The 72,089-nt window shown below is 45.3% G+C and overlaps 1 protein-coding gene across 1 annotated transcript; it reads left to right on the top strand.

Annotated features, from left to right (window-relative positions):
- Positions 1–28,638: 28,638 nt before the first annotated feature.
- Positions 28,639–57,893, top strand: LOC119182072 (monocarboxylate transporter 13). Its single transcript, XM_075888096.1, has 4 exons — positions 28,639–28,810; positions 52,276–52,419; positions 55,842–56,687; positions 57,724–57,893. The coding sequence occupies exons 1-4, from the start codon at positions 28,639–28,641 to the stop codon at positions 57,891–57,893; spliced, it is 1,332 nt and encodes a 443-aa protein (XP_075744211.1).
- Positions 57,894–72,089: the final 14,196 nt, after the last annotated feature.

Genomic DNA, 72,089 nt, shown 5'->3' on the forward strand with positions numbered 1-72,089 from the left:
TCGTGAAAAGGCAAACTTTATAAACGTGACGTCGCTGATGTCAATGCGTGTGTGCGTGTGTGCGTGTATGTGTGTGCGTGTGCATGTGTGCGTGCGTGTGTGTGTGTGTGTAAGTGTGTGTGTGTGTGTGTGTGTGTGTGTGTGTGTGCGTGTGTGTGTGTGTGTGTGTGTGTGTGTGTGTGTACGTCGCACGTTAACGCTCTAGTTCTTCCATGAAACAGTGCACTCCATTTCCACCTTTCAAGAGGTATGTGGGCCTAGTAAGCGCCGGCAATGTTTATGAGGCAGTAGTGAGTTGGCGAGGAAACTTGTAGGTAGCGTCACGACTTTCATTTTTTACTGCTTTCCGGCTTGCCAAACATTGTCTAAAGAAATATGTTGTGCTTGAAAGATTCATTTATTTTATGAGAAAGAAATTGTTTTGTTCTTTAGTATTAACAAGAAATACAACACTAAGTTTTCAAGAAAAACGGCATACAGTGGTACAAGCACGTTTTTCGAGAGCACTCATACCTAAAGAGTGTTCTTTTCGTATACTTGTATCTTATATAATACCTTTTTATAGCTCTTTATATAAGGCAAGTGACGTACTTCAACCTCAATATAATAAAAAATTTTACACCACTATCACTCTTGCTGTTGCTGTAGTTTAAGTTTATTTATTGTGCTTTGTCGTTTTTGCTGTTCTGGTTCCGGAGCAGACGTAAACGCCTGGCTTAGAGCCTTGTTTTACCCACGACAGTATCATTATTTTGGGATGTAAAACCCCAGATATTATACGCTGGGTGAGTCGTTCAATTTCCCATCGTGTACAAAACATTACTTGTACGACATCTGGCTACAATGACGCAAAGCTCGACAGCAGCACAACGCGAAGCAGTGCTCATTCCTACTTACCATCCATCTACGCACATATTAGTTCAGAGCAGTTGTCGTGTTGCGAGCTCCGTTCATTCAACCGCAGTGTCTTTCCCGGTTCCATTTCGATCATCGTTCTCACATTTAATTGAACAGGTGCTTTCAAACGGCGGTTTGTTGCCGATAAATCCGCCATTCTCAATATATTTTGTCAGGGCGGAACCGGTTATTCCAAAACAAAATGCCATAAATAACCGGCTGATCGGCCACCCGGTCTCCACTACACTTTTATCGAAATTTATAAAGTAACGATCAGAGATGTAGCGTGATAAAACTCCGCATTCAAAGACGGGGTGCTTTCCACCCATGCCTTCAAGAAGACGTGCCACTGATACTATGATATGTCAGTATTTAAAATTCAGAACTGGGGCGCGATGCAGAATGGCCCGAGCTTCTCGGCAGACGAGTTTGCTCTGACCTCACTCTGCAGTGGCCATGGCTTGAAGACAGTGAGGAGCGCGTGAGAGCAGCGTTGATAAAAACGGCTACAAGAATGTGCCTGGCGCTCAAAACGCATGTGGGACATTTCCGGCGGTAATCAGCCCCGCCGCGGTGGTCTAGTGGCTAAGGTACTTGGCAGCTGACCCGCAGGTCGCGGGATCTAATCCCGGCGGCGGCGGCTGCATTTCCGATGGAGGCGGAAATGTTGTAGGCCCGTGTGCTCAGATTTGGGTGCACGTTAAAGAACCCCAGGAGGTCGAAATTTCCGGAGCCCTCCACTACGGCGTCTCTCATAATCATAGCGTGGTTTTGGGACGTTACATCCCAAAAATCAAATCAATCAATCCGGCGGTTATCAAAAAAACAACGCTCGCGAACACGTAAGCGTCACTATTCAGTCAACATTTTCACAGTGCAGCGACGTCAGCGTGAGTGCCACGCTTTAGTGCAAACATGCTTAGTGCAAGCATTACAAGCTTCAAAATAAACTTCAACACCACTGCCTATACAAAAATATCATCACGAAAAATTCTCACACTTTTATGCATGGTTGCATATCTGAACTTAGTGGAACGATAAACAAACGAAAGCAGATGCCTCTGGTTTGAAAACACCGCCCGTTTGAGTGGGTAGTCCTTCACGCGATGACTGACTTTTTCGTAACCAATGAAGCATAGCATGCTGAGGCGTGGATATAACCTTTTATCCTGTCGGCTTGTTCATAAGGGGGTGTCGCTAGAACTCGGAAAAATTCCCGAATTTCCCGAAACTCAGCCGAAGCCGCATAGAGTCCCTGCATATATTTGCGTTCCTAATATTTTATGGTGTCGCTGAGTGCGGCGGGCAGCGATCACTTCATACAGCGTGTACGAATAACTTGCCGCCTCCACAAATGCTATCTTTATTACACGCTGCTGTGTGAGGGCACATTGTTTTCTCGAAAGGCAGTGCTGTTTTTGAACAGCTTTACCGCTATGACAAAACGCCGCAACTACCTTCTAGTGCTGGGGCTAGCATACGCTCACGGCATTAACAACCGACTTCACAAGTGAGCTCATTCTGCAAAAACAGCTGTAATCAAAGCATGCTGGCTGATCAGCTTTACTTAACGCAGAAATAAAAGGTCTGAAAAGAGGGCGTCTTTTTGTCCTACAACAATAATCATCGTCTACATTGTGTTCCTTTCCTTGCGCTATCACCGCGTGCCCAGCGCTTTGAAGTCAGGAACGACAAATGCGTTATCAGCGTAACATATCATTGCAGATAGGTAAGCGACCAGCACCGAGTTTTCAAGAGAAGAAGCGCAAGCAACCTGGATGATGATTACTGTTGTGGGACAAAAAAAAATCTTTATACCCGATCTTCTTTTTAGAGTGAGTGAAATAATTTAATTAGGTCTAAAATAGAGGCGAGTTAACTCAGCGTCACTTGCCTAGGCCCACTCGCGCGGGCCCTCTGGGCGGCCAGGATTTGAGAGGTGAAGTGCTGGGCTTCAATCAGCTTGTTCATTTCCTCTCGTTGGAAAGGGGAACCGGCAAAGGCACAGCTCCACAGGGCATGCTCGAAGTCCGCATAAACACCACACAAAGGGCAATCCGGCCTTCCGTTTGGCGTATATTGGGCCGCAGGGCTCGGGTAGGTTCTAGTTCGGAGCAGTCTGAGAGTAACAGCTTGGGCCCAGCACAGCGAGGAGTGTGGGAGCGTCAGCACTTTTGTTGGGAGATAATGGTGCTTGTATATCTTGTTGCGTACGTGCAGAGGGACTCGGATTGCCCAGGAGATGACGCGTCACCCCGGCACACAGTTATTCAAACCTCAGGCAGTCAAATGCGCCTCTTCATTTGTATTGATCGAAGCACCTTCAATGGTTCCAAGGTTTGCAGGAAGCTAAACCAGTGAGTGATTTTTGACAAACCAGCCCTTTTTTGGAGTGAGTATTTATAAGTATTTTTGAACCTATTCGAAATTGACAATGAAATATTCCGCCTGCATGCATTGAAACAAGCGCTCAAATCTGCTGGAACATTAACGATATTGCCATGCACGTTTATTTTTTCATTTCTATTCTGTTGTATTCTGTTTACGCCCACAAAGACTGTCAGTAATGCTCAGCACAAACCGCGTCTCAGTGTTCGAGAAGCTTCACCATTGCAGATCGTTTTGTTAAGATCGCGCGCCAGATGCCACTTCTTCCACAGCTTGTGCGGTGACCAGTGATAATGCTTGAAATTTTGATGGCGCATGAGTAACTTCTGACGCGCTTCACCACTTGTCAGTTTTATCGATGACCGAAGCTCTGTGCGCCGACATAATTGTTCAGTGTTCATTGCGTGCTGCAATTTGAGTTTTCATTTCGCGAACATAGGCTCTGCAAAATAAAGGAGTTTCACATTGAAGAAGCCGACTGCTCCTTCCGTCCACGTCATGATACCAAGACAATAATTGGCAAAGTGGCATGGGCGTCATTTATACAGCGACAGGTTCGTTGTGGTTTCAGCTTCATTTAGAGTCCAATTCAAACGGTTCTTATATGAATGAGTGGTCAAGTCATGAAGAGACATTATGCAGGCATGTGTAGAACATGTTAATACGCGCAAAATTGTGTAAGTACCACCATATTCTCAAAAGAAATAAAAAACATTTACATAGAAAGTTCTGTTTAAAATTATTTTCAGTGACGCGCAAAAACCGCCAGGCCTGCTCTGAACGTGCAGCACTGTCACGGCGAAAGCTCAAAGAGCTGCCTTTAGGAGCCTTTTTTTTTGTTACACTCTTTGGGTAGCTGCTCCAGGTGTACATGCAGGGTACCCGCTACGTCAATAATAATTGCGCAGTAGGCAGATATCCATGGCGCCATCCTTTGTGATTCTTCCGAGACGCGCGGTATCCTCTAACACTCTTTTGGATATTGTGATCTGAAATATACATACTGAAATGTCCTGGACCACACAGGACGGTCTTGAAATATTCATCATACAATTACTTTGTCGTTCTTACACAGGCGAGAAAACATTACATTAGAGCGAAAACTCAAAGCTTCAATAAGTATATTTCTAATTATGTTCGCCATGCAGTGTTAGTTATCACGAAGCACAACATCTTGCCGTGGAATGTCAAGCTGCTCAAGACAACATATTGCCCCGAGTAATGCTTTTTGGTTTAGTAATCTAATTTTTAACTTTCCGGCGTCTGGCAGCACCCATCCTTAAGAACGCTGAAAGCAAAGGCCATTTTCTCATCTCTTTCTTTTGTAGCGTGCAAGCAATATGATTTGGTAGGGAGATACCTCTTCTTTTTCTTTACTAGAGCTGTATTATCGACAGCCATGCCGCTCAGTCGACTGCTTCTTTAGCGCTTAATTTCTGTCCATTTTCAGTTCTTTGTAGAACACAAGTTCACTCCAGTAAACCTCATTCAAAGAAAGGCCCTTGCGTCGTTTCTGGTTACGTGACACCCGGTGACAACTATTCGTATCTTAGATAAACTTGCAAGCAATTATACAGAAACAGTACATTTTTTTAACCTGGTAGGTAAAAAAGTTCCCAAATGCTCACAGACTCCCAATAAAAAGGCGGGGCTGGCGACAATGTTTGTCCGTTAAAACCTCCCGCTTCGAAACTTTACCGCATGGGTACACACAGTCAGGCGTGTATTCCGCACAATGTTCATTTTCCTTCCATTCTGACTTTAGGGTGACACGTAAATGCGCATGCGAGACTGAAATTTAGAAACGCAGAAAATTTTTAAACGGAATCGCTGTCCACCTCTTGCAACATTACTCTACTACGACTAAATGAATTTTGCTCAGTAAGCTTCATAAATAACAAGGGCAATGCTACGACCGTAGCTACGACCGTAATTCGAAGCTTACCATACGCTTTACCAGAACAAATGCGCCATTGGCTCGTAAAAAAACGAAGCAGATGCAGGTCTGGAAACGACTCATTAAACTAGGCAATAAACAAAGCATGCTTATACTGCTTACGAACAAGCATGTCACGGAGTATCACGTAGAGCTACGGTGTCTGCATGCATGAAATAAAATTTAACAAAAACATTGAGTGAGTCATCTTTACAAATGCTCGCGCTTACCAGAACGCGCATGATATGAAAAGGGCATACATGCATCGTTCGAGAGAGTTTATCCGCACTTTTTCATCTAAGTTGAAGCAATCATACTATCTATACAAAGTAAAAAAATTAATTTACTCTTCCTGAAATCTGGTAGAGCTTTCTTTGTGTCATGAGTTTGATGGAGAGAATATCGTGACTGAAAGGGTCACGTATATTCCTTCTATAAGCGGAGCCTTCACCTGTGTTCTGCATTACTGCAACGTTCAGGTGGCACATGTTCCAGACCAAAACCTGCAACTAACACTTCTCAGTGTGAAAGGCAGACTACCCAAAGTGAATTTCCCTGGCGTTTCTTTAATAAATAGTCAACTTTGCGCCAAATTCACGATCACACATAGGAATAAATCACATAGACAGCTTGGGCGCTCACTTACAGCTGTTTATTCCTTGAGGAAACAGGCTGTTATAAACCCTGGCATGGTGAACGCTGTCCCTCGCGCTAATTGTGACGACGTGTATATTGGTGAAATTGGCGACGCTGAACAGCGTCTGAATCAGCAAAATGATCACGTAAGGAAAGTAAATGTGAAATGCAGTACTTTCACTGAGCTTCTTTCAAGGGGACGCGTAGTCTACTGGGGAAACCCATATTCCTGCATAAAAAAAGGTTTTTATTGCATCTTTCTTTTGAGTTGCTCGTGATACAGATCACCACGCACTTTCAAAAGGAGCGATGGGAATCTACCATCAGTGTATGCGCACTGCCATTGTTGCATGTTCAAGCGCACATATGACTACATATGGTCTGTTCTTACACGTCAGACAGCCGTGATTGAGATTACAAATATCGAGACTACTACAATAGAACTAGAAGAATTGGTCACGCCGCATTGCGCAGTGGTTGCACCAATGCTGTTCAATATTGCCATGATTGGACTGTCAAAGAAATTATCGAGCATCGAAGGATTGAAGCAAACCATCTACGCAGATGACATTAACATCTGGTGTACAGCGGGGAGTGAGGGGCAGATTTAGAGCACCCTGCAAGAGGCGCAGATTTATAGCGCCCTGCAAGAAGCGCAGATTTAGAGCGCCCTGCAAGAGGCGCAGATTTAGAGCGCCCTGCAAGAGGCGATTAACACCGTAGAAGGGTACCTTCGTTCTTGTGCGCTCAGGTGCTCTTCGAGGAAGTCGAAACTTTTACTGTATCGGACTACACGACAGAGACCGAAGGCCAGAGGATGAAAGCCGTCAAACCAAATAGACATCCACCTCCGTAAAACTCAAAGGGATGCCATCCGGAGGGTCGACTCCACCAAAGTCCTGGGAATGTTGATAAAATCTACCGGCACTAGCAACAATAAATAGCCAAGTTTATTTGAAAACAAAGAGTGCTTGTGCGCCTCATACGCAGAGTGGCCAACAAGGTAAATAGATTCAAGGAAGACAAACTCATCAGGTTGATGCATGCGCTTGTTCTTGGTCATTTCACGTACGTGGCAGCAATGCTCAGCTGGTCTAGAGTAGAGTCCGAGAAATTGAATCCTACTCAGGAAAGTCATTAGGAAGGTCCTGGGCCTACCCATACACACCAGCACCGAACGTCTACTGGTGCTTGGCATTCACAACATGCTTCGGCTAACAGATGCCGAAGAGAGAGCACATTTTGCAAGGTTGTCTTCAAAAAGGCCGAGTAGAATGATTCTGCAGGAGCTGGGCCAGCGCCCATTGACGATTAGACTCAAGTACAATGATATCCTCAATAACATTTGGGAAACTATTGCGCTATCTCTTATACCACGAAACATGCATCCAGAACAGAACATCGGAAGAAGACAAGCGAATGCCAGGACCGTACTTCAAGTCTCAAACAAGGAACGAGGGGTCACATTTGTTGACGCGGCTTCCTACACCATAGAAAAGCTTTTGTTGCCATGGTGGTCGATGGGGCCGGCCGTGCCGTCAACTCAGCGATGGTCAGGGTGAAAGACCCAATCATTGCGGAACATGTGGCCATCACTTTAGCACTGAAGATGGAGAACATTGAAGTTATATACAGTGATTTCATGGCAGCACTACGGGCCTTCGCAAATGGAACGGTCTCGAAACAAACACTCAAAATACTGCATGGCAAGGACATTACGCATCATCTACTGAGTTGGTTCACAGCTCACCTTGGACAAATCAGATTCCTCTCCCAAACTCAATGAAGTAGCACACGAGGCGGCGCGAGACCTCTCTAACCGTGCCTCCCCGGGCATGCGTTCTACCGGCGAAGGGGATAGCTGAGAAATCTTCAATAGATATAACGAGCTCACTAAACATTTCTATCTGTCAAGATTTTTTCTCCACCTCACAAAAACCTTAATTGGCCCTAAGCACTTACATTAAGGCTTTGCGAACCCGGATGTGCCCTAGTTTGAAAATGTTACACATCATGTACCCTGACCTATACCCAAGTAATCTTTGCCCGAAATTAGCCTCATTAGAACATATGCTCTAGCAGTGTACCGAATTCACTCATTTACACAACATCACCTCTGCCAGATGGGAGGCGGCAAACCGCAGCTCGTCTTTAGCAGATCAGCTTTGGGCTGTCCACCAAGCCCGCGAGGTGGATGAAGAGCTGGGTATTTCATTACTTACGTTGGAGCGGCCCGCGACACAGTGATCTCTGCTTCCGGGGACCCAATAAATGTGTATCAAATTCAATCTAAGGCGAACTGCTTTCGTTTCATTTCACTTGTAAATAAGACTCCAGTGTGAGAGCAGAAACGTCCATTTCTGTGTGTTTTACCTCTCGCTGTAATTGGCGCATTGCTTTGGGATTTTAACCTTCACCATTAAAACACCTAGTTCGGCCAAATATCGGACTAGTCGTGCAATGTGCGAGATAGAACACCGGCTATATGCTCAAAGAATAAAGACGATGCAGTGTTTCTCGTACGATTCTGCATCAACCTTACCCAACTATCTGGTCCCGGTGGTTTAGAACAAATAGCACAGATTCGAACATACCTTGTGATCTCTAGTAGTGAAAATAAAACGTTTGGTACATAGATGTCTTCTTATTCATTAAATGAAAATTTTGATATTTTTTTCCTAGTTCACATGAAATAAAGCTCTATGCCGCATTAGAAAGCTTTCACTACAATGATACAAATTACAAGCTTGTCATATTATACCAAGGAAGTTGCAACGGCCTACTTGCCCTTTTAGAACTAGTCTTATCCCAAGTTTGTGTCGTTTGTTTACCAACACAATGTCATTGTTTTCAGCCCTCGTAATCAATGACACCTTTGAGGCAAGGGTAACTTGTGGCCAAAAAGCGCCTGATACATGACGAGAATCGAACATTTAATTAAAAAGCTACAGAAAGTCATAAAACGTTTCGCTGTGAAAACACGCAGAAATACATATCAGTATAATTGTTGTTGTCCACAGTCCCAAAACCCTGATATAACTATGAGAGACGCTGTAGCGGGGGCTACGGAAAGTTCGACCTTCTGGGGTTCTTTTACATGACCCAAATCTAAACACATGGGCGTCAAGCACTTTTCACCTCCATCGAAAATTTATTTGCCATGGTCAGGATTTGATCCCGCGACCTGTGGTTCAGCAACCGTGTGCCTTAGCTACTAGACCATTGTGGTGGAGGCGCACAAAAAAAGTGCTGTAAAAGTTAAGAGAAGACAAGTTTTCAGTTCCCTTATTTTTGCCCAGACAATTTGCAAATGGGGTGCGCACCGGCTACAAGAGTTATACGTTGTAAAAATGCAAATTAAATGAAAAAATGCAAAAAGCAAATATATTTCCTTCAGATTCAACAGTTTCCATGTGTCCAAAGTGCCCCACTAGCTCAACTGGCTATTCTGTCCTTGTGTCCTTGCAGGCGAGGATGAAATGCCTCATTAGTTCTGGCTGGGCAGCTTTCGCTATGTGAAGGTTAGCCATCAGAGTTCAAGGAAATGCAATAAAATACACTACAAGATCCTCATACGGCTTGCAACATACCTGCAATATACCTGCAATATACCAGAAGCGTATAAAAATATGCCAAATTGATATTTTTGCCTATAGTTAATCACTTCAGTTATGCCCGGGTCTGTTTTTTTTTATCTTTACGAATACGTTAGTTTTAGCTTCTTTGGACTAGATTGTCGTAACACCATCAAAGTCCGGAATATTCTCCTTTTGTATATGTACTACGTTGGGCCACTCGAAATGTATGTCCTTTTTAGTGTCCAGCAGTTGTGCGGACATTACGGGTGGATGTGCAAAATCCTGTAGAAAAAGTTGGCGATTACCATGTGGCATGTGTCCTTGTTACTGTCTCACTAGCGTTGCGCTTTGAAAATATGAACCTACTCGCGCAAGTCTCGCTTAGTACAAATGGATGAAGCTCAAGACGTCAATATGGTGTGTCCCCCTAAGCTGCAATACGCAGAAAGAGAGAACACAGATAATGCTTGAAGATGTTCGTCAACGAAAAAGAGCGTGTCAACTCTGGGAACACGGGAAAGTGATAATTCGATTGCTCTTTCCTGTCCAGGTTGTCAAGCAGCCTAATAAAGTCACGCGCATTCTCCACACCGTGCCTTACATGTAGAGCTTCGTCTTTGAGGACTAACTAAAAACAATCAATAAAAACTCGCCTGTAAAATGTCTCGCAATTCAGATTCGCTAATCGATAAGCACCGAATTGAAGGACTATTCTGAACATTCAAAATGCAGTTTCAGAGCTGAGAACCGAGAAATACGCTCCTCCATTAGAGGCAGTAACCTCGTGAATTGTGCTTGCTTTTCTTACGACAAGTTTTCACGACGTCATATGGAGAAATATAGGTGCTTTGTGATGAAGAATTGCTTGCGTGTATACATGTTTGTGTGGTCAAACCTTTCAGACATTAAAAACCCGCTTACTTGGTTCACCTATTTTATTGTTCTGATACTCTTTTTTCCTGGACTTTGAAATAATAATAATAATAATATTAATATTAATAATAATATTATTATTATTATTATTATTATTATTATTATTATTATTATTATTATTATTATTATTATTATTATTATTATTATTATTATTATTATTATTATTATTATTATTATTATTATTATATTAATATACTGATAACAATAATATTATTAATAATATTAATATTATTATAATATTAATAATATTATAAGCAGAAAAAGTAGTAGTAGTACTAGTAGTAGTAGTAGTAGTAGTAGTATAATATTGCTACATGCATGCATACAGAGATTCTAGGGGGCGACGCGCATGTGTGCATGACGAGGAAGACGAAGGGTTGTATCCACTCGATCGCTGGTGAACTGGTTACGCGATTACCGCTGGTTTCAATTAAATCTAATCCAAAGCCTCGTCCATACGGCGTCTCTACTTTTCTGTAACATATTTGGTGGAGGTGGAACGTTCCCCGTCCTCACCACGAACCTTCGCAGTGGCCGCACCGTTCAGTCTCTGGCCATGGCTATACCACTAACAACAACCCTTCAGCGTCTCCATCTGTAGCTCCAGCCACCACATACCTGATGATGCCCCACCCCCGTGATCCCGGTACATTCTCCGCACAACCTGGGCTTGACGTTGACTACTGGCTCCGTATGTACAAGCGTGTTAGCCAGACACACCGATGGGACCCTACCATGATGCTCGCCAACGTAATAGTTTACTTGGACGGCTCCCCACGTGCTCGGTTCGACACCGAGGAGACCGAGCTCACCAGCTGGAATATCTTTAAGGAGCGACTGCGCCACTTCTTCAGGGACCCGTCCAGCCGCCAAATGGAAGCGCGAAAAGAACTTGCCACTCGTGTGCAGTTCTCAACTGAGTCGCATGTCTCGTACATACAGGACGTGCTCGCGTTGTGGCGGAAAGTGGACGAGCAAATGACAGAGAGTGACAAGGTGGTCCACATACTCAAAGGCATCGCAGACGATGCCTTCAACTTGCTCGTGTACACGAACGGCACCACCATAGATATGATTACTAAGCAATGCTGCCGCTTCGAAATGGCCAAAAGCCGCCGTGTTATGCCTCAGTTTACGCGGCTATCAAACACGGCTGTTACATCAAGCTGCACTGATCTCAGTTCCGCATCACCCATGCAGGACAGTGTGACACGTGTATAGTTCGACAGCAGCATGAGGCGCAAAGTCTGGCACCATTTTCTCCACATACGCTCGACCATGGCGCCGCATAAACGCCTCCGGCGGTCTCCGTTATTCAAGCCGTCTTGAGGCAGAAAATTGCAAAGCTCGGTATTCCTGTGGCCTGCTTTGCCTCCCGACCCACCTCCAGACCAATGACAATAGATGCACCAAGCCATGACTTACATTTTATTCCGTGATTCCGCAATCCAACAGAATAGAGAAATGCAGACGACAGACCGATCTGCTTCCGCTGCCAATGAGTTGGCCATATCTCCCGCTACTGGCGCAGCACTTGGACGCCCTCAAACTGGAGCCTATTTTTCTCTACTCTGCCATATGAGGACTCCCGTCGGAATTCGCCCAGAGGTGTGTACCCTTCTTCCGACGTCCCTAACAGCCGCTCCACCGCTTGTTCGCCGTCACCTCAACGCCGCCGTTCCCCATCACCCCAACCACGCCGCTATCCGTCGCCGGTCAACTATGGATCCTCTCGGACGGAAATATAGATTATTCAGCTCCGGGAGATAGTGCTGCATCAATTGTGACTAATCCAAAACCTCCGTTGATGCTTCCCACTAATACAAACTTGATTGGGGTGCATGTGAACGGTATTTCTTTGACGGCGTTAGTTGATACTGGAACTCAAGTGTCCATAATGAGTGCTTATTTGTGTCGCCTGCTAAAAAAAGTCCTCACGCCTGCAGCAACTAAAGTCCTACGTGTCGCTGATGGTGGAACTGTGCCCATCACTGGAATGTGTACCGCTCGCGTTAGTATTGCCGGCAACCATTTTCCCGTTTTATTTACGGCGCTTGAAGATTGCCCTCACGACCTAATCTTCGGCATGGACGCATTCTTACCTGATCGATTGTGCTGTGAGTACTCTCCCCAGAACTTCCTCTTCTCCGAGATTCTCACACTGAACTCCCGAAGAGCCTGTGCACCACTGACTTCTTCCGGATACTACCTAAAGCTCTCACATTTGTTGAATTGGCAACACCCTCTCCCGTGCTCGACGGTGATTATTTCATGACGCTGATTCCTGATGTTCTCCTGGCGCGCGACATTACTGTCTCACACTCCATCGTAACAATGGCCTCTAACCGAACATGTTTACCTGTTATGAACTTTGGTTTCATGAAACAAGTGGAATATCAAGGAATATCGGTCGTCACGCTAATACCCTTAATTGACGACCACGTCTCCTGTTTTGCGGCAGACGTATGTCCCGATCACCCACGTCACTCGCAGGATGCCACGCGCCTCGATGCAACCTTACGCTCAATGATCGCCCCGGACCATGAACTTGAGAAGTCAGCCGCGCTCTCCCGTCTTCTGGTTTCGTACCGCGACATTTCCAACATAGCAGTCCACTCGGCCAGACTTCACTCGTCAAGCACCGCGTTAACACAGGTGATTCTCATCCCATTGATCGGCGACTACATCGGGTGTCTGCCAACGAGCGTAAAGTAATTCAACAGGAAGTCACCAAGATGCTAGCCAAAGGAATTATTGAACCCTTTTCGAGCCCTTGGGCTTCCCCCGTTGTGCTCGTTAAAAAGAAAGATGGCACGTGGCGCTTCTGTGTTGATTACCGCCATCTGAATCTAATCACAAAAAGGACGTTTACCCTTTATCCCGCATCGATGATGCTCTCGATTGTCTCTACGGCGCCTGACACTTTTCTTCAATAAACCTACGTTCCGGCTACTGGCAGATTGCTGTCGATGAAAAAGACCAAGAGAAGACTGCGTTTGTAACTCCAGATGGCCTATATCAGTTCAAGGTTATGCCGTTTGGGCTATGCAATGCCCCAGCCACGTTCAAGTGCATGATGGACTCTCTGCTACAAGGGTTCAAATGGTAAACATGTTTTTGTTATCTTGACGATGCCGTGGTATATTCCCCAACATTTGGTACCTACCTTCAGAGTTTGTCAGCAATTATGGACATATTCTGCACTGCAGGCCTTATAATAAAGTCGTCAAAGTGCCACTTCTGATGCCGGCAAATTACTGTGCTGGGCCACGTTGTCGACGCATCTGGTGTGCAGCCAGACACGGAAAAAACTCGTGCAGTCACAAGTTTTCCTGTACCCCGGTCAGTCAAAGGCATCGGGAGTTTTGTAGGACTTTGTTCCTACTTTAGGTTTGAGAAAGGCTTCGCAACCATTGCTCGACACTTCACTGAGCTTCGGAAGAAAGACGTTACGTTCACGTGGGGTACAGACCAAGCTGCTGCTTTTTCTCTTTTAATCACGATTTTGACGACTGCACCTATACTGACTAACTTTGACCAATTCGCTCCGACAGAAGTCCGAACCGATGCTAGTGGTCACAGGATCTAAGCCGTCCTAGCCCCACTCCAACGGGGACACGACCGAGATGTCACCTACGGTAGCCGCCTCCTCACAGCTGCTGAGCGCAACTATTTTATTACAGAGCGTGAGCGCTTTGCTCTTGTTTGGGCAGTCTCAAAGTTCCGCCCATATTTATATGGCACCAACTTCTCTGTAATAACTGACCATCATGCGCTATGTTGGCTTACGTCACTGGAGGATCCTGCCGGCCGGCTCGGGCACTGGGCTCTGCGACTGCTAGGTATACCTACACGGTGACGTACAAGTCCGGACGCTTATATCAGGACGCGGACTGCCTGTCCCGCTACCCGGTAGCTGAGTCGAGCACTATGCCTGACACCGACACCGAGCCTTGCGTCTTTTACTTTTCGCAAATGACATCCATCGGTGACGAGCAGCGCCATGATGCATCCTTGCGTGCTATCATTGAGCGCCTCGAATCACCATCTTCCAATCAGCCCCATCGCTCATTCGTGCTCCACGATGTTGTATTATACCGCCAAAGTTTGGAGCCCGATGGACCGGCCCTGCTGCTTGTCATTCCGAAACACCTCCGCTCGGAAGTTTTAAATGAACTGCATGACCTTCTGACTGCCAGTCATATAGGTGTATCACGCACTTATGACCGAATACGCCGACGCTTCTTCTGGCCAGGGCTTTCACGCTCAGTCAGAAGACACGTTGCGGCTTGTGAGAAATGTCAGCGCCGCAAAACGCTATCGACACTTCCCGCCGGACACCTTCAACCACTTGACATTCCGTCAGAACCATTCTTCCGCGTTGGCTTGGACCTACTTGGCCCTTTACCCTTGTCTTCCTCGGGTAACATGTGGATAGCTGTGGCCACCGACTACGCCACGCGTTATGCCATCACACTAGCTCTTCCAACAAGCTGCGCCACAGACGTCACCGACTTCCTCCTCAAGAACGTGAATTTGCAACACGGAGCCCCACGGCAGCTGCTTACAGATTGCGGCCGCACCTTTTAGATGCGGAGCATCTAATACTCGAGGCTTGTAGTGCGGCGCCGTCCGCAAGCTTCCTCCTCCTTCTTCCACCATCTGTGCACCCTTCCTCCTCTACACATCGCGTGCGCTTCTCCTCTTCACGAACATTCGCTAGCTGTATAATGTAGCGCGCAAGCGCCGTCACGCTTCGAGAACATCGGCAGCTGACGCGCGCGCATGCGCCGTCGCGCTTCGAGAACATCGGCAGCTGACGCGCGCGCATGCGCCGTTGCGCTTCTCCCCCTTCTCTAACATTCGACAGCTGACGCGCGCATGCACCGTCACCCACCATCTGTGCCGCGCGCGCTTCTCCCCTTCGAGAACATTCTACAATTCTCCTGATTCTCCAGTGGACGCGCATGCGCCGTCGCGCTTCGAGAACATTCAACAGCTGACAGTGCATGCGCCGTCGCGCTGTATATATACTCAAGGTCGGCGCTCGCTCGCTCAGTTGCCGCTCGTCGGTTGGTGTGTACGGCGTGTCGACGTCCAAGGTCACGGTGAAATGAATTCCAACGAATCCACAAACACAATGATCGACGTTTAACACCCCCTCCTACAACCACGTTAACCAATTTAGCCATCGACCCAAGTAAGTCGCAATTTAACACCCCATTTCACAACCACATTAACCAATTTAGCCATCGACCCAAGTAAGTCGCACTTTAACACCCCGTTAACCAATTATATGCTCCGCATCCTCCTCAGAGTTCCCCCGAGGGAAGCTGCGGGCAATCTTTTTTGTCGAAGGTCATAGACGACGTCTTGCAGTCCTGTCTAGCGAAACACAAGCTGGCTACGTCATGCCGGCCGCAAACCAACGGACTCACGGAGCGTCTAAATAAAACTCTTATAGACATGCTCGCTAAGTATGTTTCTACCAACCACACCGACTGGAATCTTGCGTTGCCGTACGGCACATTTGCCTATAATTCTTCGCGCCATGACACTGCCGGGTACTTTCTATTTTTTCTGCTGTTTGGCCGAGAACCAACATTGCCGCTAGACACCATCATACCGTTCCCTGGAGTACCGATTAGTGAATATACCATGGATGCTATCACTCAGGCCAGTCAGTCACGCAAAATCACCCTTACTCGCCTTCTGACCTCTCAGGAGAAGCAACGGCGTTTGTATGACAAACGACACCACGACGTACACTTTCCGCCCGGTTCTTTGGTCCTGCTCTGGTTTCCAACCCATGAAGTTGGCTTGTCAGAAAAACTGCTTACTCGCTACAGAGGCCCATACCGAGTCCTTCGTGTGGTTACTCCTGTAACATATGAAATTGGTCCTGTCACCCCGTCGCCTCCATGTGCCCAACAGGCTACCGATATTGTACACGTTGCGCGCTTGAAGCCCTACCACTCTCCTAGTGACGTTGACATTTAGATGCGCCGAGACGGCGCTTCTGCCACCGGGGATTATGCTACATGCATGCATACTGAGATTCTGGGGGCGACACGCGTGTATACCTGACGAGGAAGACGGAGGCTTGTATCCGCTCGATCGCTGGTGAACTGGTAGCGCGATTACCGCTGATTTCAAATACATCTAATTCACAGCCTTGTCGATGCGGCGTCTCTTTTTTTTCGTAACAATATTGTTAATAATAATTTATTTTCCCGGCCCAAAAGGAACCCTAAAGTCCTTGTGCGGATGCATGATAATATAAAGCAATAGGTGTAGATATTACCATAGTCTACAGGAAAAAATATCAAGTAATGAGAGCGCAAACACACAGACAAAAAATAATTATCGCAAAAAGGGAAGCATGAAAGACGGAACGAGCTTCATGGAACTGCAGTGAAAAATATTACGTGGAAGTCCTCCGGAAAAGCTGAAAAAGGAAGCATCTGCAGAATAAAAAAACTACTGTAAAAAGTGCTAAGCTGAGATAAAAACAATGACACTGGACTGTGAAAAACATTAAGATCATGAAATATGACATTATATAGACTTAGTATTCAGTGAGTAGTAGAATGTTGGAAGAAGTTGGCAGGTACATGAAATGATTGATTCTCTGATTAACTAACGCATCATCCGAAAATGTATGCAACTGAAGAGCAAAGGCCATGAACTAGTTTGTAGCAAAATAAGAGGTCAGGGTGATTTCTTCGGCAGTGAAGTGATGGCGATGATGATATTCTCGAAGTGCTACAACGAAGTCTAGAGTGATGTCTAGCAAAACCTTGGTTCTATATGCCTATAAGTTTTCTTTGGACTCACTCAGTGGCGTCTCTGCCAGATTTAGCAATGCTATTCCAAATCATGGAAGCGTGCTTAGCTTGAGGAAGACGTATTGCGGTGTACAATTTGTGGAAGGCTGTAGAACTGAATTATGAAGAGATGCTGCAAACACAGCCGAGAGAACGAAGGACGTGTTGCCAAACATTTAATGTGAGCAGAAACATAGAGCACACTGTCAAAGAAAACACCAAAGATACCTGAACTCGTAAACCTTACATAATGGCATGGTATTGACAGAGTATGGAAATGGCATGTTACATTTTTTGCTAGATATATTCATCAACGCAGTCTTTGAGGTATTCCGGGAAAATTTATTGTTGTCACTCCATTCAGAGAAAAAGCACAAGTCTAACTTCAGCAAGCGACAGCCAATTACTGAATAAATTTCCTTAAATACCTTGATGTCATCGGCATACAAGAGAAAGTCAAAATAACGAATTTCAAAAGAAACTTCGTACAATATATCAAAAACAAGAGTGAACCTAATACCGATTCTTCAGGGGCCCCACCAGTAACTTTTTACAAGAGAGATGTTTGGGCATTTAAGTTTAGATAACATGACCTATTAAGCAGATAGCTCTGCAATCCAGTCCCAACAGACGAGTTTGCATCTAAGTTGCCAAGATTAATCAAAAAGAGTGAGTGGCTGACTACATCGAAAGCCTTGCTCAGGTGACAGTAGACTACGTCAACTTGTCCTTTTCGAGAAATGGGTGGGGAGATTTGCGTCATAAATATTTACGATTTGTGGTAACTAAGCATTCAGGGAGAAACCCATGTTGACTAAGAATCAATTAGTTTTTCACGCTAGCAAACAATATGCGGTGAAGAGCCAGCTCAAAGATCTTCAATGTGACACACAGTATAGAAATCAGGCAATTATGAGAAAGATCACTTTTGCAGCCCCATTAAGTGAAAGAAAAACACGCTGATTTCCACATGCTGATAAATGTGGAAGCATTCAGACTGCAAATAAATATTGCAGTCAGTAGTGAGCTATTATTAATATTACAAATATTATTATTATAATAATATTAATATTATTATTCTAAAATACGCTTTCGTGATAATGCAATACTGAGAACTAACAACCTTGTTAACAGAGTAAAAACATTTGGTGTGAAAGAGATGAAAGGATGAAAAACCACGATCATCAGCAACATTGTACCATGATTATAATAGGCCTCAGTGAGACAAGTTTATTGCAAAATTAAACACCGAATTTGCAGCTTTTGAGAAAGCTTCGATAAATGTCGCATTTCTGCCCCCAAAAATAAAAAAGCAATAACATTCTCCCAGCTTCAAAAAAAATGAACTCCAAAGATACGAAGGTACAAGGCACTAAAATTTGTTATGGGGCTCTACTAAAGGTAGCTTTAAGGTCACATTCTTATCAGTAGTAAAAACGCCAGCGTAGTGCACCACCAACAATAATGATCGGGTAGCATTGTCCCATCTTTTGTTCCTGGGCACAATTGTTGAGTGTTTGGTGCTCTGTGGGAGAAGCGTTCTAATGGTGCCCAGCGGACAAGTACATACCCAGCACTGTAGTGTGGTCTAATCCAATTTCACCAAGCAACTGCATGTCTTCATCGGCACAAGAATGCTGCTGTGCACTTCATGTTATAACACAACTTCTAAAAAAAGCAAACTTGCTGAATAACACTGACTATGAGAACACACAAACGTTATCTTTGACATATACCGCTGAAACAACGATGCCGCGGTTGACAGAGACATCAGGGACAGCGATGACACAAAGACTGCTTATGAACATTTCACGAAAATTATGTATGCACACCCGGTGACAGTGTTCAATAAACGTGGGGCAATTTTCAAAAGTTTCGAAAAGGATACGAATGGTGTTTCTTAATCGACCTTAGTAATGCACATTAGAAAGATCGAATTATTTTCGGATTCCATTTAACAATAAGAAACGACAGGAAAACCCCAGCGGCATTTTCGAACCAGCAAGAGGCCTATTTTCAAGCTTTAACCGTTGAACCGTTGAATCATGGTACAAAAGCTTTTGCAGCACTATTAACGACATATTGACGAGCAGATGTAGGCGTTCAAACCTAAAACTCCATAGGCATCTCAGAAAAAAATTTCGTCATTTCGCGATCACCGTCGTGAGGTTGGAGGTTGCGTTGGCCGAGCTCACTGCGATGCATCGGAAGGCTCCATCGCATGTTCTCGCTATCTTAGTAGTGTTTACCTGATTAATACAAACGGTAGCGCTTGCGTAACCGGCTCTTGCCGATACAATATACCACATTGATATTTTCTAGCTAAGGTACGTGCTGTGATAACTGTTTTTGTTGAATCTTCCGCTGTGCGCAAAATTTTGCTGAATATTGATAAATGTTATTGTCTACGTTCACCTTGAATGCTTGTGAAAAAATAACTCACAAAGTAGTGTAGTCAATGCGGAATTTTTTCTACAATCACAAAATATAGTACACTTTGTTCGCTGCTGTGAACGAGCTTGCCTACGTTTACATGATTGTAGTATTTTCCTTGAATAAGTGTAACCATATTGTTTGTTGAAATTCATTAATTTTTCTTTTCATTAAAATCTTGTCTAAATCCAAGACAGTACTGAAAATGGTGGCGTGAATTTCTTCAACTATTCCAGTAGTATTCCAATCGTATTCGAATCACATAGGGCGACATCACTGTTCCATTCATACTCGATTTGGTTCTAAACATTCTCTGCTCACGCACCCTTAGTGATCAAGGCAGAGTCACTTTTGACGTCAGTGAAACAACTGTCATGAGTCACAGTTTGCTATTCATGGATAGCAAATGTGCGATGGTATCCTCAGGCCAAACCACGGCCGTAGCTAGGAGTGGAAGTAAGGAGGATTCAGCTCTGTTTCGTATTTGCATATATACACGCATGAACTTTGCATAAAATGTGGTGCAAGCCCCTTCACTGTCTAGAAAAAAGATTTCTCACAACGGGTCCATCACAGATCGAGTACACGTGGTCCGCCCACGTCACGGCATCAGGTCGAACCTTACTGTGCCGACACGGGAGACCAATTGTTGATCTCAACAATGCTTGTGCCACCTTTCTAACTTACGTCTCAGCATGCGCAATAACCTGCTCAAAGTGTTTACTGTTATTTAGCCTGTATAGTTGAATTGCGCTTCGTCAGATATTGTGCTACACATTTTCGCTTAAACTTGCACAGTCTTAGGAAGCTTATAGCCTGCTTTGTTTTCTTCATTTCTTTCTTTTTAGCTATTTCATCATGTCAAAAAATAAGCCATGCGATAACGCCTGCGACGTTTCCTTCCGGGTTTGTTTAAACAAGCCAGCAGCGGAGTTCACTGTACGGGTGTTCAGGATATAACGTGTATCCGGTGGATTCATGAAGACCAATCCAGTTTTGCTGCGCCGGGTGAATCTAGTGCCGGTAACGATGCTGCTCTCAATGCGAAATTCCATGCATTATGCTAAGCGGCATCTCAGCGAGAACGGGCAGCTTTCGACGCATGCGCGAAAATAGCGCGATATTATGTCAAACGAAGTATGCAAAGCCGCAATTCACCTCTGGGGCTAGCGTTTCAGTTGTGCTGTATCATTGCACCATAAAACTAGCATAGACGGTTAGGCAGGATTCTAAAGGGTTCCGCATGATTCGGCATGAAACACCCATAACTCGATCCTATCCGAAACCCTTAGAGAAGACCGTGCTGACGCCTAAAAAAAAAATATGTCGTCGCAATGTTTGAAACAGGTGTCTCACAGCTGCCCAGGGTCACGCCTATTATTAAGTGGGCACTCGGTGGTTTACTTCAAAAGCCAGGTGATTGAGCTAAACGATAGCGTCGCAGAGCAAATGTATAAAAAAATAAAATAAAGTGAATAGACGGCAAAACACACAGGGCTTTAGTTCTATCACGGCAGCCGCCGCAATTTGCGCGATGCAATTCATGCGGCATGCTGCAATGCCGTTGCGAGTGAGTCAAAGGTAACCAGACGCACCTGCGGCGAAATACGTGGGCGGTGCGCACTTGAATTTTGCAAAAGCCTGGGTTATCCCTCTGTTTCTGCGCTGGTGGCTCATCTCTCCGTAGTGATATTCAGTGATGGAAGCCAATGGAAAGTTGTGAGTGCGCCACTCTATATGATTTATTTCGTTTCGTTGTCTCATAACTATCCATCACCAGCTATCTTACGCCCACAGCTAGGCGACTGGCATTCCATGTGATCGCTAATTCACCACGTCCTGTAAGAGCGGATATTATTTCATGTCCCTTTGTTTCGTAGCTCCACCTAACGTTTTGCCGCAGTCAGCTGCGCTTCGAGTCTCTCGGTATCTTTTCTTTCGCTATAACTTGTCACCGATCATCTGTCCTCATGACGCGGTTTACACAGGGGCATTTGTTTTTAAGTTGATGTCAACTAGCATATTGAAGACATCTCGCCTGCTCTGTTGTCTTTATATTCCTTAAATATGCGCTTGTAATATCATTTACGCAGCGTAAAGGATATAGGCCACACACAACACGTAGGTTTTGCGACGTGCAAGTTAATTAAAGTATAGCAAAAAAGTAACCCATCAAACATCGAAAGCCGAAATGTGTTTTAAAGCTTAGGCGAGACGTCCGAAACACAATTGTATGCGCGATTTCCAGTGTCACGTGGTAAAACTTTGAGCTCATGCTCTTTGCGGCTTTTTATGTGCCCTTCATTATAGGTTTGTGCAAGAGAAATTTGAAAAGCGGCAAAATTTTATTTGTCAGCTTTCATTCTCACTTCATGATAAATTGGGCAGTTAAAATTCTCGTCCCTAAGAAATTCATGCATGCACCTTCACTGTGGTCTAAAACAGGGGTTTAAAACACGCGGATTGTTCGTGTGTGGCCCACGGGCCCACATAAAATAAATTTTTGTGACTCTGGTGATTATAGCATTGTCATTCTTTTCCCGGCTGCTGCAATTAGAGTGCTTTGTTTGAGTAAGCTACAGAGATAGATGAAAGATTTTTTTTTGTGTGTGTAGCATCCCATGCGCTCATTTCAAATTCAAATATCACCGCGAAATAAGAATTAAATACTTCTGAATCAGCGTACAGGCTTAGTCATAGGGGAATGGAAACTCAGTACGTCATGCCAAACCTTACGCCTTTTTTTTGTCAAAAATGGCCACATATGGGATATGTGAAAGGTGTCTTTTTCATATGGCATTGTTACATGAAATATTGTTACAACTGACTCCTGCCCTCACCTCCCCCCGCAATCCAGATTATGCGATCTTGACCATCACGGTCCACTTGGTACTGAATTTCGTGACCGCAGCCGGCTAGCTGAGCTGAGTTTGTGACGACTTCATTCTCTCAAGTAGGGACAAACTCATGAAGCCCTTCAAATATAAGAACAGAAGTTATTGCTCCTGATAAAAAACTAACGCAAGCATAAGGAGGCATAGTATCCCTTTTGCATGTGATGCAGCCAAAAAGCCCGGAAGCATCGCCACCAAACTTTTCGTCTCAAGACTCTAGCGATTATTGTCTGAAGTCTGTGGATATTGTGGTTGCGCAGCACTAAGGCCATCTTGTTAAATGCTGAACCGAAGTTGGTATTTGAAACAAAAAAGAAGCACTTTTCTGACGACCTAGAGCCGTCACCTGATGACAGTGAATTCTGCTCACCTACGCTTACGAGTACCGTCAGGTAGAAGACCTAGTATTTCGAAAAGTAACAGAAAGTTATGAAACCAGCGCTCTCTTTATTCTACTTTTACAGAAATTTCGTGTGCAGCTGATTTGAGAGCTTCAACACATTGTTTTTTAAATGTTATACCTCACTTGAAGTTCATCATGTTCACCAACTCACGTTGCCGAAAGAGACTAACGCTGAATTGCAATTATTATAATTTTTTTCGCGACAACCTCAAAACGTGTCGACTCCCAGTCACTGAGTGAACAGAGGTCAAGAACTGGCTTTTGTAAAAACTTTCGTAAATTTCGTAAATAATATGTTCACTTTTTTTTACCTCGCGGGCAAATAAATTCAGGCAACAGTCTAGACAGGCATATTCCGTACTTTAGCGCGTCGTGAACTCCCACCCGCGGACGCTTTTGGTAGCATTGTCGGCCACTGCTATACCAGTCTCTATCGCAGCTGTCGTGCCGAATTAGAAGAATAAAAATGCTTTTGAGCTGGAATCTCTGCGTACGAGTGCAAGCATTCTGTAATATACCTCCGCTGATGCTTGAAACTATAGAAAAACACCCGATACGATACGCCATGCAGCAGGATAAGTCAAAGTTGTAACGTTGCAAGCAAAAGGGTAGATTGCACAACACACCCTAAACGAATGACATCTAAACACCTCATACAAATGTCATGCAGGGCAAAAAGTAACGCTAACAGATGTATCGTTGCGTGCCAGGTGGTCGAAATTTCTGGAGCCCTCCACTACGGCGTCTCTCATAATCATATGGTGGTTTTGGGACGTTAAATCCCACAAATCAATCAATCAATCATGTATCGTTGCGTGCAAAAGAGTAGACTCCATAGCGCAACCTAAAAGAATGTTACCTGAACACCCCATACGAATGTCATGATTGATATGTGGGGTTTAACGTCCCAAAACCACTCTATGATTATGAGAGACGCCGTAGTGGAGGGCTCCGGAAATTTAGACCACCTGGGGTTCTTTAACGTGCACCCAAATCTGAGCACACGGGCCTACAACATTTCCGCCTCCATCGGAAATGCAGCCGCCGCAGCCGGGATTCGAACCCGCGCCCTGCGGGTCAGCAGCTGAGTGCCTTGGCCACTAGACCACCGCGGCGGGGCCATACGAATGTCATGCGGGGCAAAAAGTAACGATAACCACTGCGTCGCAACAAGGTAAATTGCACCAGAAACAACATACGAATTTCTTAGAAAACAGCCTGCACGGATGTCATGCATGCCAAATCGTCACGTTAACAGATGCAGCGATACGTGGAAAAAGGGCAGATTACACCAAATGCCACACCAGGTAAACTGCATAACGAGTGGCAAGTTTAATGCTTGAAGTTTGGGCTTGTCCTTTGCGATAAGCCACAAGCTGACAATTTAATGCTTCTCGCGCATTACAAAGGGCTCCGCCATAATCACATACAGTGAGTGATCTGAAAAAAAAGTGAGAAGCTTGCTCTAAGCAGCACAAGGCTTGAAAGAGCGAAGATGGGCGATTATGAAAACTAATCTTGTTGCACCTGTACATAGCTTCCTGCTACGGTTTACATAGGCGATGGCTAGGTTGTTTCAGCGATGACACTTAACGAAGAAAGGTGACGTTTAAACTAGAGACAATGAAAGATATGAAACCGATGTCCATACTCCACAGACAAAACCTCGCGCTGAAACCAGCCGTTCACTACGGGAATGTCATCGTTGACATAGCCCTTTTATCTCTTCGTAGTCTGGCAGTCGCCGTTCCCTAAATCAATCCCTATAGTACTCTCTCAATCCACGAACTCAAAGTCGTTGAATCACTGCCGTTGCTTTGCAGCCCCTTCTTGGACTAAATGTTGCCTTGTTTGCATTTCTTTCTTGAACTCTGGGTAGTGTTTTCCGTGAGTGGTACACAAATGTTCACGATATGTTTCGGATAAGCTGTTCCCTCAAATTACGGCTAGCCTAAAGAGCGTTGCTGTTAAGTACGCGCCACTATGTAGGTGCACACAATTTCTTATAGATGCATAATACTTATATTGCTTAATATTGAATGGCGATAACTTATGTCGTAGCGGCCATTTCGCAACTGTACCTGCACTGGGCGCCTTGAGAATTCACAACGGCACAATGACCGCTCCTCCGACATGCGCTGTGACTACACATGTGTTCCGCGCAGGTCTGGCGTTTCTCTCGCTGCGATGGAAATCATACCTCGTAGATAGTTATTTTATGTCATGGCATTTTACCTATATCGTGATTCACAGGACTTCGCAAGCGACTAGTGCAAGACTGCTTGGTTTGGCCCCCGCAGTCTGTAAAAGCGAAGGTATCGTCGCAGGGTTAACGCGATATATTGGCACACATGACGAAAACAAGGAACGCTCACCCTTCCCAAGAAATTTGATCTGTTAGGTCGAGATGCAAGCAACCATCTTTGAAGTTGAATTCCATACACTTTTTTGCCTTCTAGTAACATCAGTGGTTATAAGCTCAACGTTCAACAAAACAGCATCACTAGGCGTCAATGAACCAATTGAAAACAAATTCACAGATGAATGATTGACCTTAGATAAAGGTGACCTGTACACAAGCCAACCATCAACAAAAGTGTCTCCAAAGGTATGACCTTAATTATCTAACGCATTTTTATTGCGTCAATTTCAATTCTGTCAGCGCTTTCCTTTGGGTCAGTTCTGCCTCTACGCTTGCCGCTGTGCATGCGCACCACTGGCTTACCGCACTTCTGTCACCATTCCTAGTAAACGCAAGAACTTTGTTGCACTCTTGCTTTGCTCGAGCTTATAGAGAGAGCTAGCCATATTGCGACCAAGTTCGCATTCGAAATGCGCATACAGCGCTTACTTGCAGACGCCGACTATTTGTTTGTAAAACCCGCAGGAATCGAGACTAAGCGTTCATTGTTGGGCTTCGTATATGTGTGTACAATAATAATAATAATAATAATAATAATAATAATATAGTTAATTGGGGTTTAACGTTCCAAAAACATGATATGATCATGAAAGACGCCCTGGTGAAGGCTGCGGAAATTTGGACCGCTTGGGGTTCTCAAACGTGTACTACCTAATTCTAAGCACAACAGCCTAGAGGGGGTTCTCAAATATGTACCTACTTCTAAGCACAACAGCCTCGAGAATAATTGCCTGCACCAAAACTTGACTGCCGCGGCTGGGATTGCATCCCGCGACCTGCGGGTCAGTGGTCAAGCGTCGTAACCATAAGAAAATCATGGCACGTTTGCTATGTGTATTTGTCTGTGTGTATTTTCTGGTGCGCTGATCTGTCTTCCTTGGTAACTTTCAGTTAAATAATGGTTTATCTGTAAAAGAAGTACATGGACTTCATTTTTCGATAAACGCTTCGTTTGATCTCTTTATAATAATACATAAAGCTCACAGTTCTTTCGCCGTTGTGGGACTTCCTCCAACAGGTTATTTCACATTGATGAATTCATATAAAGTATTCCCTCCCCTAGTGTCCTAAAGTATGTGTCTTGAGAGTTTATTGCCTTCATGACTCTTCCGTGCTTTCTTCGTCTTCATGCAGCAATTGACAATTGTTTTCTACCCGCCATTTACCTACATGAAGTAAACAGCCATTACTAAATTATTTTCTTATTTATAATATTACGTATCCCATTAAACAACCGACATGGATATCTTATGAATAAACACTGCAAGAAATTGAAAGCACCATTCACAACACAGAATATAAAAGGCTTTTGTTGTAAACTTCCGAATTCATACCTAAGCCAAGAGGCGCACGCGAAGTGTTGACAAGCGACGACGCAACACGATGAAACGTATTGCGGACACAGAGTGTAGTCCCTTATGCAGCTTTGGTATAGCACAGTCCACACCTGCGTTTTTCACGCCATTCGACGGCATCCTGCCAACATGCATCCTGTAATTTATAACGCCAGCATTCACCCATATCCAGCGCGGGCTCGTGTGCACTGGATAGCCGGGTGGCTAGATGCCAAACAAATACGATAAAGCAAGATCAAAAGGATGCCCACGCTGTGTCCTTCATTGGACCTTAGGACACATTTTATGGTGTTCAATTTTTGTACGCAGTAATTAAAAAGCGAAAAAAGTTCACAATAAGTTCATGTTAAGTTTCTTCAGCGGGACAAGTTGCTTTTAATTTTTCGCTGACACTTCTGCAGAAAAAAAACGCTTTAAATGTGGAGCTAAGTAAAGAACTTACGCAAATATTAAAATTGATTGCCAATCAGAAGTGAAGGTCACCTAAAGATTGGTCAGTGGAGTCAACGGCTTGGTGGACAGTAGCATTTTTCTATGTAGTGTTATTATTTCGGTTATTTTCTGCATCGCACTTTTTCCTATGGCTACAGTTCGAAACACGAAAAAAAACAATTTCTAAGTCACGCGGTTGGCTTTCAAGCAATTCCTCAACCGGATCGGTTTTGAATGGACTATCACGGCATCGGTACGGTATTATATTACATAAAAAAAATCAGGTTTGTGTTTCTTTTCCCTCCGTGGAAGCTCCCGTCAACACCGTGGATGCCGATGCAGGAGATATTGCATTAACTACGAGCTCGCCTATCTTCTACAGCTGTGTTTGTTCAGAGGCGCTTTGCAGCGAAAGCACAGCAGAAATGTTGGCGCGTGAATAGGATAAATTTCGCAGCTGCTAGGGCTTACGTTCGGATTAACTTAACGAATGAGGGGCTAAAACAGAGAGACAGAGCAAGTGTTGCTTCTTTCACACACAAAAAAAAAATCATTAATATAGCTTTCGTCGCAGATTCAAGACAGAAGTCGTATGTTTGGTTTATCGTCCCAGAACCACAAATTGATCGAATAAAGTAGCAGTACAAATTGAACAACGAGGACTAAAAAAACGGTACAAACACGCAACTTAACGCTGACTTAGCACTATTCAAGCTGTTGCATAAACAATGATGTCGTTATGAGAGACGCTGCATTTCAGCGTCCCTCATAATTGTATTTACTAACTGTTTAGCCCTTTTTATACTTCCCCGTTGCAGGGCAGCAAAGCGCACTTGCGTCTAGTAAACCTCCCTGCCTTTCCAAGTATCTCTTTTTTTCTCTCTCTTTCCCTGTAGTACAGAGTCCAGAAATTTTGATCACCTCGGGTTGTTTAACGTAAACACAGCAGCAATTACATTGATCCCAAGCATTTTCTCCTCCATCGAAAAATGGGACCCCGCGGCTGGAATTCGATCCCGCGACCTCCGGGTCAGAAGTCAATTAAAATGAGAACTAGAGCGGATGATTGATGGGCGAAGCATGCATTCGCCATTGACGGACGAAGTGTTAGCAAAGTGTGTGTACTGTAACTTTAGCCACAGCATCGTAAGTTAAGCGTCCAGTTGCCACCCTAAGTATCAACAATGCTGTCTACACCAAGCTGTGACTTATTTTATCTCAGACCAAGCTAGCGCAGCTATAGCGTTCGCGCAGTGTTCTCTTTCGCGCTTGTCTCATGAAGCGCTTTATATTGCACAGTTCGGCGCATGTTGTCTATTGGCCTACATATCCAAACCCAAAGTCCGGACTAGTGCGCTCTAACTTTTTTCGGTGGTTATGTAGTCTGTAATCTTCCATATATTCTTGCAGTCGGCCATTCAGGGTGTTCTCGCTTTCATACCCTGGCCCGGAAGCGAAGCCTGCCACTTCCAGGCGCAGATCCGAATATGGAGGACGGGAGAACATGGACCGCAACTGGGGCATCGCCGTAGCCGCTGCCGTGGCTTCTTTCTTCAACTTGGCCACGCAGATAAACTCTGGCTTCTTCTTTGTCGCCATCATGGACACCTTCTACGTGGGCCACTCGAAGGCCTCGTGGCCACAGAGTGTTTTCAACATCATGACCTACTCCGGCAGTGAGTAAAAATGATTAGAACAAACTAGATGATGCAATAACAACAGAAATGGAAACCGAAAAATTGCACACATCTCCCCGTAAAGAGAACTCTGAGTATTATCAAAGCAGGCGTGGGTCCACTCATGGTTCGGTAAAGAGATGTCATTTATTCATTATCGTGCATGATTGCACACACAGCCGCTTTGCGAGCCCTCGCCTCCGCCGTACTCGTGCTCTGCTCATGTATTCAAACATACAATTACGCTGGGTGTGTGAGAGAGAAGTAAGCGCTTTTATTATACAAAACAGCGCAGCGCCGTAAGCGGTCTCCCCTCATCCCCGAGCACACGCCGTAGTCGAGTGGGTGGGCGCTCTAGCGCAGTGCCATCTAGTGGGCGCTCCGAGTACAAGCGTGACTACGACGACGGACAAGGGACAATTAGGCCCCGCCTATAAGCTGCTTCGCATCTAATAATGACTGCATATCTATGAAGTGAATGATGATGAGTGGCGCGAAGCGTCCGTCAGCCCGTCCGTGCTTCCGGCCGTCAGTTCGTTCTTGCTTCCGTCCATCCGCACGACCATCTGTGCGCCCATTCATGCGTCCATCCGTGTATGCGTCCATCCGTCAGTTCTTTCGTTCGCGCGTCCGTCTCCCCGTACGTCTGCGCGTCGATCCAACCGTTCGTCCGTCTGCTAGCCTGTCTGTCCGTCCGTCCACGCGTCCGTCCGTGCGTCCATATAGTGAACACTCCAAGTACCGCCCTCTCCCTTCTCACATCCACTGTGGCACATAGCCGCTCTAGAGCCGGTATGTGCCACTGGTGGCTACCTACTACCACTACATACAACAGGGGATGTAATGACCCACTCTTCAAAACTTCGCCCCTAAAAGAAGATAGAGAAGGAGCAGATTTCATTTATACACGTTTTTTCGAAGTATTTAACGTAGTGCTGTGAGATAATGTTCAATTATGACACTAAAGGTAGGTAGTAGTCTTGAGGAACACTGCCTTCTTTGTACGCGTATTGGGTACAAAGCAGTTCGCCGACTATTGATCGCGCAGTTAGCGCAGTTCACCGATTATTGATCAATTCAAGTCAGCCCGCAGCAAATCGTCGAGAAAGAATTTCATAAGGGCTAGCCTATACACATTTAAAACCAATCTACGCATATCGTTGTACTTCAGTATAGAAAACATACGAAGCTTAATGACATAGGTTAAGTAGCTGAAGAGTATAAGCGCAATCTCCTACATACTCAGTTAAGTATGACGAACGGATCATTTGAAAGACTCTTGTTCAAGCTTAATAAAATATAGAGAAGCATTCAGAATGACCTTGCGGCTGCGATCTGCACTTTGTCGCAGCACACGTAACATAGCGCCGATTTCATACCGATTGAGTTTTTACGCTACAGCAAATCGTGAGAGGGAGCTGAGCTAGTTAGTCGGTGTTTATGCTTAAGAAACAGGGTGGCAATCAAGGACCAAAGAGAAAAGTTGGCGTTTGTAGCGTCTTCGATTTTCTTTTGTGTCCGTATTTCCACACCCTGTCTCTTAAACGTGAATCTGTGTCAATCGCCGCATTAGTAGCTAAGTGTGCCTTTATTCAGGCAGGTTTCAGTGGGACTTCATGTGGAAAGCATTCACTTTTCAATTTTGGTGCAAACAGAATGCGTTTTAGAGCTAGTTTCTTGATTCTAGGAAGGCACGGAAAAGCGCCATCATACTTCACGATGATACGAGACAAAACAGCGGCTATGACGCTAGCGTACAGGAACAATGCAAGTGCACGGACCACACGGCGAGTGTAGGCAACATGGTGTGTCATTTTCAAAACCTGCTGTGTAAACACACAAGTCCCTTTTTATAGTTCCAGTTTCAATTGCTGTGAAACGAAACGACCGGTTTTACCCGGTTCTTTCTTGTGTGGCGTGCTTCTATCACCTCTTCTTGAACGCATCACTAATGTTACCCAAAAAGTAGGATGATTGAAATGGTTAACAGGAACAGGTCCGAGAGATCGTCGATAAAAGTGATGGATATGACCCATAGCATTCCTTAGCGAACCGAAAGCACAGAGCAGATTTTTTTCTATCTATCTATGTATGTATGTATCTATCTATCTATCTATCTATCTATCTATCTATCTATCTATCTGTCTATCTATCTATCTATCTATCTATCTATCTATCTGTGTGTCTGTCTGTCTGTCTGTCTGTCTGTCAGTCTGTCTATCTATCTATCTATCTATCTATCTATCTATTTATCTATCTATCTATCTATCTATCTGTCTATCTATCTACCTATCTATTTAGCCGTCTATGTCTGGGTGCTCCACTGGTCGTCTCCCTAAGTTCAAATCAAAACTGCTATGGCAGGACATGACTGTATGACGAACACCCATTAACAGGTCATCGCATCATAAAAATAACTTGCATGTCGCGTGATTCCTTTTCTCTCATTCACGGGCGGAGCATCAGCATTTCACTGGTTGTGGCATGTGGGTATACAACACACGTGAACCAAAGTGTGTACGTATCACTCCAGTAACAGCAAAAATATTCTTTAGAATTCAACGCGATCATTTACAACGCCTATTCCAAATAGAAAGTTCAGATTTCAGTAGTGCCGTCGGTAAATGAAAAATCCCAATATGGGCAGGTACAAAAAATCACTATTCAACTCACACTCAAAACCAGGCATTCTGCATGGCAGTTGAACCGCTGAACTGCTAGATTACATGAAATTGTTCCAGAAAAAGTTCGTATTTGGGCATCACGTCGGTGGTTCGTCAATTCAGCTGGCAGCTTTAGCCATCCTTTTTTATGATATAAAACACGGTCACTGCCCTAGTATGAATGAAATTATCTGACTTTTCGGAACCACATATGTGTTTCTCGTTTACTGAGCTGCGCTTAGCAGGACATCTACTAGCCACAATTATGTAACTAGTAGGTAACAGACCCGGTTTTTTTCGTCGATATCATTCGCTGGATGATTAGTGATTTTAGGAGGCTACAGGATGACATGTTCTTTTCATTGGTGACGACAGCGGCATTCTCGTTGTCAAAACGTCCGAGCATTTCATCAGACTTGATGAGTGACCGTATTTATTCTCATCCAATGCCTGACCAGACGAACCTTCGTTGAACTGTTGAGTACATAAGCACTTTTACCATAATGTAACACAGACATTACTCTTGTGCTTCTATGACACGCCAAGCTATAACCCAATGTTGCTTGCTACCGTAGGAATATTCTAATGAGTGCAGTAATTGTTCATATATTTTGGCGTGGTTGTGTCATGAACGCTGTTATCACTTCGCTTCAGTAGAAGTGACACCTGTGCTGTATGTGAGCGGCGACATTGTCAGCTGATGAGCTACCCTCTGAACGTGAGCTTCCCCGAGAGTTAAGTACAGAACTACAAATAGTATTACAATAATAATTATGTGGGCACTCTCAGCGGATTGATATTTGCCATCGCCGTCATGTCCGAGAGGAGGAGGAATAAATGAGGAAGGACAGGGAGGTTAGCATGTCCGAGATATGTACATAAATCCATAGTATAAAAAAGGTAGAAATATAACTACAGAATTCCGCAGCAAACGACCGGAGATTTGAACTAGCGACCCTTTGCTACGCAGCGCACTGCGTTAGACAGCTCAGCCACAGCCCTGCATGTGGCGGTATACTCACCACAAGCTACTTAGCTATACCATTTACCTCTGGCGTTTTGTAGGTATCGGAAGAGCTCGAGCGTGTTTTCCATACCATGCTACGTTCATACATCGTCTTCCAATAAGAAAACTTCCTTTTATATGTGCATGAAAAGATTACCGCTTTCTGTACCCACTCGCGATGTGGAATCAAAATCAAAAGTAACAATATCACCAAGCGCACCTTGAGTCGGACGCCATTGCGTCGCAGAAGAAACCGAGGAGTCCATCCACGCACCGCAGTTTAGAACAAAATTATCTTAGGTTGTCAGGATCTAGGCTGGCAAAACCTGCAGTGCTTTGCCCAAACGCAAAACTATTGTGTAAGTTGTTAGTTCGCTCTTGTCCTGTGCGGACCAGCCCATTCTTGTCGAGCGTTCCTGGCCTTTCAGTATTTCAGCAGTGCGCTGTAATAAACAAGATATTTGTTCTTCACGTGAGATTCCCACTTCTTGCTGTAGCATTCATTGCTTGGTTCTTGCTGCGAAACTGTCACTTTTATTGTTACACAAAGACACCTATCCCCCCGTAGTATTTGGTTGAACGTTCAGCGTAAGCAGTGGCAAGGTCACTATGTCGCATAAATTATACGCGTGCAATGCGTAGGACTTACCGAAGTCTATTCCTCCTTCGTCTACAATATGACACACGTAACATAGAATGCATTAAAAGCAGAGATCCCCATTTTCCTGCTTGGAAACCACGAAAAATCATACAACGTCTCACAATTGCTTAACTTACGAAAACATATGTCCTCTTCAAAGGAAAAAAAAACTACAAGAGAGACCGTCAGCCGAAGTATTAGTATTTAGAGCACGTGAATGAAAAGCTCAATTTTTCTTCGAGACTTAATCCAGTCGTGTCAATCTAAAACATGATTCCTCAATAATACAGCTGTCTCCACGCTAATAGTTTTATTAACATCTACATGAAGCAAGCTCCAAAGAATACCATTCAGATAACACTCACGGTAATTATATTGGTAATGAAGAAAGTGCAAGAATCTGAAAAAAAGCTACCTTTAGCAATCGGTGGTTCTGGTTCATAGTATTCAATGCTGGAGTATCTGTTCTTCTGGGCATCCAGAACAATAATGCCCTCACCATATAAGAGAATAATTCAAAGTTTCAATCGAAACAAGCACGATGCGGGTAGAACTTTCATATTTTGCCCTTACCACGACTGTTCCCTATTTGATGGAGTGAAATTTATTCCTAGCCTAAGTGTAGAGTGACAGGGAATGACATCACTGAATATTGTGACTTTAAATACCACCTTTCCAGGCAGATAGTGACAGCGGCTAGAACAATTCATGCGTGGTTCTTCTTTTTTTTCGAAAACGTTCTTGCTGTTGTAATTACTATTGTGACTTGTTTCTCCTACACACAAGACATTTTGGTGGTCCTTCTATATCTAGAACCTTATTTCCGAGTTTGCTGGAAGCTTTTTGTGGTCGTTGATTAGCGCTTCGTTTATTCGGCAATGGTCGCACGCCACAGCACACCAAAGCACACCGCCAAATGCGGCCAACATGACAAATATGTGGGCCATGCGACCATAATTAACAACCGTCGCTTGAGTGGCGCTTAGAACGTTGAAATTACTCTGGCACTCACGCAAGTTAATCTTCCAAATATACCGAGTTTGGGCCTATGGTCGCGTGGCGCTAGGCAGCTTTGCCATGCTTTCGAGCCTGCTGCCTGATGTTGGGGCAACGTTTGGTGTGGCAATGCAACACGTGCCCTGAGCCGTGCTCATGTGCAACCGCTTCGTCTAAAAATAAAGCAAGAGCTAAACACCAATGCCGCGCACAGAACAATATTTCGCCTGTTCCTGTCAGCGACATGCTTCTACGCATAGGCGGGGGTGGTGCTGAACATCTGCGCGAATGTGGCTTTCCGCAGCACTGCCGAGATGCTATATTCAGATACCAGGTTATCTTTTTTTTCTTTTTTTGGCGGAGGGTGATTTGATTTCACCATTTCCCTTTTTTGCACAATTTTTTTTTCTTTTTTTATAACTCATAAAGTTTTCTGCCACTATCACATGTCTTTTGCGAGAAACATCTGGTCTTGTCGCGTCAGCAGTTTGAGCCAAACATCCCCGCGGTTCTTTTCTCTGGGGACCTATGCAAGTGGACCAAATTTTGGGAACAATTTGGCCAAATTGTTCATAGTAACGCTCGCATCACTGCCACAGAGAAGTTCTATTACCTCCGACTGTATCTGAAAGGAGAAGCCGCTTCAGTAATTACGGGCCTTCCGACGACAGAAACTTGCTCCAACGACGCCATCAGCATGCTACGGAAGCGATTTGGGGAGAAGACGCCCCCTATATAGTTTGTACCACCAAGTTCTCGTTAATATCCGAGGCCTTGAGATTTCGGATGTGCACAAGTCGTCATATTCGTCAATGCTCAGCGACTTCCTACCACGTGCTCTTCCACGGGGTATAGTTGTGCAGTATCATCGATCATGTGCCGTCTAGCTGGCACATTACTCGAGAGCTGAAGCTACACCCGTGGGACTGGACCGTGTGTTCAAGTTCCTGTATATTGAGCTGGAAAGCCTGGAGAAGAGCAATTTTAAGGATTTCAGAGGACGAGAATATGAAACACTTCCCGTAACAAGTCAGCCGACGTACTTTCGGCGTGGGAAACGGGCGTCTTCTGTGCTTCACAGCAACTCGGTACGGAAAAAAAGAACAACTGCGTCTTCTGCTCGTACAGTCATCACAGATTGGAAGCCTGCACGGCCGACTTGCCACTGACGCAGAAGAAGGAACTGCTTTTCACCGACAAGAGATATTTCCATTGCACTACCAAAGAACATTGTGCACAAGATTGCAAGAAAAAGATTTCGTGCTCCAGATGCCAAGCTCAACACGCTACAAGCATGTGCGATCCCGACAGGTGTTCGCGGAAATCAGACTAGGCTGACAAGAGCGGCGAAAAAACTACGACAGTCTGCGCATCACTTGAAAGAAGACACAAGGAAGGCTCTATCGCTTGCCTTTTTCTTCAGACTTTCAGGGCATGGCCCATGAATGATTACACCTGCCGCTACATACGAGGCGTTTTTGACGGTGGCAGTCAGAGAGCTTTTTTAACTGAAGATCTGTCAAAGCACTTATAGCTGAAAAGCGTGGGAACAACTTGAATAGCCTTGCACTTCCGCAAGTGCATCAGACTAAGAGGCTAAAAGGCGTTGCATTGTAGAACTACGACTGCTAAGCCAGTTTACCGACGCGGAAATAGTCCTAGCAGCAATATTGGTTCCCACGATCTTACAAGACATCGCAGAGACAGCTATGGAGGTAGCCTTCGTTGCGTCTTTAAAGAAGCTGAGAAAGGATGGCGTCGAAATACTCATCTATCAACACTACGAGTGGCATCAGCGTACTGATCGGGTTCAATCAGATGTGGAAAGTGTTGACTGGCGAGGTTTCACGGTGCGAAGGCAACTAATCTTTGATCGCACTGAACTTCAAGATCGGGTGAACCTTCCAAGAAGCACATCGCACTTGGTGTCTGGACAAACTGCTTTACAAATGATGGTGTGGGGGCTAAATGTTCAAGCTACCAATTCCGACGAGATTTTGTGCTCCTTTTGGGAACTTGAAAACATAGGAATTAGCGACACAAGAAACAAGCCACCTGTAATGAGTAACGCCATGATGCCTTTAGAGAAAACGATCAGGTTTGTGAACGGAAGATATAAAATGGCCCTCCCTTGGAAGGATGGTTTCGAGCTTGCAAGCAACAGGCAAGTCGCCGTTACTTAACTGGAAAAGCTTGTCCATCGTCTTGACTCCAGTAAAAACTGCTCGAAACGTGTGACCGTACCGTAAGAGAGTGCTTGCGGCCAGGACACACATACGTTGTCAGTGATGTACCTACGAATGTGACGAAGTTATATTACACGCCGCACAAAGAGGTCATCTGTGAACAAGCGTTAACGACAAAAATTCGAGTGATGTTCGACGCTTCGTCACATGCCAAAGGATGCAAGTATCTTAATGACTGCCTTAAAGAATGTGACAACTTGTATCAAGACCTCATGCAAACTCTGCTACGCTTCAGAACGCACCCAGTGGCAGTGATTGCAGACACAGAAAAGGTATTTTTTCAGTTTGCGATTCGAGAGGATGACAGAGACGCTTTCCGCTTTCTCAGATTTGCAGAAGAAGATTTATCCAAGGGCGAGCTGCAAGAGAGGAGGATCACACGAGTGCCTTTCGGAGCTACATGTAGCCCATTCTTCCTCAAAGCTACTACTCTTTACCACGTAAAATCCCACAGGGGCGCTTGCGCAAGTAGGCGTTTGAAGTGTAGCGACACCACGGACCAGAGCTAACGGGGGTGTTTTGGCTCCCTCCCACGCCTAGCCGTGCATGGCTGAGCCATGTTCGGGGAAAAGGGGATCCTGGGGATTGAGCTGGCGCTGGGTGCTTGGACCTTTAGGCCCCTTGGCAGAGGCAACACAACCCTTCGGCCCCGGCTTCACGTAGACAGCACCACTGGGCTCCCACCCAGGTGAAATCGGCAGTCGCCTTTTCCCATCTCTTTCTCCCTACATCTTCGTCTTTATCTCTCACTTTTTATCTATCCTGTTTTCTACTCTCTTCTGTTTACTTCCAAACTTCCTGGTGGCTAGGGTTGACCCTGTGCAAATAGCCTACCTTGGTGTAGGCGCATTGGGTTATAGTAGCGTTGTACGACTGGCGTGTGCAGAATTTAGCATCCGCAAACTTGTAGCGTCCCCTCGTTGGGCTCTGTGGAGTGTGGCCGCCAACACTTCTGAAGAAAATTAAACTGGCATGCATAGAGATTTTCCCTTATTAAGTGATCTTGACGCCTTAAAGCGCGTACGCACCGAAGACTTGGGCTTTTTCAACCGATCAAATGAAAACTTTCCCCTATTTCATGTTATACATAGCGAGATACGTGGCAAGCCATCTCAGAACTGTATCCCGTTTCGTAGTAGCCAGGTGTCTCACAGAAACCGTTGGGGCCGGGTACAATGTTACCAAAATGACCAGCGGAAACCTCCTCCTTGAAAAGAACAGTTTGCGAAGCTAAAGAATCTTTCAACTTTTGGTGACACTCCGATCACTGTAACACCACACAGATCAATGAACATAACTCGTGGAGTGGTATCTAACACTGATTTGCCTGGCCTAACCGAAGCAGACTTCTGGGGGGTTGGAAGAGTCAGAATGTGAACAATGTACAGAAGATTATCATCACAAGAGGCAACAAGCAAACACCAACAAAACACCTTATACTCACACTCGCCTCCATGGATCTGCCAGAAACTATTCAAACTAGGTACACGAAGACATCGATCAGAACATATATACCTAACACACGTCGTTGTTTTAAATGCCTGAGGTATGGCCATGGCTCACAAAGCTGTCGTGGTCAGCAAACGTGTGCACATGGTGGAGTGTAAGGCCACAATTCGGACTACAGCGAAGAACCATCACACTGTGTGAACTGTGGCGGAAATCATGCCGCATACTCACGGTCTTGTTTATTATGGAAAAAAATAAGTCATCACATTGAAAATAAAGAAAATATCATATTCACAGAAGCAAGACGAAGAGTGTCGACATTTTACGGCGCCACATACGCTCATGTGGCGCGTCCGGGGGCAACGCCGCATCAGCCTTCACCACTCCTTCGGCCAGCGCCGAGCAAGCCGTCGGCTGTGGCAAGCCACCATGGCGGCAGTAGTTCAGTCTACTCCGCTTCCTAGCGAATCGAGGCCGGAGACTCCAGGGTCCTCTGGACTCAATGCCTCACCTCACCAGGCGAGGCCTCTAATCTGAACCACCAGCTCGCATGCGCGGGCATCCAGTGCCTCTGAGGAGGCAATGGATACAAGGGTACCCTTGGTGACGAAAGAGCCACGCAGCTCCTTGGAGCGCGCCAAGAAAAGCAAAAAACCAATAACGGGGCCGGACGACCGTCCTGCCACCTGAATTAACGAGCTCACTCCAACACAGGATACTCTTTGTACACACAGTAGCATCTCTCTTGTTTAAATATGCAGACAGAAATATTACAGTGTAACATCCGAGGCCTTCTTCGAAACCTCGATGACTTGCAAGAACTCCTCCGTGAACACAATGGTGGAGTGCTGTGTGTACAATACACACACTTAAAACGAACAAACACAAACTTTTACGTAATTACGTAATCTTCCGAAGGGAAAGAGATGACGCCATGCCTCCATCCGGTGGTGTAGCGGTTATAGTTAGTCAAGGTATAGCATGTACACAATTACCCCTTCAAACTTCCCTCGAGGCGGTGGCTGTCCGAGCAGTTATTCTAAACAAACTTGTCACCATCTGCTCGGTGTACATACCTCCGCACCACCGTTTCGAAAATCTTCCCTTCCACTCTTTAATAGACGAACTACGTGAACCTTATCTGGTCCTTGAGACCTGAACGCACTTAACGGTCTGTGGGGTGACTCTCGCTGTGATGCACAATGTCGTCTCATTGAACACTTCCTCATTTTATCAAGCGCTTGTCTGTTGAATAGGAAAGAGGCAACATATTATAACCTTGCCAACAAAACTTACTTTTCCATAGACCTCAGTATCGCATCTCCATCAATTGTACCATTACTTCAGTGGAAAGCCATAAATAATCCATACAAAAGTGACCATTTTCGTTTTGTTTCGAGTACACCTACATTATATGAATGTCCTCCACCTGTTCCCAAATGGCTGGTAAACAAAGCCGACTGGGAACAATTTCAAAAGATTACTCACTTAAGTTGGGCTGACATATGTGGATTAGGCGTGGATGAAGCTGTGCAGTACTTCACGGCATTTCTTACTGATGCAGCAGCCAAGTGCATTCCACAAACATCTGGACTGTCTGGCAAGCGACGCGTCCCATGGTAGAACAATGAGTGTTTAATGGGCGAAAAGAACAGACCAGGCATGGAGGTTACTGAGTAACTCGCCGACAGCGGAAAACCTTGAGAGCTTTCAAAAATAAAATCTAGAGGCAGGACAACGCGTCGGCAGGCCAGAAGAAAAAGCTGGCAAAATTTTTTATCAGGGATAAATTCATACACACAAGGAAGAGGCTATAGTCTGGAACATGGTTGGTATGGTAGCAGGAAGACAAGTGCACTCACACCCACTCGTAAACACACAAGGTGGTAGCCTGGAAAATCAGGCGAACTTTCTCGGTGCATACTACGAGCAGGTGTCTAGTTCATCACACCATACTGAAGCTTTCCAAAGATTCAAAGCAATGTTAGAAAAGCAGAAACTAGAATACAAGTGTACAAACAACGAGGCATACAACCTACCCTTCAACTTAACTGAGCTACAAACATCACTAAACTCCTGCAGTAATTTTGCTCCAGGCTATGACTGTGTCACGTATGAAATGTTGAAAAACCTGCCGCTCAAAACGCGAAAAACATTACCCTCCCTAAACATTGCTATCAGGCTTTCTGGCACCATTTCTTCTTCCTGGAAAGAGGCCATTGTTGTCACTATTTTGAAACAGGGCAGGGACCCTTGCTCAGTTGCGAGTTATAGCCCCATTTTACTTAGAAGCTGTCTTTGTAAACTTTTTGAAAAGATGATAAACCGCCGACTTTTACATTTCCTCGAAAGACACAATCTGCTCGACCGATTCCAGTGCGGGTTTCGAAAGGGTAGATCCACCACCGACCATCTGGTGCGCATTGAGGCAGAGATCCGAGACGCTTTCGTCCACAAACAATACTTCCTCTCTGTGTTTTTCGTTATCGAGAAGGCTTACGACACAACACGGCGTCTTGGCATATTAAGAGACCTGTCTCACTTGGGTGTGCGCGGTAGAATGCTTTCCATTATCGAGAGTTACTTGTTCAATCGGACATTCCGTCTCCGTGTGGGCAGTATTCTCTCCCAAACATTTGTCCAAGAAAAGGGAGTACCGCAACGTGGTGTACTTATATAGTTGTAGACTTTTTATTATTAAAATGAATTCCTGGCACCTGTACATCCCCTGCAACATGTTCTACTGTACATATGTCGATGACGTCCATCTTGGCTTTAAGCCATGCAACCTGGCAATGTGTGAGCGGCAGGTTCAGGTAGGGTTGAACAAGGTCGCCAAAATGGCAGCACAAAACGGATTCCGACTAAACCCACGAAAAAGCACGTGTGTCTTGTTCTCCCGAAAGAGAGGCATGCACTCAGAACCCGACATTGAAATAAATGGTCAACCTATTTTTGTTAATACGAAGCGTAAAGTCTTAGGCTTAATCTTGGACAACAAGTTGACCTTCGTACCGCCAAATCAAGTATTTAAAAACAAAATGTTTAAAAGCCATAAATGTTCTAAAAGTGTTGTCACGTACTACGTGTGGTAGAGACAGGCAATGTCTCATGAACCTGTATAGAAGCCTCATTCGCACTCGCTTAGATTATGGGGCCGTTGTTTATCAGTCTGTGACTCAAAGTGCTTTGAAGATGCTGGATCCCGTGCACAATTTGGGCATCCGCCTTTCTACGGTGCTTTTCGCACCAGCCCCGCAGAAACCCTTTACGTTGGGTCAAATGAGTGGTCGCTTCATCTGCAGAGAACTTATATATCCTTTGTATATTTCCTTAAGGTGAAAGCAGACAAGAAGCACCCCTCATACTCCACTATTAATGATTTGTCGAGCTCCATACTGTTTCAAAACAGGCCTTCGATGAGGCCGCCCTACTCATTTCGCCTCACGGGTCTATCTGAGGAAACTGGTGTCTCACTGGAACACAGTTTATCGGCTCCTGAAGCATACCCGCCACCTTGGCAGTAGCAAACTATAGAATGCGATGTGTCTTTCCGAGAAATTACAAAACACGCGCCCATTGCCCACATCTGAACATACTTCCTGAAACTTCAACAGAAATACACAAGTCCTGAGTTCTTTACAGATGCCTCTAAGTCTATCTCCTCTGTGTCCTACGCTGCTGTCGGCCCATCCCTTTCGGATGCTGGCCCTCTACATCCAGAGACAAGTATCTTCACATCGGAAGCTTATGCGATACTTGTGGCCGCTAAACACATCAAACAACTACGAATAGAAAAGGAGTAATTTCTACGGCCTCCCTCAGTGTGGTAACGGCTCTGCACAATCTTAAAAAAAACAAAAAGACCCTGTCCTCGTTTTACTTTACTTCATTTTATGCACACTCTACACACTCAACCAACAAGTTGTAGTGTGCTGGGTGCCAGGGCACCGTGAGATTCAAGACAACGTGATGGCGGATCAGTTTACTGCATCCGTCAACGAATGCACCGCCACTACACCCATATCAATCCCAGCCCTTGATCTTAAGCCATCTCTCAAACGAAAGCTCCGGGACTACTGGCAGAGCAAGAGGGATAGACACACACAAAATAAACTACACGCTATTAAGCCGCACTTCGGCGATTGGCCGCCAGTGTAAAAATCACGTCACACAGAGGTAACACTAACGAGGCTCAGGATTGGACACACATACACGACACACTCATATCTTTTGTCCGGTGGTGACCCACCGTTGTGTGACAGATCTGGTGAAGCACTAACAGTTCTTCACATTTTAATCCAGTGCAAACAGCTATACACTCTAAGAAAACAACACTTTTCATTACCCTACCGACAACATGTGCCTTTACAACCTGCAATGCTCGTCGGTAAGGAACCACTGTTCACTCGTATATGGGTGCTAGCTTTTTTAGGATATGTCCGCTTTTACCATGTCATATACCCAGGAATTGCTTAGCACGACCTCTCAAGAAAGATTGTTGCTGCAGTGGCTCCATTGAAAAGCACTTGCCTCGCGGCCTTCGGACACAAGGGCGCTGATGAGGCACTTGTGCTAGTGCCAAATATTTTTACACAGGTTTTCATTATCAAAACCTTTGTCACCCTTTTTTACTATGCATATCATGCCACTATCATGATTTTATTACTCATGTTTTTACCCGCAATATTGCGAGGAATTTTAAGGCCCCTATACAGCCACGCAACATATCATTGTCCACATCTCTAGTCATTGTAATGGCGCTCTTTGGCCATCAATTGGCCCTTGCGCCATGAAGCCCCACACATCATCATGATGATGATGTTTGATGTTTTATGGCGCAAGGGCAATTTCACGGCCAAAGAGCGCCAGTTCATCTTACTAAAAGTATGGACAATGATTGTGATAAGCGGCTGTATAAGGGCCATAAAATTCCTCGCAGTAAGGCGGGTAAAAACATACAAGTAATAAAATCATGACCATGCCGTGAAAGGTGTGTGTGGTGTGAATAGAAGACAAAAGTTGGTGATAATAAAAGACGATGGTGGATATGTATGGCATTAGCACAAGTGCCTCACTCGTTCATACCCTTGCGTCCAAGGGCCGTGAGGCATGTGCTTTCCTGAAAAGCCACCGCAGCAAAAACCTCTCTGGAGAGGTCATGCTACGGTATGCCCGGGTATATGACATGAAAGCTATGAATTCCTTTTAAAAACGCTAACAATGATTTATGACTAAAAAGCGGTTCCCTACCGACAAACATTGCAGGGCGTAAAGGTATATCTTGTCGGTAGAGTAATGGAAAATGTTGTTTTCTTAGAGTTTCTAAGTGTTTACACTGAATTAACATGTGAAGGATGGTTAAGAATTCACCACATCTATCACATAATGGTGGATCGCCACCAGACAACAGATATGTGTGTGTAGTGTATGTGTGTCCTATCCTGAGTCTCGTTAGTGTTACCTCTGTATGACGCGATTTCGATACGGGCAGCCAATGACCAAGGTGTGGCTTAATAATGTGTAGTTTGTTTTGTGTGTGTGTATTCCACTTGCTCTGCCAGTAGTCCCTGAGGTTTCGTTTGAGAGACGGCTTAAGATCGAGGGCCGGGATTGATATTGTTGTAGGGGCAGTGCTTTTGTGGACGGATGCAGCGAGCTGATCCGCCCTCACGTTGCCTTGAATCTCACGGTGCCCTGGCACCCAACACACTACAACATGTTGTTTGAGTGTGTAGAGTGGGCACAAAATGGAGTAAAGTGAGATGAGGACCGGGTTTTTTTGTTTTTTAAGACTGTGCAGAGCCGTTACCACACTGAGGGAGTCTGTATAAATTACTGCTTTTTGTATGTGTAATTGTTTGATGTGTTTAGCTGCCACAAGTATCGCGTAAGCTTCCGCTGTGAAGATACTTGTGCCTGGATGTAGAGGGCCAGCATCCGAAAAAGATGGGCCGACAACAGCGTAGGACACAGAGGAGTTGGACTTGGAGGCATCTGTAAAGAACTCAGGACGTGTGTATTTGTGTTGAAGTTCCAGGAAGTATGTTCGAATATGGGCAATAGGCGCATGTTTTGTAACTTCAAGAAAGAACACATCACAGTCTATAGTCTGCCATTGCCACGGTGGCAGATATGCTACAGGAGCCATTAAACTATGTTCAAGTGAAACTCCAGTTTCCTCAGCTAGACTTTTCAGGCAAACTGAGAGAACTGCCTCATCGAAGGCCTGTTTTGAAACAGAATGGAGCTTCACAAATCATTAATAGTAGAGTATGAGGGGTGCTTCTTATCTGCTTTCACCTTAAGGAAATAAACAAAGGACATGTAAGTTCTCTGCAGATGAAGCGACCACTCATTTGACTCAACATAAAGCCTTTCTACGGGGCTGGTGCGAAAAGCACCCGTAGAAAGGCGGATGCCCAAATGGTACACGGGGTCCAGTATCTTCAAAGCACTTTAAGTCGCAGACTGATAAACAACGGCCCCATAATCAAAGCGGGAGCGAATAAGGCTTCTATATAGGTTCATGAGACATTGCCTGTCACTACCCCACCCAGTACGTGACAACACTTTTAAAACATTCATGGCTTTTAAACATTTTGTTTTTAGATACTTGATGTGCGGTACGAAGGTCAACTTGTTGTCCAAGATTAATCCTAAGAATTTATGCTCCGTATTAACAGACAGACGTTGACCGTTCAGTTCACTGTCGGGTTCTGAGTGCATGCCTCCCTTTCGAGAGAACAAAACACACGTGCTTTTTTGTGGGTTCAGTCGGAATCCGTTTTCCTCTGCCCATTTGGAGAGCTTGTTTAAACCTAACTGAACCTGCCGCTCACACAATGCCAGATTGCAAGACCTAAAGCCAAGCTGGACGTCATCGACATATGTACAATAAAACACATTGCGAGGGATGGTCAAGTGCAAGGAATTCATTGTTATGAGAAAAAGTGTGCAGCTTAGTACACCACCTTGTGGCACGCCTGTTTCCTGAACAAATGTTTGTGAAAGAACCGGGCCCACTCGGACACGGAATGTCCGGTTTGACAGGTAACTTTTGATTATGTGAAATATTCTTCCGCGCACGCCAAGGTGGGACAGGTCTCGTAGAATTCCGAAACGCCATGTTGTATCATAAGCCTTTTCGATATCGAGGAATACAGAGAGATAATATTGTTTATGGACGAAGGCGTCCCTGATCTGTGCCTCAATACGAACAAGGTGGTCTGTGGTGGATCTACTTTCTCGAAACCCGCACTGAAATGGCTCGAGCAAATTGTTTGTTTCAAGGAAATGTACAAGTCTGCAGTTTATCATTTTTTCGAAGATTTTGCACAAGCATCTTGTGAGTGCAATAGGCCTATAACTCGAAGGTAAAGAAGGGTCCTTGCCCTCTTTCAAAATGGGAATTATAATAGCCTCTTTCCAGGAGTTAGGTATAGTGCCAGAAAACCAGATAGCATTGTACAAACAAAGTAGGGTTTTTCGTGTTTCGATCGGTAGGTTTTTTAACATTTCATAAACGACACGGTCAGAACCTGGGGCAGAGGTACTGCAGGAGTTTAGAGACATTTGCAGCTCAGCTAGACTGAGCGCTTGGTTATATGCCTCGTGTCCAGTGCATTTGTGTTCGAGTTTCTGCTTTTCTATTCTTGTTATGTATTTTTTGAAAGTGTCAGTATAGTGGGATAAGCTGGACACCTGTTCGAAGTGTGCACCGAGGAAGTTTGCCTGATCTTCCAAGGTGTCACCCTAAGTGTTTACGAGTGGAAGTGTGTGTACTTGTTTTCCTGCTATCCTACCGACCATGTTCCACACTTTAGCTTCCTGTGTGTATGAATTGATCCCTGACAAAAACTTCTGCCAGCTCTCTCTTCTGGCCTGCCGACGCGTTCTCCTGCTTTGAGACTTTATTTTCTTTCGGCTTTCGGTGAGTTCCGAAGCAGCCTCCAAGCTCTGTTTTGCTGTTTGCGCGCGTTTCGGCATTCAGAGTTCCACCAAGGCACACGTCGTTTTCCAGGGTGTCCATTTGTTTGTGGGATGCATTTTGTTGCAGCATCAATCAAAAACGCTGTGAAGTAGTTCACAGCAACATCAATGTTCAAAGTACAGATGTCATTCCAACCTAGACGAGCGATAGTATAAAACTGTTCCCAGTCGGCTCTGTTTATTAGCCACTTGGGAACACGTTGTGGGCACTCGGTTACTGTAGTTGTGCTCAAAACTACGGGGAAGTGGTCACTTCCGTACAGATTACTGACGACATTCCACTGGAGTAGAGGGACAAGAGATGAAGATGCTATGCTTATGTCTATGGAGGAGTAGGTGTTATTAGCGAGATTATAATAAGTTGGTTCTTTTCGATTAAGGAGACATGCGCTCGACGAGAGAAGGAACTGTTCGATCAGTCGGCCTCGCGCGTCATACCGAGAGTCACCCCATAGCCTACTATGCGCATTAAAGTCTCCAAGGAGAACATAAGGCTCCGGAAGTTCATCAATTAGAGAGTGTAAATCACGTTTTTGCAGCTGATAGCTAGGAGGAATGTAAATAGTGCAGATTGTGATCAGTTTATCAAAAAGTACCGCTTGAACAACCACTGCCTCAAGAGATGTTTGGAGTTGTATGTGAGTGCATGCAATTCCTTGATTCACTATGATGGCAACACCTCCGGATGATGTCATGGCATCAACACGGTCCTTTCGGAAAATAACGTATTTACGAAGAAAATTTGTGTGTTTTGAACTAAGGTGTGTTTCTTGTACACACTGCACTTTTGGTGAGTGTTCGTGTAAGAGTTCTTGGATGTCGTCAAAGTTTCTGAGAAGGCCCCTGACATTCCATTGTATAATTTGAGTGTTCATGGTGAATGTAAAATAATGCTGTGTGTACGAAAAGCGAGTGGCTGTTTAGACAGGGATTTTGAGTTCACTTAACAGGGCCGTCACCAGGCCCTGTTATCGGCTTTTTTGTTTTCTTAGCGCGCTCCAACGAGCCACGCCGCTCTTTCGGCACCAAGGGTGCCGACGTATCCATTGCCTCCTCGGAGGCACTGGATGCCCGCACGTGCGGGCTGCTAGTTCGAATTTCGGGCCTCGCCTGGTGAGGTGAGACCTTGAGACCCGAGGATTCTGGAGTCTCCGGTCTCTGTTTGGGAGTAGGCGGTGTAGCCTGGGCTACAACCGCCTTGGGGGCAGGTGCCACAACCTCCGGCTCGGTATGCGCGGGCCGAAGGAGTGGCGAGGGCTGGTGCGGCGGTGCCCCCTGACGCGCCGCATCAGCGTATGTAGCTCCATAGAATGGAGCGACTCTTCGCCGTGCTTCCTTAAATGTAATGTTCTCGTTCACCTTCAACGTAATTATTTCTTTTTCTTTTTTCCAGTATGTGCAGGAGCGTGAATATGCGGCATGGTTTCCTTCGCAGTTTACACAGTGTGGCGGTTGTTTGCAGTTCTCAGACACGTGGCCTAGGACTCCACATTGTGCACAAGTCTGGCGACCGCGACAGGTTTTAGAGCCATGGCCATATCTCTGACATTGGAAGCAACGGCGGGGGTTGGGAATATATGGTCTCACGGATGTCTTTGTGTACCCAGTCTGAATAGTTTCCGGCAAATCGCTCGAAGCAAAGGTCAGTACTAAGTGTTTGGTTGGGATTTCCTTTTGATCTCTTCTGATCTTAATACGCTGTACGTTTGTCACGTTCTGGCTCTTCCATCCTTCCAGAAGTTCAGCTTCCGTCAGCTCAAGCAAATCTACGTCCGATACGACCCCGCGAGCTGAATTCATGGACCTGTGTGGCGTAATACTGATGGGTGTGTCTCCAAACGTTGTGAGGGTGTTCAGTTTATCGAATTGGTTTTGGTCACGTATTTCAAGGAGTAGATCTCCGCTGGCCATTTTGGTAACCTTGTACCCGGCACCGAGAGTTTCGGTTAGGCACCTAGCCACTATGAAGGGGAATAGAGTTCTGGCTTGTTTGTTAGTTTTTTCGCAATGCATAACATGAAAATGAGGAAAGATTTGTTTTGGCCGAATCAAAAAATTGATGTCTTCGGTGCGTACCCGCTTTGAGGAGGCACGATCATTAAGTAAAGGAAATGCTTTGTGCATGCTAATTGTATGTTGTTCGGCAGCGTTGGCGGCCACCCACCACGGAGCCCAACGAGGGGACGCTGCAAGGTTGCGGATGCTGAAAGCTTGCAGACGTCAGCCGTACAACTCTGCTATAACCCAATGCGCCTAGGCCAAGGTAGGCTATTTGCACAGGGTTAACCCTTGCCGCCAGGAAGTTTGGAAGTAAACAGAAAAGAGTAGAAGACAGGACAGATAAACAGTAAGAGATAAAGACGAAGATGTAGGGAGAGAGAGATAGGAAAAGGCGACTGCCAATTTCCCCTGGGTGGGTCAGCCCAGGGGTGCCGTCTACGTGAAGCCGGGGCCAAAGAGGTGTGTTGCCTCTGCCGGGGGGCCTTAAAGGTCCAATCACCCAGCGTCGGCTCAACCCCCAGGATCCCCTTTTCCCCGGACACGGCAAAGCCACGCACGGCTAGGCGTGGGAGGGAGTCGAAACTCCCCCGTTAGCTCGGGTCCGTGGTGTCGCTACACACACATCATCATCATCTCTACCACGTAAAAAGAGCACCGGCTGCCACGGCGCAAACACCAAAATTTTTCGCCGTGTCGTTTTACGTGGACGAATTAGTCACTGCTGCCGATACAGAAGACGAAGCCGCAAAAATTTGCCGAGAAGCGCAAACAATAATAAAATCGTCCGGCATGATATTGCGAAAGTGGACAACAAATTCAGAAAACTTGATGCAAGCACTTGAAGATCAGGAAGAGACTACTAGTAATAAGTTGGTCGTTCATCGCGAAACACAGGTTAAGGTCCTGGGTTTTGTGTGGGATACTGCAAAGGATGAAATCAGCTTTTCAGTTTAAAATCTACTCCAGGTTTCTACAGCACAGACGGACAGAAAACGATTTGTCTTGCATTCAGCATCAAGAATACATGACCCGTTGGGAGTTCTAGGACTTATACTACTGCCGTACGAATATTGTTTCAGAAGCTGTGGATACAGAAATCGGCTGTGATGAAGTACTGCCTAATGACCTGCAAAAATAATGGAATGATTGGGTCCTCCGACTGCCGCAACTGCAAGACGTGATTGTTCCTCGCTATCTGGATGGCGGAACAAGGAAACCCAGTGTGCTTCAAGTAGACGTTTTCTGTAATGCCAGTCCAGCGGCATACGGAGCAGCAATATACGGCGTGCCAAGTCTTGAGGCGCTGAAAAGTCACGTGCAGCATCCATTAGGGACACAACGCTGCCACGATTGGAGTTTTTGGCTGCTTTCATCAGCTCAAGAGTGTTGGCATACGTGAAGAGCGGTTTGAGGACTGTTCAGGACGACTACACAATGTGAACAGATTCCGCCATTGTGTTGTCATGGATAAAGGTGACGTCAAAAGGTGGAAACAGTTCGTAGCCAACAAAGTCAATGAAACCAGATTCACAACAGATCCATCGAAGTGGAGATACTACTCATGACCGGGCAACCCTGCGGACCTACTCACTCATGGTCTGACGCTTGAGAGGCTGCTGTGCAGCTCTAAATAGTGGCATGGTCCTGAGTGGCTAACTAGACAGATGTCTGAATGGCCCCTACAGTTCAGTGAACTAGACATAGCGGAAGCCACCCAATGTGAAGTTGCAACAGTCTACGTCTCACCAGTGACACGCTTCTCAATTTCTACAATCGACATTCAACGGTACAGCAGATTTCAGCACCTACTCAGAGTCAGTGCATGGGTTTTCAGATTTACTGTCTGATGTTGGAAAAATAACGGATCACACTGGACATCTCGTGGCAACAAAAATCTTGAGCGCTGAACAGGATTGGATAAGATGTACTCAAGAGGAAAGGCTTTCTTGCAGAGTTGACTATTTTGATCAACGGCCAACAAGTCGAGTCTTCTTCTCGAATCGCGGAACAACGCCCTTACATAAACTAAGACGGAATTCTTCGGCTTGGAGACCGTTTATCGCTCATGCCTTCCACACAAGATGTGAAGAATCCAATCGTAATGCCATTAAGCCACCACTTTTTGGCACTTTGGCAACAGGGCTCATCTTCAAGTCCTACACGCAGAAGTGAGAGATACACTTACACAGCTTCGGGAGCGCTACTAGATTTGTCGAGATCCCACTTTGGTAAAGAGAGTGCTGCATAGGTGCAATTCTTGCAAGCATTTCAGTGTGGGCCCCGGAAGTGCTGAGACTGCTCCGTTGGCAAGTCATCGGTTTCACCAACGAACCCGTTTGAAGTTGTAGGAGTCGACTTCGGCGGGCCATCTTTATGCACGTATGGAGACAGGGGACACGAAGTGCTACGTTGCACATTTTACGTGCGCTGTATCTAGAGCCGTGCATCTCAATATTGCCTCGGAAATTACATCCTACGACAATTTACAGCTCGGAGAGGATTAGCTAGGGTGATCTATTGTGACAACACACAATTATTTCACAAAACATCGGTGAACATAAGGCGACTACACCTAATGTTCTCTAAAGAGGACATCGCAGGTCACCCAAGCACGAACGACATTTCGTGGAAGTTTATTGCACGAAATGCTCCTTGGTGGGGTTTATGGTTGGAGCACCTCGTACGATTACTGAAGCTTCCGCTGCGAAATATTTTCGGCAAAGCTCGTCAGAACTACGAAAAAATATCGACAGTGCTGGCTGAGGTCGACGCAGTCGTAAACTCTAGGCCGCTGACTTTCATCGAGACAGATGCAGGAGAACCTTGCACTTTAACACCAGCCGAACTTCTCTTTAAACGAAGGTTGACTTCCATACCTTATGCGACTGCTGACGAAGTCAACAGTATTTCCAAGCGAGCAGACGCTATACGCAGAAACAACAACCGGAAGCTACCGTTTGAAAGGTTTTTCAAGTCTTTGCAAAAAGAATACCTGTTGCAACAAGGAAGCCCGATGTGCTTCAAATACATGTTTCTTTGTGATGCCAGTCCAGTGGCATACGACGGAGTTGAGTCTGATCGAAGCGTCTAGAACGCAGTGTCTATAGCACAAAATGCCCGGTGTCCAAATCAAAGAGCGAGCTCAAGCGAAACAACATTAAAGAGAAGTAACAGACAATGAAGCTAAAGAAAGTGTGGAGGATGTCACGAGAAGTTGGTTCAATGTAATTGTGAAGAAATAAAAGTGAACGAAAGGATACCTTGCACCGGCAAGCACCTAACCTGCAACCTTCGCACAACGCGTGCGATCCCGCACGACTGATCTTAGGTGACGATCATTCCCCAGTCGACTTATACAGGTTCATTTAGTATATAGGTTATATGGTTTATTAAATTAGTAGCGTCAGTCAGTGCTACCTGCGGCAATTACGGCGAGTGTGGAGCACTCTCTCTTTGCCTGTTGGCGTATCGTAGCACTTGATCTTATTACGAGCTGGCAGCTGACCAAGAAGCCCTTGCATACCACCTGAAGGCACCAAGTCTGTCAGAACGATACCCTCGCTAATAATGACGGATATAAGTGAGAATACAAGGACTCGTGTTCTTCGTTAGACACAGTATTATAGAATACTAACAGGCAATTATGCTAGGTATAGATGTTATTAGAAATTATTGTAGTGTAAACGTAAAGAAATAAAAGTCTCTTATGGAAAGGTTTGTTAGCTTATTATTATTGCGTCTGAAAAAATGAGCCTTTGAATTTACACCTATTTCCTTCAAACTAAACAATATTACACGAGTCTACAATTCACTATAGCTATTCCGCAACAGTACTGCAATTCTGTACTACAATGCGTATGTGTTAGTCTGAAAAAGTTCCTCTCTTGAATATAAGTGTGTAGACACAGAAAGCAGTTTTCGCAGCTACAAGTGTTGCAGCTGCGAGAGAAGATCAGAGAAGCTATCACTACTATTTTATACGGTGTGCGTCAACGAGGTGAATATAAAAAAAGCTTCCAATATTTGCATTTACATACTTCTTTCGTTATAGCGTTGTTTTTTTGGCCGCACATTGTCATGGCGCTGGACATCGATCAAAGCTGATAATTGTCGATCGGTAAACGTTTGCTATATTTCGCCTGCCCTCCTGAACCACGCAAGGGCAGCAGAACAACACAGGGCTGATGTCAAATAACTGCTTACTAAAGATGGTGGCTCAATTAATGTGATGAGTAAAGTTCCCCAGCAGGCTGCGAACCACTCATCCTCTAATATGTCTTAACCTAATTAGCGGTGTGCGCCATGCAGGCGCAGCGACGATAAAAGCAGCTGCATGGAAAAACTTACTAATTTTAATGGTCCCCCGCTTTGATCTTAAATCGTCGTCTTCGAGTGCTGATGTGACTTTCGCGCCACCCAGGTTCTAGGCACTCCCATATTGCGTTAATATATTTTCTTTTTCATTCATTCAGGCCTGATCGTGGTAGTGCTCCAGCGGCACTTCACTGTGTCACAGATCACTCTGCTCGGGAGCTTGATGCTGTGGATTCCACTGATAGGGGCTGCGTTTGCTCCCAACATCGCAGTGATGACCCTAGCCCTTGGTGCCCTTCATGGTAAGCATGTCAAAACGCTTGATCGACAATACTGGCATACGCCTCCGTAAAAAATGACATTGTAGATTGCTTCCCTCAGTGGAGCTAGTGTTGTCAGTATGAATACCTGTATTGCACTTCAAACAACCAAAAACAGTTATTTCACTGTACTGAGGGAGAATTCCAAACACAGAAGTTTTCTGAAATAGCTCATATCCTTGATTGAGTGGTCACAAGGTGCATAAACCGTCCGCCGCACTTCCTCTAGCAGGAACAAATTTTTGCGGTTGCAATAAACAAGCAGAAAGGAAAAAACGAAACGCTTTCTTTATTCCTGCTTTGAGCTGGTGTCACAACTGGAGACACATGCAAGTGTAGTTGCTGTCACATAGCAAAGATATTGGACATTCTTTTGCATGGTGTCAGCAATTGATAGGTAACTTTTATGAAAATTGTCATCAGCCCTACGTATGAGCTGACGAGATAATAGACACTTTGTTTTCCAACGTGTTAATACTAACTGCAATAACCTACACCACCTGGCTTCTAATTGATGCATGTTTGCGCGCTGACCACAACAGTGCTAAAGATATTTGCGAAACCTGCGCCAGTTTCATTGTGCATGCAAGTATCTTACAGCAACTCCATGTCTATGTTGTTGTATGCTTTATTAGCGCATGACGTTGTTATCAAGCTTTATTTCGAGCCACACACATTCTTTCTTTAGACGTCTACCTTGTCTGATGTAACATAACGCGCAGTTTTCCAAATATACAAAGTTGACTCATCTGCTTTGGCACATCGAATTTCACGACCTGCGCTACCTTAGTCTGCGTTGCCGACGCTGTTTTACCCAGCACGTCAAAAACTGCTTGTTTAGGTAAAGTATTTTGTATGATGGTCCCACCCCGCCTAACCATCTTTGGATTATTCTACTGCCGCTCGGTGTGATTTAACTATGACCAGTTTTTGTCTTGTGTGTGTGTGTGTGTGTGTGTGTGTGTGTGTGTGTGTGTGTGTGTGTGTGTGTGTGTGTGTGTGTGTGTGTTCGTTCCGATCAGCTCGTTTGATAGCTCTGCCAGCCCTGCTGCGCTTTTGTATGGAATCTAATAATCATCATTTTTATGTTAAATTGCCTCCATGTTGGACTGGGCCTACTCATTACTTTGTGTTCCTGAATTCTGATGAGTCAGTACTACGTTTCATTTAGTGATAAAAATATGAAGTTTTGAGTTCCCCGCGTCTTAATGTTCAAAGATGTTTCACTCATCGTCTGCTGTAAACGTATGTAAACATTCCTACCATCTATCAACGAACATACAAAGCTGTGGCTGTATATTTGCCAAATCACTAGATGGCGACACACATCCTATGCATTGTGGTTGTTGTGCGTTTTCACATTTCATCTCGTGTCATACTTTTCGTTGTTCATTTCGCTACTTTCAACGTGACTACACGTGCAATACTTTTTTTATTTGCAACGCGGAGATCGTAGGCTTTTTTTCCAGCCTTGTCATTCGGACAATTGGTGTGCGTGAGGTTGCCGACAAAGCGTGGGGTGGGAGGTGAGCTCGAAGTGGGCGAAGTTTCATTTTGAACACTTCAAAGTTTCACTTTGCCTCTCCCCCTTCTTCCATACCACTCCTACTCAGGCCCTTGCAATGAGTATGTACACTGCAGACGAGCTATTAAGATGTGCGTGCTAAGCACTACGTAATCATGCATAATAAGCCACGTTAACAGGAACATTACACGGAACATTCGATCGCATCAGCAATTACTGTTACAAAAACTCAACAATGCCAGATTTTTTTTTTTCGTTTTCGAATACGAAGACCTCGAAGTTTTGTACGTCCTCGTCTGTATAGGCCAGAAATCGATGGCTGATAGCGCTAATTAAACAATTTAATAAATAAATAAATGAATAAACATTGGTTCGAAAGTGTCACGCTATGTTTTCCGCAGTAGCTTCTCCAGGACAATGCCGTTCTCTAAAAATCAGTTCAACAAGCATGTTTTTTTTTATTTCTATTATCCATATTGATTGGTTCGAGTTGCAAAAAAATGTTTCATGACATTTAAACTAAACAGATTTTCTATTATTCTTAGAGCTTGCTGTTTCAAAGACAATGCAATATTATATTTTTCAACACCCTGAAAAAAATTGATGAATTTCGCGATTGCTCGAGAGTATTGTGGTGGAGTTCATAGCATTTTAATATTCTACAACGGACAACGGGGTATAACTTCTGGGATTCAAGGCAAGTGTGTTTTAGGCATATTTTTTGTCCTCGTCAGTGATGTTCTGCACTACGCTGAAGAATTCCCATTCAGAGAAATGAAAATTGCCCATTACGGGCATTTTTTCCGGCAAATGTTGACGAAATTCCCAGCATATTTTCTTACACAACAGTACTAATTTTCGCCCCCTTCCACGCACACACAACTGTAGTTACAGGTGTCTCAAAACTGGCAACTTTTGAAATTATGGCTAGCCCCTCCACAGTGGCACAACAAAAACATGACTTCATTATTTAATATACGGTTGGTACACTGCGCATTGTGGGCTTTAAGTCTAACATTAGTAGTTAACTAGAAATTACTCCGCGTAAATATTAGAAACAAATCTCATAGGCTATGCTTGCGTGGTGCATGCGCCAGAACCGACTACAGCAGACGTAGACGCACTGTGACCGCTAATTATTGGTCGTCGCAGGAGAATTTGACCATTTATGAAATTCCCGCATTATCAGAAAGATTCCTTTTTTCCCTTGAGATCAAAATGACGGGCGAAAGTTCCCCGAAAAAGAGAAAATTTCTTGTACGAAACACCCCTTATCATCGTTGCTTAATTCGGTCAAACAAATAAATGGCTCACGTCAATTTTCTCGTGCTTACCCTTGTTTATTACTACCAATCATATACACTGCAATAGGCACTTCCTCTTCTAGTGCGTCAGCAATAGCGATAATAAATACATGTCGATATAAACTTCATATATAGTGAAACATTCTACAGAGCATATTACCGAATATTACTTGCCGAATATTACTTGCCGAATATTACTTACCGAATATTACGTGCCGAATAAAACTAAACAGTGTTTAATTTTTATATTGTCCGTTTAATCACCAAGAACAGAATTTTTATGAATATATTCAAGATTTTTGCTTGGTCACCGTAGAGATCGAGGTCACTAACATCGTAAATTTCTTGCCAGCTGCAATTAGTAGTGATTATTGTCTTGCAGTGTGTTCTGCGTGCGCACAGTGCTCATTCTGTTTCTGCTTTTCTCTTCATCTTGCCCTTTTTTTTACTTACACACGAGTTCAGAAAGCTTGCTGCTAACACATATAGACTTCTCAACTCATCTACTAATCATTCGAATGGTCTCTCTGTGTGTTTTTTGTCTAAATATGGTTCGTATACTTCTTTGTTGGCAGGAATGGGTGCGGGTATCGTGCTCGTCAGCTTCATGGTCACCTTGGGCCTGCACTTCGACAAGTACTTGGCCGTCGCCAGTGGACTCCGTGACGCTGGCACCACGCTGTGCGCCTTCGCGTTTCCGTCTCTGCTGTCCTTCCTCAACAGCCGCTACGGCCTCCGAGGCACCCTCCTCATCTACAGTGCTCTCGCCATGAACGTCACGGTCGTCGCTCTCTTCTTGTGGGTGCGTGTTCGAGAGAGCGAAGAAGAAGAACGCGCAGCTGGACGAAGGCCTACATTAATAGCAACAAAACTCAGCGGTGTGCCTTCACTGTTGAAGTTGCCAGAGGCCTACGCCGGCGACAACGAATGTCAGCAGTCGCTCGCCTCACTTCTACGCATGCTCGCCGTATTGAAGGCTCCCAGTTTCTACGTCGTCGTTCTGGGTGCCACGGTGGAGATCTACGGCTATACCGTGTTCCTGGAGACCATAGACGCTTACGCACTCGACAAGGGAGCGTCCAGGCAGGCGGCCGACATGGCGATCACGTACGCGACCATCGCCGAAATCGTGGGCTACGTCGGAGTGCCCTTGATCGCTGACATGAACTTCGTGAGCCGCCCTACGCTGATGACCATCTGCTTCACCCTGCTCACGCTGTGGTACGCGCTTGTTCCGTACACGTCGTCGCCTATCACGTACGTCGTGGACGGCGCCCTCCTCATTACATTCATCGCTGCCGCCAGCTCGCTGCGGTGCTCGCTTATGACACAGTACTTTGGTGCCGTCCGGGTGCCCCTGTGCATGACGGCTCTTGGGCTGCTTCTCATTCCTCTACAACTGAGCAGCCCCACGATCATAGGTAAGTGACTGGTCATTGAAATCGGAAAGCGGCTGTGGTTTCTGAATGTCGTAAATCGAAAAAAAACGAGCTAACGGTACAAGCCACGCGAGCTGTTTCTATTTGTCCCACTGCATGTAGACTGGATGATAGCAAAGCAAGCAGGTAGACCCGAAATGGTGCGCAATCAAATATGACACACGTGGCGGTGCGGCCAGTATAAAATGTGCCCAGCCGCATCAGTAGTGCGTATGAGATCTGGGGTTGAATTACAAAATATAGCCATGTTTTTGGGTGTGATATACTGTTGTTGCGATACGAAACTATGTGCTGAAAAATTATGCTCTTAAAACTTATTAAACATAGCTCGCCTAGTGCGATATCCGAAGTGTAACCAGTGAGCACCTTATATATTCAGCAAATCGCACAAATAGAGTGCGTATATTTCTATGTATTTTTCTTACTTTTTCTCGCTCCATTACCGGTAGCCCGCATTGCCTATCCGTTCATGGTGAATGGAGCCAAATGAATGTAATCAGCTGATATGAATCCTGACGTTGTACAAGACGGAAAGTGTAATGATCACAAGTCGCGAAAAGTTTTAAACGCGGAAGCGCAGCCAGATAACTTTATCAGTGTTATGAGCTCACTTGACAACTTTTTGTATTATTTCCTCAATAATTTTTATGTAGGCAACGTCACCACGTTCATGGCAAAATAACACCTTATAGTTGTACACAGAAACAGTTCTTTCCTGGACTTAAAACAAGTTACACTAGGAAAATGAAACGTGCGGTCTACTTTTTCTAAACAAAAAAGAAACAAAACTCTAGAATTCACATGAACAGCGTGAAGTTGACGCAACCCGGACTATACGTAATTTCGTCGTGCATTCTTCACTGAGCACGGTGGGAAGCATGCGCACATGCGGGTGGCGGAGGCGCCGCCAGTGGGGCGTCGCCGTGCTGGGAAACATGTCAGTAACTAGCATTAAATAATCACAACAATTTACGCTATACGTGCTCCTTAAGGCATATTTTTTTCGTTGTTGTTCCAGGCTACTTTCGGGATGGCCTCGGGTCCTACGATGGCATGTACCGTGCTCTGGCCGTGCTGCACTTCGTCGTCGTCATGCTTTACATTCCTCTCGCCGTGCACGAACGCAGAAAGAAGATTGGCTCATTCAAAACGCACACTAATCCCTTCTTGCACACTACGAAACTCTGAACGCACAGCTGTACGTCATAAAAGAACTGTGTCTGCACGGTAATTGCGCCACATCGATTGTTTTGGTGGGCAAGAAACCAGGTAGCAATCCTCCCAAAAACGGGCGTCATAAAAAGTGCGGCCCCCGACGAACGCAGGCAGAAAACACGGGCCTGACATTTGTACCTCAATACTGGCATGTGCGTGCGTGTCTAGCATGGAACTGAGTGTCATGACTACCTGGTGCGCCTGACTTTCAGATTTCTGGGCGTTTCAAGGGTACAATTTTCTTGTATTCTTTGCACAAAAAGTAACAGAAACTAGGCCATTCACCTCTGAAGCCAATTTTGCGATGACTCTCTATCGCTAATTACTAAGACTCCGCGACTGCTCGCCTAACCAATCTCCTCTTACATGGACTCTCACTGCGCAAACCATGCCTGTCAAGCCACTGGTAACCAAATGACAGATGTGTCACATATCCATTACTTAAGGCATTTCGATGTTTCCTCGTCATTTTTCTGCCGACCAGCATCCGTGTTCATTCATGAATGTACAGTACACATCTGCTCCTTTCGCAGGCTTCGTGAATATTTCTGTGCACTCCGTGTTCCGTCTGCTCGCCTGAAGCTGCTGAACGATCGCAGGCCCCGTGTAGCTGTCTTCGCAATATTGGCGATGTTATATGTTGTGTAATAGCGCGAGAGCCATTTATTAACCAGAGAGCGCCAGTACACGAAGTGAAATGTGATCAATGTTTATTTCAAGTGCCTATTTAGAGAGAAACACATCGCTCATTTTTTTCATACAGAAGTTGTATTGTATCATGTCCTAAACTTCTGTTTATAATGCCAGACGTGTGCCATTTAACAAAATGTGGCAATGAGTACAAATGACCCACTATGCCACAGCTGTAAAATAAAGATTTGTTGCATAGGTCTTCAGATATATGTGTGTGCAGTTGAACACCCGATTCACCTCTCGAAGGCAACGTCCTCTATAGGCATCTTGAACTCACTTTTTTTGATTCAACATGGTGACAGTGATAATCACTCGTTTAATCAATCACCTTCGTGAAGGGGCCTGCGTTACATCAACTGGAACCGGAAGCCGTGTGGCCGTGAAGTAGGGTAGTGCCACGCTTCGGCAGTATTGTGATACAAGAGTGTCGATAGTATCCTGGGTACATTCAAGTATCTGTATTTCTGTGTTGAGATACACTTGAATATTGTGCTTTACCTCAGCGCTAAAATACTTTTCAGGTGTATAGATAGTATCATGATACTGTGAAAGACACTGGTATTGTTAATTTTTGTGGAGGAAATGAGCTTACTTGTTTTAACGGGAAAATAAAAGGTTGACGTAGAGCGGCTGGCGAAGGGTCAAGAATGAGGCATGTGGTAAAGCACCCGACGCAGTGACAGCAAACCCAACAGCAACCACTTGCAAAATACATAGAAAGAGGGTGACCAAAATTGTAAGTCTGGCGGACCCGTTGCCACCGAGGTTCCACGGTGTGAGTGCTCTCCCAACAAACAATATATTTCGTCGTGCCGAGCACCAGGCCAGAAATATTCATGACCAACCTAGCACCATTTTTCCAACCAATAAGAAAAACTGGTGGGGTCCCGGTCGGCTCTGCGAATCGAACCCAGTATTTCCCGCATTAGAAGCGCATGCTCTAACCATGAAGCTTTTGCTGCGGTGGCTGCATGGTTAATGGGTGTGCGAGTAGTATTTTTTGCACCGAATCAAATAAGGATCATACCAGATTGACAATTATTACAATTGGAATGCTATATTGCTATATTGGAATATTGTCGCAACAATTTAAGGCACCCATTTTCAAGGCAGCCTTGAGCTGGTAAGTTTACTATTTCAAAACATCAAAGAATTCAACATAGTCATTCGAAACAAGCATTCGCAAGATTAAACAAAGGCATATCACAGCGACTTGTAAACTATCAAAAATACCACAAATATATTAAATGAGGCATGCTGGTTTACAGCAGCAACTTTCGAAGTGTTTTACAGCGAGATCTGTTATGAGATCAAAACAAGGGTCACGCGTGGCACCTTTTGCCCGCCCCCGCCTCTGATGTCCATAATAAGTATTGCAAAAAATATTAAACAAAAATTACGTAAATAAAAAAGACACCAAGGACACAATAGAATTTGAGCCAGGGCCCACTCCGTGTCAGCCTATTATTCTACTACTGAGCCACGCCAATTCTTTTGAAGAAGATAGTCTTTTTGGAATACTTCAACGCAAAATTTTTAGTCCCTCTGTTTTTGTGTCTTTCTGCATGTCTGTAAATCTGTCTGTCCGTCGTAACGATATCCCAAATGGCACCAAGCGATACCTTAAACGGCCAACCCCATGCGCAGCGCCCAGCAATAATGCTCAAGTTTCAGCGTTCATATTTGTGCGAATGTCAATAAAAAGCAATTATTGCGCATATCTGAAGCACCATAATGACGCGTCAAAATTTTGTATGTGTGTTTTTATACAAGAGAAGTCATGCATAAGTAATTCTAAGAATCTTAGCGTTTATCACGTTGCGCTGACAATGCAACGCGATGTTCAAAGAGGCAAGTGTTTCCAACGCTTTGCTAAGAAGGCACAGTGGTGGCACTTGCCCGTCTTTTTGCGTTCTACACCTTGTCGCCTTCAAGACGGGTGCCCACGCTTTCCTTCGGTTTCGAAGATAACTGCCGAATAGCGCTCGTGTTTAACGTGCCTCGATGCGCTCGTCCACCTTCGCTGCACGAATCCAAACTTTCTGACACAGCGCCTCAAGAATAGAACTCATCAACTTTCGCGCGTAGAACATCAAATAAACAGTTTGTTCACTCTCTCCAGACGCAATATTATGGTCTTTCGACAACATTTGCACTGAAACCTGCAGATACGTGGCCGTTTTTCTTTCTTTAATGCATGAAGTTATCACCAGTATTAGTGAACTACGCACAACATACTTCATCAGAATTCAGCCAAACACGCACAAGCGTCCTGAAGGGGAAGCCAATGCGGGTTGGTGTCAAAATTATCAACAGCACTGCGCCGTTGAGCATCTGCTTCTCGGAAGACGGATCTCGTCGACCGTGGTGACTCGGCGTGTATATCAACCATGCGACTTTTTTATAATGAACAAAGTCCCAACAACATCAACAGTTCATATGGAGTATTATCACTCACGCTCTTTTTGAATGAAAGGAACCGTATACCATGAGCTTTGATTGGAAGTTCCGGTGCTTGGAACTAATATCTAAACTGACCTTAGGTAGAATTGATGTCGGGAAAAGATTCGCGTTAATATGAGTAATAAAGCGTTTAAGAACATAGGACGAACAACCAGGCATCACACAATGCGAACAGCGTAACAGATGGGTCGTCCCACTCTATAACACATTAGAAAAGCTGTCCTCAATCATCTTGCTTGCTTGCTTGCTTGACCCTTTGTCGTGGCTCTCACTCACTAAGGAGGATTCACCAAGAAGCCGGCAGTTAATGTAAGTCAATACCTTAAGCTTATCCAGGCTAGAGAATCGGGATTATCTTGTTTTGACTTGGCGGGATTATTTTGACACAATGTCGAAAAAGTGAAAGAAATTAAATAATAGACTTTTTCAATAACTGAGTTGTAATTGCTATATGAAATTCTTCTGAAGATTAAGTCATTACAGTGTGATAGGTAAATAATAAATGTTAGATTGTTCAGTAAATATTGAGAGCTGATCAATGGCTTAGCAGGGTAATCTTCTTGTAGCTCATAGGCATTCGCAGAAAGCCCCGCAGATGTTCCGAAGATGATCTATTAACTGTGGCACACACCCAATTCAGGCATAATTCTTCATCGGCGTCAGCCACTACATAAAAAAATTGCAATAATTTCTAGCAATGTAGCAGATACCACGATTCTCTGAAGAATGACGAAGGATAGCATAGTGAATGTAATTTTATTCAAGACTCTAAACGTTTTTCAACATAAAGCCCTCGTTAACAAATACTAAAAAAAACGGGTCAAAAAGTAATTTTCTATTCTGGATAAATTCGTGACATACCAAATTAATCGGGTTTGGCGAAACCAGCTGTCTGGTCGGCTCCCAAAATCAAGTTGTAGCTATTAGTGTCTACTTTGTTATTGATTTTTTTCTCACTATCTAAATCTTTGGTTTATTTCTTTTTTTTCCAACATACTGTCTTAACTATACACTCCCCCTTCCCTTTTTTTTCGTTGTAAGCAATAATGCAGTTATCGTTCATATGAGACTATTTGTTCTCTTGGCCAATCCCCCAGAGTGGGTACGAGCCATGGATTAAAGGATACAAACAAACAAACAAACAAACAAACAAATGAATGCTGGCCTACTACACAAAAGTTGTGATTATTTATGGCGTAGTAGGTACCCAGCAAGTATGCTTGCAGCTGTTACCGAAGGAGTGTTTAGAAAAGGCTCTGAAAGGCCGCTGTTGTAGATTTCGTGTAACTGCACTGCGGAATCCTTGCAGGCCTGGCGTTTTTTCCCCCTTCGGGGTAAGATATAGCAGTGACTCGAGTATATGAAACGGCACTTAGTCAACCGCTTCTTAAAAAAAAGGGCAGATTCGCTTTAGTGGTGCGCAGCCTGAAGGAAGAGCGTAGCTGGGTGACCTGTCTTGTTTCGCTTTTTTTTGCTTTATTCTATTTTGTTTCCTTCCGTTATTACTTTTATTTAAACCTAAAGCTATTATGAGATCACAACGTGGGTCACGAGCACGCTGTAGTTGTCCGCCACCGTCACCGGTGTCCGCAACCACTACCGCAAGAAATAAGAAAGAAGTCAGGAAATAAAAAGCACCAAAGACGCAGTGGGATTCCAACACGGGTCCCCTGCGTGACATCCAGTAGTCTACCTCTGAGCCACGCCAGTGCTTGGAACTGGCCCTAGGCAGGCTTGATCTACAGAAAATAATCGCGTTAGTATTAGTGATAAATCGTTATAGAACACAAAAAAATAACCAGGTGTGAGATAATGCGAATTGCGCAGACAGTAGGCCGTCGAATGCTCCAACTGTTTGCAACAGCTTGATCTTTTTAACATATTAACTCTTGCGCATACCATCCGTGGGTGGTTTTGGGGATTAAAAAAGCTTTTGGCGTAATTCTTCATCGCCGGCAGCCACAAGCCACAGCACGTTAAACTTGCACAAAGTGGCTTGCAAGTTTGAAGTAGGTACCTCGCTTCTCTGAAGAATGACGAAGGATGTTGTAATGAATGCCTGCCTACAGCACAATGAATAATAGTGTAGCGGGTAAGCTGCAAGTGTGCTTGCAGCCGTCACCCAACGACTGTTAAAAAAAGGGCTCTTGAAGGCCGCTCTTCTAACTTTCGCTGTGGCAGTGCTGCCCGTTCAGCGCAGGCCTGACGGTTTTCTTTTTTTTGGGGGGGGGGGTGTATTTCTATCTTTGCTTATCTAAGTACTTGTCTTTCTCTTTCTCTCTTTCGTTCATGTCTCGCTTCCTTTTTCAGTTTCTCTTTCTCTCGTGCTCTCCGCTTTTTCCAACTGTAAAAGTGACAGCCTCTGTTTTAGATAGAGGTTTTTTCGTCTAGGACCGCTTGACTGTTCAGACTGCCCTTGCATAGGGTTCCTCAAAGCACGCTCCCCTCTGCCGCCGCGCGCGCATCGAGGAACCCTACCACTGCAGTCTCTCTTTTCTTTTTCACCGAAATTTCGTATAGGTTGAGCCTCTGCATAGCATTGTCGCTTTGAAATGCTTTTCATGTTCAAGCTTTTTCTACAGCCATCGTCGTCTATCATGTCATAGGCTGCACGAATGGTCTGGTATAACCTTGCGTCGAGTTTCGATGCAGTTGGCACTGCAACTTACATGTGCAAAACTCAATGCTTTTGATACCTCGCGAAAACCAATGTAACAATTCGTTTATTATCTTTCTTTATTTTCTCGTAGCTCTACGCAATGAATATCTTTTTTTTCTTTTTTTGCTTAGAAAATTATATTCGAACTATTCCTAATCATCCGACGCAATTTTTTGGCCATCTGTGGCCAAGATTACGGTGTCCCCAAGCTAATTTCACACAAACACAATTGGAAACATTACAACTGCTGCTCCGTGAGATACTAATCATAAGCAGATCTGTACAAACGAGTCGAATAGAATTGTATGGCATATTTCCCAAGAATTGCAAACATTTACCCAATAGATACTTAAATTGCATTTTGGGGGACCATTTATCTAGATTTGAAACGGCTGCAGTGATAGCAACTGACGCTTCAGTTTGTGATAAAAGGCAGGGGCGCGAATTGTATCTTTAAATTTAGATTGGTCTTTTTCATTTCGCCTACCTCACTTTACTCCTATTTATCATGCGGAATCACTTGTCATTATATTATCTCTACGGAAATTGCCCCTATCATTATCAGAAGCAGTCATTCTGACAGACAGCCTATCCGTCTGTTTGTCTTTAACTGCATCAACTTTTTCAATTTCTTTAGAAATATTTCATTCCCTCATGCCAATACATATACGTATTATTTGCTTGGTATGGGTACCTGGGCACAAAGGTATACCTATAAATAACCAAGCGGATGCACTCGCACTTTTATCATGTAATGGTCCGATAATGTCCATTTTGTCGACGTTGGCGTTTGTAACAGCGACGCGCTTTGAAAAATTTGCCGTATCGGACAACTTCGCAAAGTCTGCGTTGTCCGTTTCTGAGTTCCCTCACCTCAAATATTGTTGGAAGAATCGATAATATTCCTCCAGACAGATCAAGATCGCAGTTACCAAAATACGATGTCGAGTCTCCGCACTGATTTTTTACCTACCCAGATCTGATCTGGTACAGTCACCTTTATGCCTACATTGCAATGAGTGTGAATCTCTTGATCATTTCTTCCTAACGTGCAGATTATTCACTAATCAGATATAAAGACTTTTAGACGAACCGCTTCGAAGGTTGTGAATAAATTTACCCCTTCTGGTTCTTCTTTCCTTTAGGGCTACCGTGCTGGGTTTTACCCACAGGAGCGTTTGCGAAGCTGTTTCCGATTTCCTTCGGGAGACGAGAAGATTATAATGCTAAGTTCATCGTTTAAAAAATATCAAAATTATGCATATTCATTGAAAATGTAACATTTTGAAATTATGAACATTTCCTTTTAAATAGCAAGACACCGTTTGTTTCATGGCCGATCCCCCATGGTGGGTTGGGCCAGGATAAAAGGGACAAACAAACAAACAATTTGAAATAACTACGAAGAGACAGAAGAAGATAACGTCACCATGGCGGTGCCCGACGAAGGACAGCGTCGTACAGTTCAAGTAGGCAACGCTCCGTCGCAAGCTGCGAAAGCGCAGTTGTCCACCAACTACTACACCGCGAAAAATGTCCCCAGTGACATGGAGCCGGCAGTTCACCGCGCAGTGGTTCGTCCCAGCGCCAAACTCTCCCGTAGCCCCGGTGACACTAGCAGCGCCAGCAACGTACGCAAGTGGCCACAGATTGTCGTCACAGTCGTAGCGGTGTGCTTCATTCTTTTCTCAGTCCTGTTCATCGTGGCGGTCGGCAAGAGTCGGCGGCCGCGAATGGCGTCTGTCGTTCTCTTCTACGACCGCCGTCCAACGACCTTCAGCGGAACGGCCAGCCGTGCGAGCACGTCGTCGTATGGGGACGCGTATGAACCGCGCCAGGGCGACGCCACCCAGGACCCCCAAAGCGTCAGTGATTCGGTGGGGAAGGCGTCGACGGCGAAGTCAGTGGTCGACGCAACTGAAGATCCTTCGGACGTTCACAATAATATAAGCGCAAATGCGTGATGATGTATTAGTTCGCTTGAACCTTGGTTCGACATTTTCGCTTGATCTTGCAGGCTTAGTATAATGAGGGTGCAAAACATTCAACCAGTGCCATTACATATATTTCATTTCAAACAAGACTATCGTTTTCGTTAAACATATATGACCCACGACTTTATTTATTTAGCTTTTTCGATTCGGCGATACCGCATCAAACCCAGGATATCAGGACATCTGTACTTGGCACCACTACTCGGCTTCAGAAACAGTGTTCTGCCACTACGTACTAGAAAGGAGACGAAAAAAAATATCTGAAGAAAAAAGCTAGCTATAAAAACGACTTCCAGATAGCAGACACCCACTCAGTTCCAAGTAGCAGACACCCACTGGAGCAATCTTGACAATATTGCAGTATTGAACTAAAAGGTGTGTAGCCTTCCAGGGCTAGTTAACCGCGCGCATTGGAAACACATGGGGCCCCATTGTGCATGATATTGTCAAAAACAGAGGTCTTACCTCAGAGATTGAGACACCAGAAACAGGTCGGTCTCTTTATTGAAACACGCAAGCGAGTTTTCTTAGGTTATTTCATAGTCCTTCATGGCTCATGCACAACTGCCATCGTCTTTCTTGAGCAAGCACGTGGCTTTTACCTCCCTCCGAAAGAGGCATCTTCCCGTTGCGCAACTTAGGCGCTCTACCAGGCGTATGATGTGGTCGCACCAACACGATAGCCAGGAGCTAATTAACTCAATTAATATGGTTTCTTGCGCACGACGTGCACGACTGCCCATAAACGCTTTTCGCGCTTAGAACTACGGTCAGTGTAGGGAACAACTTCGTAGTTCTCGTCGTTAGCGTCGCGTGAGGCTGTATGGGCCAAAGTACCGTCTTAGCAGTTTTTCGTATCGGAATCCAGACCCAGACATTGTCGCCTAGTGTGTAGGTAATGAACTTGTGTCGGGGGTCGTACCGTTGTGCATCTTGATGCTGCGGATGACACATGCGCACACGTGCGAGATGTCTGGCTTCCTCGGCGGGCTGAGTTAATTCTTCGGCGTCTACATGGATGTCGTCACACTCATGCGGAACATGGCGTCCAACGTTGTCGTGACTTCGCGACCATAGATCAACCTGAACGGCGTCATTCTAGTGGTTTTTCGTTGAGTGAAATAATAGGCAAAGGTCACGTACGGCAATATCTTATCCCAGTTTTTATGTTCCGTGTCAACGTACATGCTGATCATGTCTGTGAGGGTCCTATTGAGGCGCTCCGTCAGTCCGTTTGCCTGCGGGTGGTATGCAGATGTTCTCCGGTGAGCTGTACCGCTGAGTCTGAGAACCGACTCCAAAAGCTCTGCGGTGAAGGCAGGTCCTCTGTCTGTAATCACTGATGCAGGAGCGCCATGCCGAAGGACGATGTTTTCGATGAAGAACTGAGCGACTTCTGCTGCTGTGCCGCGCTGCATAGCTTTAGTCTTCGCATAACGGGAGTTGTAATCGGTGGCCACAATAATCCATCTGTTCCCTGTTATGGAAGTTGAAAAGGGACCCAGGAAATCTATTACAATCAGGCTGAATGGTTTTGCTGGTGCCTCGACTGGATGTAAAAGACCAGGTGGTTTGCTGGGAGGCACTTTCCGTCTTTGGCAGTCGGTGCAAGTTCTCACGTGAAGGTTAACAGCAACAGGTAACTTTGGCCACTAGTACTTGCATCGTAGTCGGCACAATGTTCGTGTGTAACCTACATGACCAGAAGTGGCTTCATCGTGGAGTGCTTCTATAATTTCTTTTCGAAGGAAAGCAGGCACGCCGAGCAAGTGTGGGTTGCTGGTTGGTGAGAAGTTCTTCTTACAGAGAATATTGTTTCGCGAGCAAAATGTATGGCAGTCCCCTAGCAAATAACCGTGGCACGTCTTTACGTCGTCCTTCTAAATATTCAATGAGTGGTAACAGCTCCGGGCTGCTCTTGCGCAATAGTAGCCGTGTTGACAACTCCCAAGAATGCCGCGTCGATGTTTTCGTCATCACGAGCAACAGTCTCCACTGGCGACCGTGAGAGACAGTCGGCGTCGGTATGCCTCTTCCCAAATTTTTAGATTATGGTCATGTCGAACTCTTGAAGCCTTAGGCTCCGGTGCGCCAAACGACCATATGGATCTTTGAGGTTGGTGAGCCAGCACAAAGAGTGATGGTCGCTAACAACCTTGAAGCAGCGGCCGTACAAAGAGGACGAAATTTGATGACCGCCGACACCTTCTCGGTAGTCGGGTAGTTAGTTCTCCTGTGTGCGAGAGAGAGTTCTGCTGGCTTAGGCTATTACTCTTTCACAGCTGTCTTGCCACTGCACCAGAACGGCACCTACACCTACAGTGCTGGCGTCAGTGTGAAGTGCTGTAGGGGCTTCCTGGTCGAAGTGCGCAAGGACTGGAGGTGTTTGCAGGCGTTATCGTAGTTCATTAAATGCCATTTGCTCTTGTTCACCCCAAAAGAATGGGACGTCCTCGCGTGTGAGTCGTGTCAATGGCGCCGCAATAGACGAAAAGTTCTCAATAAATCGCCGGTAATAGGCGCACAACCATAAGAAGCGTCTCACGGCCTTTTCGTCTAGTGGTGCAGGAGATTGCGGTAAGGCGTTTATTTTTGCCGAGTCAGGTCGAACATCCTTGTGACTGACGGCATGGCCTAGTAAGCTGAGTTTGTTGAAACCAAAATGACATTTTTCCGATTTTAAAGTGAGGCGGGCCAGACGTATGGCTTGGAGGACGGTGAATAAGCGGCTTAGATGTTTTTCGAATATTGCTGAGAATACAATAACATCGTCCAGATAGACCAAGCATGTTTGCCACTTCAGGCCTGATAGTACGGTGTTCATGAGACGCTGAAAAGTGACTGGTGCCGAGCCCAACCCAAAAGGAAGCATCTTAAATTCGTAAAGGCCTTCGGGTGTCACAAAGTATGTTTTGTCATGATCTCTCTCATCGACTTCTGTCTGCCAGTAGCCGCGTCGGAGGTCTATTGAAGATAAATAGCGCGCATGACGCAGCCGATCGAGTGAATAGTCTATGCGAGGCAGTAGATAGACGTCTTTCTTCTTGACTTGGTTCAACTTGAGATAATCAATACAGAAACGCGAGCTTTCACCATTTTTCTTGACCAAAACCACAGGGGACGCCCAAGGACTTTTTGAAGGTTATATGACGTCATCCACGAGCATTTTCTATACTTGCATCTGAATCTCCTCGTGTTCATTCAGAGCCACACGGTAGGGGTTCTGACGAATTGTTCGCGTGTTGTCTTCAGTAATGATGCGGTGCTGGATCAATGGTGTTTGCTGGACCTTTGACGTACGCGAAAAGCATTCTTCGAATTGGTGTATGGGTTCAAGCAGGCGTTTCCTGTCAGAGGGCGGTAGCGTGAAGCAGACGTCCACCGTTAAAGTTTTCAAGGCGGGGACAGTCACGTCGTCGGGTTGCAAAGCAAAACAATCCACGGCTTGGTCTACATCGTCGTTGTAGGCAATTGTAGCACCCTTCTGTATTTCACGGCGCTCGTTGCTAAAGTTTGTGAGGAGCACTTCTGCCTGTCCGCTAAGTACCAGGATGCCTCTCGCGATAGAAAGGCCTTGCGTGAGCAAAAAAGCAACTAAACGCTCCGCTATCACATTTTTATTGCAAGGCCACCCACTGGACACCGACACAAGGCAGCAGGGTCTCGGCGGGAGCGTTACATCGTCGGCTATTCGCAAACGGCCACGTAGTTTGTCGCTGCTGTTGTCGACATACGGATGTATGCAAAACGTCACCATACATTGAGGGATGTTGATAACAGCGCCATGATATTGAAGAAAATCGATTCCCAAAGATAGCTCTTTACAGCAGTCTGGCAACAGGACGTATAGCCACAAAGCTAGAATCTCCGATGTGAAGTCGAGTGGTGCATTTACCCGTGGGGGTCATCAGCTAACCACCAGCACTCCTTATGTGCGGCCCTGTACACGGTGTTTTGACCTTTCGAAGGCGGTCAGCGAGCTCTTGTCGAATGATTGCGAAGTCGGCGCCAGTGTCGACCAGTGCTGTAACGTGATGTCCGTCGATTACAACGCCAAGATCGGCAGGTACAACTTCATGGGCATTTGTGTTCGTCGTCGTTGTCGTCATATCTTCTTGCGATGATAGGGGGAACTTTTCGGTGTCTCGACGATTGACAACTTTGCCCCCGGAGGTCGAAGCAGTTAGTTTCGTTAGTGCGGGCTAGGCGAACGGCCTCTGGTGACGTCCACGTACCTCTGAGGGAAGTCACGGTGAAGCGCAGGTGATGGAGATCGCCAGTGACGCGCCAGAGTTGCTTGGCCAGTCGTCAGTTGATCGGCATCGTGGGCGCGACGGTCTTCAGAGCGGAAAGAAGCAGGACGACAAAAGTTTGCGGACCCGGAATTGCCATGACGGCAACAGCCGGCAATGTGGCCGGGTTCTCCCCAGCGGCAGCAAACAGGTCGACGGTCAGCCATGCGCCATAAGTCAGCTCGGCAAACTGGTGGTCGTCTCAAAGAATCCCGTTGCCACCAAGGTACGGCAGCGGGTCTTGGCTGGAAGGACGTCGCCAAAATTAAGGTGGAGGATGACGGACCACATCAGCATAGCTCGCTGGATGTGGCTCAGGACTTCGTGCGGGTGGTGTAATGGCTTGCTTCAACTCCTGGCGGACGATTTCGACAACAGATGCGACAGGTGGTTGGGTATATAGGAGAACGCAGAAGACCCGAAGTTCCTCACGCAGTATTTTTCTAATCAATTGTCGCAGGGAACTTTCGCAGACGGCAGCGTTCTTAGCTGCAGCACTTACTGCCATGTGATTCGGCAGGCGGTCGAATTGTCGGCATTGTTGTTGCAGTGCGCGCTCGATGACAGTCGCCTCTCTTAAGAATACATCTACTGTTGTAGATGGAATTCGTGAGAGGCCCGCAAACACTGATTTCTTAACATCCTGCATTAGGTGCCGCACCTTCTTCGCCTCGGGCATGTCAGGGTCAGCTCGTCAGCTCGAAACAGACGGATCATAACCTCTGCGTACATGGCAGCTGTTTCGTTGAGTTTTTGCACACGGGCCTCAATCAGTTGCTGTGCACGATCCCGTTGAACTGAGTTCAAAAATGTGGCGAGAAGCTTTCGACAGAAATCTTCCCAAGATTGTAAAGAAGCCTCGCGGTTATCGGACCATGCGCGAACGCTATCTTCCCGTGCGTAATATTCACGGCCAAGTTTGTGCTCTTCGCTCCAGTGGTTGGATACAGCGACTCGTTCGGACTGTTCGAGCCAGCCTTCGCCATCCCCGTACTCTACCCCACAGAAAACTTCAGGAACGCGAGGATGTTCAAGAATCACCTGCGAGGGAAGAGTGGTCTGTGATGGAAGGATAACCGTGGATGTCGTAGGAGCTGCCATGCTGGAAAGAGGCAGAACAGGCGTGGACTCCGGACTTAGGCCTAGTAGGCGCCGGCTGAATTGGTGCGCCAGAGTCGTAACTAGGGCCTGAGTCTCTGGACTAGGTAAACGGGTTCGAGCAAGACTGTCCGGCATCAGGTTGTAGGCTCTAGAACCTCAACCAGTGTAACCACGTCAAAAAAGTGGTATTGCCACAGAGACTGAGGCACAAGAAGCAGGTCGGTCTTTTGATGATGATGATGATGATGATCCTTTTTACTCTGGCGCACACCCACAAAGGCGGATCGGCCAAGAACCGGGCGACAGGATCTCAAGTAAAAGGCTTATGGTTTTCAAAACACAAAGTGATTTTACTAGAACGCGCGAGCGACTTCTTCTTTTTCGTGTATTCTATAGTCCTTCAAGGCACATGATGATAATGATGATGATGATGAAGATAATTCCTCAGCCATGGTTCGTACCCCCCCAGGGGGATCGACAAATGGATTGATTGATATGTGGGGTTTAACGTCCCAAAACCACCATATGATTATGAGAGACGTCGTAGTGGAGGGCTCCGGAAATTTCGACCACCTGGGGTTCTTTAACGTGCACCCAAATCTGAGCACACGGGCCTACAACATTTCCGCCTCCATCGGAAATGCAGCCGCCGCAGCCGGGGGGAGGATCGACCAAGAATCGATGACTTAATTCAGTAAGATTTTTTTATTCCATATCGAAACCATCTACCGGAGAAAAAAAAGAAAGAAAAAAAGACACCCAAGGCAGAATGAAAGGAGTGCAATAGTTGTTTGTCACTTGTTTAGATCAGACAATCATCCATTACCTTAAATAGGAATCAGTGTGGTTAAACAAAGCTCCTGTGTATGTTGGAATTTTTTCGTAGGAATAATGTTCATGCAATTAAAAGCCTAATTCTTTTATTTTCGTTAAGGTACTTGCAAACTGCATAGAAAACGTTCGCGTA

This window comes from Rhipicephalus microplus, chromosome 3 (genome assembly GCF_043290135.1).
Source record: "Rhipicephalus microplus isolate Deutch F79 chromosome 3, USDA_Rmic, whole genome shotgun sequence".
Taxonomy (NCBI): Eukaryota; Metazoa; Arthropoda; class Arachnida; order Ixodida; family Ixodidae; genus Rhipicephalus; species Rhipicephalus microplus.

What these genes read in the sequence shown, in the direction of transcription:
- LOC119182072 (XM_075888096.1), top strand. Translation starts at nt 28,639, where the DNA reads ATGGACCGCAACTGGGGCATCGCCGTAGCCGCTGCCGTGGCTTCTTTC. An exon ending in CATCATGACCTACTCCGGCA is followed by an intron (nt 28,811 to 52,275) that starts GTGAGTAAAAAT and finishes TCATTCATTCAG; the next exon opens with GCCTGATCGTGGTAGTGCTC. An exon ending in AGCCCTTGGTGCCCTTCATG is followed by an intron (nt 52,420 to 55,841) that starts GTAAGCATGTCA and finishes CTTTGTTGGCAG; the next exon opens with GAATGGGTGCGGGTATCGTG.